Source organism: Zingiber officinale, chromosome 1A (genome assembly GCF_018446385.1).
Source record: "Zingiber officinale cultivar Zhangliang chromosome 1A, Zo_v1.1, whole genome shotgun sequence".
Lineage (NCBI taxonomy): Eukaryota > Viridiplantae > Streptophyta > Magnoliopsida > Zingiberales > Zingiberaceae > Zingiber > Zingiber officinale.
In genome coordinates this window covers 374,462-445,535 of record NC_055987.1, presented here as the reverse complement: position 1 = coordinate 445,535, position 71,074 = coordinate 374,462, and the positions used below count along the sequence as shown (strand labels likewise).

Here is a 71,074-nt window from a genome sequence, read left to right as displayed (position 1 = left end):
GAAGAATTGGCCAGGGTTGGGTTAGGTGTGAGAGAGTTCAAATGTCAAAACATCCCCTTGCGCCTTGTCCTCTTCTCGCACGTCTCGTTCTCAGCATTTTTGTCTTTGAGGCCGTCAATTCCAACGGCAACTCTTTCAGCCCTCTCTTTACTTTCCGTCGATCACTTTATATTAATTCCTTCGTTCGCTATATGTAGCTTCCTCGAGGGCCTTTCTTTGACATGGAGAACTCAACCCACTCGTCGGTCGATGCCTCGTCCTGTTCCTACGAAGAAGAGAGTGGTTGGACCACCTACTTCGAGGACTTCATGGAGTCGGAGCAGAGGAGGAGAGCGGCAGGCGATTCCTCCTCCAGAGTTGCCGCAGGCAATTCCATGATCTCGGATGCAGCTTCCTGTGCTCCGAGGATCAAGACGGCCAAGGGGCAGCCGCCGACGGCGGGCCTGGAGGTGTCTGAAAAGTACAGGAAGTTGAGCTTGAAGAGGAGGAAGGGAAGGAGGCTGCTGGAGGACGACGCCTTGGAGGACACAGCGAGCTCGCCTGTTAACAGCCCCAAGGTGCTGAATTGTTTCCATCATCTTTTCTTAGTTTTCAGGGAGAAAAACTCATCTAATTTATGTGTTGCTCGAAAAGATCACTCCTTTGAGTGCAATCCCAAGCAAGAAGGATCAAAACCAGGACACTGCTCTGGTAAACTAAATAATCAATCGATGAAAGATTGTTTTCCTCTGAAGTTCTTCTGTCCAGATTTTAATTTGGAGTCTACTGGTCCTTGTTGCAGGAGGATGGTTTTGTAGAGAGGGCGAGTGAATGCTCGGAGCTGAAGAAGAGAGGGCTCTGTTTGGTCCCTTTGTCCATGATCGACTTCATAGTTTGAAAGTTTTATGAAATTAAATTGCATAGAAAAGGGTGAAATGGAGTCTATAAATGATGAAAGAACAAAGAAACAAAATTGGATGTATCTAATGTTTATTTACAATTGATGAATGATAAAGTATTATATTACAGTATATTTTAATTAGGAATAATTGTATGTATTTTCAAAACTAGTTTTATTAAAATAATTAATACCCAAACATTAGAGGATATAAGTCTGTTTCTTTGTTTAGGTGATAGATAAATAAATAATAGTACCTTTAGCATTCGAGCAGTTGAAATAAAAGAAAAAGTTGAAAGGGAAGTGCAATCTCTGTCGTCGACATTATCATCATACAGTGGTTGGACTAGTGATCATTTGATCGAATTGAATGCGGACTTGAGTCGACTTAATCCATTTATAAGATCAACTGATTAGACTACAAGTTTATTAATCCTATTTATGAACTATAAATTTAATGGAATCGACTTAACCTAACACAAATTTGGAAAAATGACCTTTTATTTAGCTTTATTTGATACTGCTCTCCTGTCATTATATTATTTGGACGTTTTCTTCTCACGATCTTTTCGTAGTTTTTGCGATAGTTTCCGAAAGAAAGTGTTTTTTTTTTATTGTCGTCTAATTGCTTCGCATTTTGAGATAAATAATTTTAGCATTGTAATTGCCCTAAACATGGCTTGTAAGAGACTGTTGAAGAAGAAACGGACGCAAGGGGAAGGGATGTTGAAGTAGAAGACGTTGACGCGAGGGAAAGGGAGACTCGAAAATTAAGAAAAGTAATTATAGGAAAGGACGTATATCATACTTAAAAGTATCTAGATAATAATTTGATAAAAAATTATCTAGATAATAACTTGATAAATATATTAGTAATTTAATTTTCTATAGAGATATAAGAAATTGAAAGTTGTTGAGTTGTCATACGTTCGCAAATAAAATAAAAATCAATCTTCATATGTTTTGTACTCGTATGAAAAATTAGATTTGCCGAGATAAGTCACTCTAATATTATCACACCAGATTTTGAATATAGCGATTGAGGAAAAATATAATTCCGAAAGAAGATATTGTAGTCAAATAATTTTGGACATCGTGTTAGTCATAACTTTATATTCAAATTCAGTACTTGAGTAAGACACGGTAGATTGCGTCTTTAAAAGCTAAAAAATAAGATTTCCCCTAAGAAATATAGCATACCTACTAGTAGAATATCTATCGTAGGTAGATCATGCTTAATCTGTATCATTGTAAGAATTTGTTGGTGCTATATCTCCTAGGTCAAGGTTGACCAGTTTAATTAAGTTTGAGTTGGCTCAAGTTTGAGTCTTGATATTTGAGTTTTGATGTTTAACAATATATGGAGATTGTAGGTGTAATTATCTGTTTGGGAAGATTATTGATATAATTTCTCTCTAATCAAGGTTCGACCAGTTTGATATGAAAAATAGTCAAGTAGGTTAACGTTGACAAGATATTTGATTGGGAAAATCTAACAAGAGGTTAGGTAAGGACAAGACCAACATGATGGTTGGCAGAAGAAGAAGAGTCAAGTAGGTCAAGGTTGACCAAATACTTGACTAAAGAATCTTGGTGAGTAAAGTCAAGTGAAAGCTCTAGTGAGTAAAATTAGGCAAATGAGAAATCCTGGTAAGTGAAGCCAAGAGAAAGCCCTAATAAGTGAAACTAGGCAGATGAAAAATCCTAGTAAATGAAGATAGGTGAAAAACCCTAGTGAATGAAGTTAGGTAAATAAAAAATTCTGGTGAGTGGAGCCGGGTGAAAAACCCTAATGAGTGAAGCTAGGTAGTGATGAAGTTCTGGTGTGTGAAACTAGGTAGTTGGAAATTCAAGTGGGTCAAAGATTGACTGAACACCTAGTGATTGGAAGTCCAAGTGGGTCAAAGGTTTGACCGCACACTTAGCACGAGGAGAAAAGTCCAAGTTGGTCAAAGGTTTGACCAGACACTTGGTACGAGGAGAAAAGTCCAAGTGGGTCAAAGGATTGACCGGACACTTGGTGAAGAAATCTTAATAGGTCAAGGATGACCGAATGCTAGATAAGGAGGAGTTCCAACATGCCACGTTTACGAGTGTCGAGCAAGGGAACCCTAGACTTCATTTTGGAAGCTAGGATTTGCTAATCGATTAGGCTAATTGATTACCATAGCTTAAGTGATTGGGGTGATTGCTTAAGCGCATTTTCGTGAGTGCACAGAGAGGTGTCTAATCGATTAGGCACATCTTAAGAGATTAGGGCAATCACTTAAGAAGTGTTCTGTTTGAAACAGAAGCTGTGGTAAGCAATTAAGAAGGGAAGCTGAATCGCTTATGAGATATTCTCGCATAAACAGAAACATGACTAATTGATTAGGTTAGTCGATTAGGCATGCGCGATTACGCATGAAAACTAGCTGTTAAGAATCGGATAAAAGAGTTTAGCATGCACTATTCATCGTAACTCTCCTGATTTCTTTCAAGCTCACTGCCGATGATTCTTGAAGGCTCTTCGAGTAAAGTGTTGTTGCATTTTCAAGTATCAAGAGGTATTTCCAAACAAGCAGAGAGCAAGATAGGGTTTCATTATTGTAAATCTTGTAAGATTTCTTCTGTATTTACTTCTCTTTTCTTCTTATTGTATTGAAAGTTTGTACAAGGCTTCTTCGGCTCCGGAGTATTTCCATGAAAGAATGTTTACTTAGCAGAGGGTGCTTGAGTGTAGATCCTTGAATTAGTCACATTTTCTTGAGATGAATATCAAATAAATTCTTGTCTTAGCATTGGAGGAGCTTAGCTTCAAGTATTCCACTGCAGATCATCATTATCGAAGCAAAGCGAGCTATTCACCCCTCTCTCTAGCTTCCGAAATGTCCCAACATAATCAACTCTAATGAGGACTAACAATATAAAAGAAGACCATATATAATAGTATCTTTGAGATAATGAATAATTCTTTTAACGTCTTCCAATGATGTTCAGTAGGAGAATGCAAAAATTGACAAATACAATTGATAATAAAAATAATATCGGATCATGTAATTGTGACATATTATAAGACATCAATAATGTTGGTGCGGTTAGCACTAACAGTCTAACTCAGGTTTTGATGAATGACAAATTAGGTTAAGTTAGGTTTATTGTTATCTAACACTCTGATCGAGTGTGCAAGCGAAGTCCAGACAGGTCGACGGGCTGACTGGATATTTGGCACGAAGTCCAAGCGGGTCGACGGGCTGACCAGACGCTTGGCACGAAGAGCAAATGGGTCGACGGGCTGACCGGACATTTGGCACGAAGTCCAAGCGGGTCGACGAGCTGACTGGACGCTTGGCACGAAGTCCAGCTAGGTCGACGGGCTGACCGGAGAGCTGGCGAGAAGTCCAGATGAGTCGAAAGGTTGATCGGACGTCTGGCAGGTGAGTAAAGGTAAGTCACTGGAAGGGAGTGACTGTGAGGACGCGTTCTCGGGAAGGGAACATTAGGCGTCGATCCGGCTTAGATCCATTTCGAATATCTAAGTCGAGATCGTGACTAGATTCCGGTCTCGGAAAGACGGAATCTAAGTCATACTCTTTATATTGAACTTTTAAAATGTGCTAACACTTTATTTTGCAGGATACATATTATATATTTGCCTCGGGCTAACCTTGTCTTGCAGGAGAAGGAATCTCTAGAGAAAGGAGGTTCGGCGCTCGGAAGGGATCCGGGCGCCCGGAGGCAAATATCATCCATTTCGCGGCGTAGACATGTGGAGCTCGCTGGTTGGGTCTGCCATGCCACACCAGGGCGCTCGGAAGGGATCCGGGGTGCCCCGAGCCTCATATAAAAGAAGAGTCAAGGGTCGAGCTTCAACTACAACGAAAATCTCTCAGACTGCTCTACTGTGCTCCTGCAACGCCGCGAGGCCACTCCGACAAAGCGCTCTCTTCAATTTAATTCTTTTCATATTGTCAGTATTTTTCTTTTCTATTAATTCTTGTACTAAATTTGTAATTCCATTTTTTGAATTAATAGTGATTGCCCAACGAAAGTACTCAACGAATACGGGCCTTAGAGTAGGAGTCGACACAGGCTCCGAACCAAGTAAAATTGGTTCTGTGTTAGCATTGTTTCAATTCCGTTGCGCTTACTCTTTTCAAAATTTTTATATTTGATATTCACCCCCCCCCCCCTCTATCGAACGATCACGATCCAACAAATAATACTTTAGTAGATCTAGGGGACTATTGAAGAGGAGAATGAAGGTGAAGTGAAACCACCTTCAATGAATGGTGTGGAGATAAGACATACACTATTTATTTTAGCTCATTATAAAAGTCCAGTTATATATTTTCTTTACGAGAGAAGACAACTTTTAGAATGTGGAAGAAACTCTATGCTAAGGAAAAAATGAGCATTACCAAGATCTCATTTAGGAAACTCTTGATGAAGAAGATGGAGTAAAGTAGCAATGTTTTTCTATCATTACCTGTTATTAAAATATCATCCACATAAATTTTTTTTAAAAAATTAAAAATTCCTTATTGCATTTGTAAAATAAAGAAGAGTCAGCTTTTGAGCCAGAGAATCCCTGAGTATGAAGTTAGGTGGATAGAAGATGAAACCATGCATGATGTGGTTGCCGAAGATTATATATGGATTTCTGAAGTTCACGCACATGTATTGAAAGTTACGGGTGGGTGAATCCAAGTGGTTGCTCTATAAAAACAGTTACTTCAAGATGTCCATGAAGGAAAGTATTAGAAACATCTAATTTTTATATTGGCCAATTGGAGCTAACAACTATAAATAGTAACAATTTGATAGTAATAATTTTGATGACTAGATTAAAAGTATCATTGAAGTCAATACTTGATTATTGATTAAAACTTTTAGCAACTAGGTGAGCTTTGTAAAGTTCAATAAATCCATCTGAACAAAACTTAATTTGATAAACTCATTTAGAGCCCACAATATTTATAGATAGAGTATGATAACCATCATTTTGTTACGATATTTTGATTCATATATGCATACTTTTTTTTTTATGTTTTCATGTGTTAATTTCATGTTTATATCATGTTTCATGGGTAATACTCATTTTTGGACTTTATTACAAATTATCTCATATTTCTAGAATTTGATGATAATATTTAAATGTATTCTTTGTAGGCATCAAATGATCATAAACTCAAGTCAGATTGATTCAAATTAGGTTTAATTCTAAGATTAATTGAGGAGATCAAGCTCTGAAACAATCTAGATTGTTCATCTAAGATTCAAAGCGATCTAAGCCATCCATTAAATATTTGGCTCATCCAAGTCAAGGGAGAATAGATCTTAGCCATTGATTAAGATCTTGAGCCTTGGATTCAAATCTGGAGTGATTATAGCCGTTGGGTCATATCTAGCTTCATTTCCACCGTTGATGCAAATCTGAGATCATCAGATTAGAATTAAAATAGAATCTACAATAACTTCTTTCCCATTGTGATTCTGGGAGATGGAGTAGAGGATGCAACGAAGTAGAGGATCGAGCTTCATCTTCTCCACTCGACGCCAAGCTTCCTCCTCTATCTTCTTCATCATCGCCAACATCCACCCCTTCCTAATGGGAATCCTCACCACTATTGATGCTCCTATTGGATCTCATCTCCTCTTCTACCATCAACCACTCTTCAATCTCCTTCGCCATCGGATTAAGTCAAGGGGTTCCCCTTCTTCCTTCGACCATCATTCAACCATCTCCTCTCCATCAGATCGACCATCTTCTTCTTCATTAGCTATTGATGTCCTCTGTAAAATTGATTATCGCCGATTTCCTCTATTTTGCCTTTTCATGAGTCCAATCCGAGACAAGCTTGGGATGCCCTATCACGGGTCATTCATGTGAGCTCTAGATCTCCTTTCATGTGATGAATTGATGGTTTAATTCGTTATGCATTTGATCTTGATAGTTTGATTAGCAGCTTTGTAGATTTGCATTTAAAAGTTCTTAATGTTTCTGTTAATGCTTGATTTCTATTTTGCATAGCTTAGGATAATGTAGATGTCTTGTTCTTTTCCAATGTCATGAGTGATTTATTTTTGTAGTTAGTTTCCTTTATCTTTTATTTGTTGCGAGTAGATTGGATTAAACTAGATTTTGTTGGGAATATAATCAAAGTCTCACATTAAAAATGTCAAGAGTGATCGGATACTTGTGGAGAGGCACGGAGCAGGTTAAGAGTGACCAGATGCTTGAGAAGAGACTCGGAGTAGATCAAGAGTGACTGGATGCTTGTGGAGAAACCTAAACTATGAGAGTAATGATGATCCTTCATTTGAAGTGAGAGTTGTTAGAAACACAATCAAAGTCCCACATTGAAAATACATGAAAAAGATCATGAGTTTAAAAGATGAAAGATATCTCCATTAGAATAAGACATTTTGGGTAGAGTTCAAAAATAAAATTATGAGGGTTTAGACCCAAAGTGAATAATATCATACTATTATGGAGATATATAAATTATTTTGGTCTTAACAGATTTCATTAAATTCTTAGTTTCCTTAATTGTTTGTTCTCTTAAATTTTCTTGCAATTTTAGATAAGAATAGATTAGGTCTATTTCAATTCTCATTAGTTTAGGGATCTCAACCCAAACTCTACTTTCCAAATAAAATTGATCCTAGGATTAGAATTCAGTCTACATTCCTATGAGAGACGATCTAGATCATTCCCTATGCTATATTAATATAGAGAGAGATTTAGTACTTTATTATTTGATACTCATTTTACGACAAAATTGAGTTTTACCACAGTATGATGAACTAAGCTCCAGGTTACATTGCAAAGGAGAGCATCAAACTCTGTAATCATCGTAGCGCGCCAATTTAGATCATTGACTGCCTGTGTAAGGCTAGAAGGTTCAGCAAAATTTGAAGAAGCATTAAGAACATGTGAAAGAGAATAATGAGTGGAAATTAGTGGACATCGTGCATAAATATCTCTTAGAGAGAGCATTCGACGATGAATATCATCATTAAAGCTACTCGGAGAAGAGTGATCAAACTAATAGAGGTGCCTTGATTATCTGATGGAGGGTCCAAGATAGCAACTACAAATAGAAAAAGTGACTCGTCAAAAGTAACATATCGAGAAATATATAGCCGCCAAATGCCAAATTGAAATATAGAGGCAATGGTACCTATGATGCAAATTTTTATAACAAAAGAAAACACATTATTAAGAGCTAGGGTTTAACTTGTGTTTATAGTAAGGTCATAACCAAAGATAATATACGCAACCAAAGATACAGAAAAATGAGTAATATGGCGGGTGATTATGAAGTCTTTCTAACAGGTATTTTTTTTAAAGTAGTGAAGTGGATAAACAATTGATAAGGTAGATTGTGATTTGGATGATGTCATCCCAAAATTTAAGTGGAACTGAGGTATGATTAGGAAGAACTACGGCAATTTCAATTATATGACGATGTTTCCTCTCGACAAATCCATTTTGTTCAAGAGTATGAGGACAATAGACTTAATAAAGGATGCAAGAGGAGATAAGATGATAAAGAAACCCTTGATACTCTCCACTCTAATTAGAATGAAGGGAGAGTATTTTTATAATCAAAGTAGCAATCAACATGTTTTTGATAATGATAAAAAATATCGAAGAGATCAGACTTTTTTCATAAGAAAAATCTAAGTGAACTTGCTAAATTTATCACTAAAATTAATATAATTAAGAAAATTCTGATTAGATAGAATAGGAGTAGGACCTCATACATCAGAGTGAATAATTTATATAGAAAAACTAGAGGTGTGAGTAGGGGACACAAAAGGTAGCTTATAAGTTTTACTTTCATACCAGCTTTACATAAATGAAATAATGAGGCTAAAGAAGTTGGTAAACTTAATCGATTAATAATATTCTAAACAAGACAAAGAGACCAAGGACCAAGACATGATTGCTAATAGAATTTATCTGTGTGTTCTCCAACAAAGGCTTTGAGGGAGGTAGATTGAAGATGATAAAGACTATTTTTAGTGTCCCCTTGGAGTAGAATAGTTCCTGCTGTATGATCCTTCACAAGACAATAATGAAGATAAAATTTAAAGAACACATTATTATCAAAAGTAAATTAACATATGAAGAGTAAATTCTTATTGATAGAAAAAACATGAAGAGTGTTGCGCATGCAAAAAGTATGACCATATAAATGAAAGTATGTGTTTCCAAAGTGAGCAATTTGCAAACTTAATCCATTGCTTATTTGTACCATGTCGAGTCCATGATAAGGTGAACCTTATGTGAGAATATCATACTCCAGTATAATATGATGAATCAATCCAGAATGTGAATGTTATCATATGGTTCTAGGATCATACGACGTTATATTAGGAGAGATAGATAGTGAGAATATTCTATAGTGAGATGATTGAATACTCGATTGTCAAGATGAGGGAGGAGATCGATTTAATGATACAGGTCCTCCTAGAAAAATTGAATCAAACCTTCTATGATATAATAACTATAGTTGAGGCGACCTCGACCTCAGCGTTAACCTTGACCTTGGCCTCTGATACCTCCATTCTGAGTTTGATGATCGTGCATGGAGGAGGTTGATTATGTCAATCAGGTTGTGGAACTTTGCCAGTCACATGTGTCGATAAAGATAGACAATCTGATATTCTATGAGATTATATTTGTACAAACCTTTCATGAGAGGATAACATACCATGAAGAGTTTCGAGCGACACTTGATCCATGCAAGTCATCACATTAGAAACAAAGTTATCATATTGAGAACCTAAACCTACAAGAACATGCATTAATAGTTTTCGATCAGAGACCGAATGTCCAATTGTAATTAGGTTATTGGTGATGGTCTTAACTTATTACATATAGTCATTGATAGAGACATCTTCTCATTGCATAGACTGTTGTTGTAGGCAAAGTTGGAGAATTTGTGCTTGAGAGTGGGATGTAAAAGAGTGATCAAGAGCTTCCCAAACTTGATGAGAGATGTTGACTTCAACGAGCATAAGAAATATAGACTCCGTAATTAATGAGATTAACCAAGTCAAGATTAATTGATCTTTCTTAAACCAAATAATATAAAATGAATTATCTTTTTGAGATGGGGATAAAGTATCATCAACATAACTAAGTTATGAACACAAAGTAATAGTTGAAATTGTAATTTTCAAAGTAATAGTCAACATGGTAAAGTTTAATGGAAAAAGAAGGAACAAGGAAAGAGATATTTTGTGATGGTAAATTGTTCTTTGTAGAATTTGAATTTAAGGAGACATATCAATTTTCTTTTCTCTCTCTATTTTTCCCTTATTTTTAATATTTTTTAATAGAAATAAAAATACACAGAGGAAGTGAATTGAAATAAGAAATGAAGGAATATCAAATCTAAATTGGAAGATAACTATGACTTGTTGTAAAGGACTCTTAAAGTAGGTGACTAGGTACTATTGTCGACAGTAAGAAGGTGTCGAAATTGTTATCGTCGGCCAAAGCAAAAACAAAAGAGTCAAGCAGCTGGTGATGTTGCTTGTTGGGAACAATTTTCGTTTCATAATGTAGATAGAGATGTCAGTGGCTCGACAGCGGACTAATTAATTAGTGGTGGCAAAGTTAATTAGTACATAGTTTTCATGGCTCTAATACCATGATAGAAAAAAAAAAAAAAAAAAGGAAAGGTGAAGTAATATAAAACTATAATTTTAGATGATTTTATTGCTGGTAAAGAGATTTATTTATACAATTTGTCTAAATAATAATGAAAAATTTTAATATAACATATAATTATAATAATTATAATAGTAGAAATACACATAAGAGCGTTCACATCAGTTTTTCTATCAATATCTCTAAAATTTAAGGTAAATCATCAACTTTATTAAATTTAGAGAATCTCTTTTTATTGCATGGTACACCAGCTACTCTATAATTTACCATATCTTTATTTATTTATTATTATTTCTCTCTCCTCTATACTTTTTTATTATTCATTTAATGTTTAGAGTAGCATTTTCATTCCCTAAATTTAGGGAGTTATTGTTCATAAAATCTAAATTTAAGGAACTAGTAGGATATCTGATATAAGGGATTTTTTTAGGTAAAATATAAAATTTAAGGTAAAATGTAAATTTAGAGTATCTGATGTAAATGCTCTAATAAATTTGAAAATATTATCATTTTTTTATAATCCAGGTGTTCAATTCTTACGATCCAACTAATTTTAGAAGAGACCAGTTAGGACTTACAAAAGTTTTCCGCCTATCCCGAGGGTAAATCATGGAAGCATTGCAGCAGGTCGTCCATAGTGGACCCTTGCAATCTTCGCAGTCTAATTAGTACTTCACTCGTGAAGACAAACTTGTGAGCTTTTCCATCCATGGATACTTTGACCCATGGCTGCCCAATCCAAGTTTTTCCACTAAATTCAGCTCCAGCACATGTCTCGGCAGAAGATTTAACTGTGGCACTCCCTTTCTCTTTGCTACGCCTTAACCACTGCATCATACTTGTGTGAGCAGGAAATATTATATTTGACTATCGATTCATGTCAGTCTTGATTATGGTTTCAAATAAAATAAATCTCGATCGATTGAAATTAATTTGAAATTATTATCATTAGTTGGAGATGAAGTCGATCATATCCGCTCTATACATGCATTTGGCCACCAAAGCATCCGAAATCTGATTCAAATCTATGGGTACATAAGAAATGTATCTAATCGATTCTTTTTAATGAATAGATCCGATCACAACTTCGAATATGGAATTCAAAGGGATCAAATAGGAAATGATACTCTGAATCATATAACTATAATGAAATATACGATCAACCAACATTTATCGAATTTGAAAAAGAGTCAGAAGAAATGGTTTGATCCGCTCTATACATGCATTTGGCCACCAAAGCTGAAGAACCTCTCCCCCATCTTCTGTATGATCAAGCCCCAAATCGATGAAAAAGATGATTCAAAGTAGGGATGACAATGAGTTAGGTTCGGGTTGGATTGTTGGACACCAAACAATCTGTTGCCGGAGATTTTACGAGGTATTAGCTGAATTTAAATTGCACTGAATTAAATTCAACTTACAGTAGAGATGACATGAGCGGATAATTTCAGGCTGCCAGCAGGGGCTGGTTTCTGCTCCGAGCAAGAAGATCGGTTGAGCCACTAGTCTGTGGTAACCTTTTGCCTGTGGTCGCAGCCTCCTTATATAGGAGCTCAAGACCAAAGGACAGTATTAATGATCATTACTCAACGCCAACTTTTAAATGTTGACTGGTCCGACATTCGTGTGCGTAGGTCGCGCTCGTTCACGAGTCAACTTGGTTCAATGCAATCCGGACCCTGGATTTGCACCTCCCTGCGCACCCACGCGTGAGAGAGAGCCTCTCCCCATGCATTTCTTCACATCTTCAATGTATGTGAATCAATGTAAACCAACAAACTTGCCTTGAAACTTCCAATGTAAGACTAAAGTTCCATTCACAATGGAGCTTCTTCTCTTCCACCTCTTCTCCATTCACACTTATTCAACATGGATTTCATATCCTCCATTCATATATCCATTGGGAATTAGATATTCATCTCATAACATAATCATTAAAGAATCAGATATCTTCTATATTAATAATTTTTCTTCTTTCCGCCCAACTAGTATCATTCAATTAAAGTAAATTAGAAAATATATATATATATATATATATATATATATATATATATATATATATATATATATATAATTTACACATAATTTAATCACATTCAATAAAAACAAATTAAATACCAACATAAAATAGTTAGTAAATTTAAGAAAAAAAAAAGTTCAGGTATTTAAATAATCAAATATCATCTTCGGAGAAATTGACATCCCTAATTTAAAGGTGTGGACTGGACGTCCGTCGTAGAAGTATATATATATATATATATATATTTATTTATTTCGGAGGAAATTGTTATCTTGTCATCATCTGATCCTTAATAAGGTGTGGACGTCCACCATCACGCAATTGAAGGGGTGTTGTGCGAGCTAGGTAGATGATCTTCAAGGGCTCGGAGAGCAGATAGAAGGCAGCCAAGTTCGTCAGGGGCTCCAGCAAACTTGTGCAGTTCGTTAATTGCAGAATTTGAGTGCCAAAGCCAGTGCTCGGTAGCGGCGTTACGTTCGGACAGCTGAGTAGAAAGAGATCGCAGGTGATAACCACGGTTATGCAATTTTATTTATTTATACTTTTCATTTATATTTTTAATGTATGATATCCAAGACATATAGGATTGGGCAAGCTTAATCAAGTTCATACATCAGCCATCCCAGACTATGGGAAGCCATCGTACGCAAACCACATAGCTAATGGACCCGACCCGCTACATACATGCTCGGTCATCTATCTAAGTGAAACGGATCATCTCTAGCTCCAATCCAGAATAGATGATTCAGTCGGTCATCAGTCAAATAAGGCCCAAGGGGAAATTGGACCGTCAATGGCCGCCCAAGTGGAGAGGGCAACCCGACTCCGGGCGTTGTCCACAGCTCAGCTTAACATATTCAGCAATCAACCCAAGATCCGAGTAGATCAGCTCATTCATATCCGAAACAGACTGCCCGATCAATGTCCTGAAAGCCCGCTGAATGTGCCTCCTTGTGTCTGTGAACTGTGAAGCCCGATTTTGGAGGGTGAATTTGAATTCCCCTCCGGCGATGCACTCGTGCTCATGCTGTTGTCTGCTTAATTTCTTGCACGTGGATTGTGTGCTCTTCGAGATCAGGCGTCGGCGACGGGGCTGAAGTTATTGACTGTACTATTCTCCATGGGATTAATTGAAGTAGTCTAGCTAGCTAAAATAGCTACAACGTAACATGCAATGCACATGATAAGTTAACATAATTGAGGAAGAGTGCAATCTCATGTGATAACTAGTTTTAATTATTTAATTTATTTTCTTTTAATGATGTGAACATTGTACTATTGTGAGACCGTCGAAGTGATAAATTTCAATTTTTACCGAATTGGAGAATAGAGAAATGATATTCTTAAGAAAAACTCTCAAAGAAAACTCTTAGGGTGTGTTTGGTTCAAGTTATCTTGGTTATGTTATTATTAGGTAATCACATAACCAAGGTTATGGGGAATAAACAATAATCAAATGTTATTTGGTTCAACCTAGGTAATGCAATAAAAACTTGTTTGTTTGAAGGTTTTAATGAATATCTTAGTTTAATATTTTACCGTATTACCCTCAGTTACAAAATCAACTATACATAATATTATTATTAGTATTATTTATTTTTTAATGTTTTTTTACTTTTCTTTTCTTGTATATTTTTTTACTTTTTTATATATTTTTTATTTTTTAAATGTTTTTATATTTTTTATATTATTTATATATATATTTTTTTAATGTTTTTATATTTTTTATATTTTTTATATTTATATATATTTTTTATTTTTTTACATTTTTAATTTTTAATTTTTATTTATTTATTTATTTATTTTTTAATTTTTAAAATTTTAAAATTTTATAATTTTTATAAATTTTTTATTTAAAAATTTTTTACATTTTTTAAAATGTTTTAAAATTTTTTAATTTTTTTAAAATTTTTTAATTTTTTTAAAATTTTTTAATTTTTTTAAAATGTTTTTATTTTTTTAAATTTTTTAAAATTTAAATTTTTTATTTTTTAAAAAAATTATTTATTTTTAAACATTTTTTTATTTTTTTAATATTTTTTTACATTTTTTCTCTTTTTTCCATATTTTTTCTTATCGGAGGGTATTTTTGGTAAAAAAATTCATTAACCCCGGAATCAAGAAAAACCTTAGTGTGCGTTTGGTTTGCACCGTTTTCATTTTCATTTTCTGAAAAACGCGCGTTTTCTAGAAAACAGAAAACGACTTTTTGTCATTCTCTGTTTTTCTAGAAAACGATAGCCAATTTTTTAGAAAACGCGCGCGGAAAACGTAAACCAAACACCATTTTTCAGAAAATGTGCGTTTTCCAAAAAATGAAAATGGAAAACGCGCGTACCAAATGCATATTTAGTTTTCTGAGGTTTTCCGATTCCGGGCTGCATGACCCTTTTGTTGACGTGTTGGGCATGGAACATTACTCGGGAATCATCGAATACCTAAACCAAACAAGGTTTTTATTGATAACCTTAGATGAATAACCAAGGTTATCAAGAATAATCTCAAACTAAACACATCCATAAGGATAGATACATAAATGATAAGATCCAAAAAAATAAAATAATGATTTTCATCATTTATATGTCTATTCTTAAAAAAAAAATTTAAGAATTTTTTTTAAGGATATCATAGCTCTCGCAGAATATTACAGAAAAGTTATGAGTGAGTTGGAGCCGACACAAAGACTGGCACGGCCAAATAATGGGAAATGTCCTTATTCCACCAGACAAACGAAGTCACGTCAATGTAGGGAACACCACGATTCAGTGAATGCTAATCACAGAAGCAACATTTCACTCGCCCCTATCAGTTATTTGACATGTGATATACAATACACATTCCTTTTGGGGATCCACTGATTTATATATAAAATATATATATATATATATATATAGAGAAATGATATGCTACGAATCATTATTTACGGATTGCTACGGACTTAATGCCATGTCATTTTTTTATTAAATTTTTATAAAAAATTTTCTCTTCCTTCTTTATGTTTTTTCTCCTCCTGCTTCGTTCGTTCTCACGTAGCGCCGAGAAGCAGCTCACGTAGCGCGCCCGCCACTCGCCCTGCCGCCGGCCATCTGCCCACCGCCGGCGGCCTCCGGCCGCCTGGACCCACCCATACTATAGGCTATGGGGTGAACCCGTCGGGGATCGCGGCATGATTCCGGCCACATCTCTATTCCCACCGCGATACAGGCGATTCCGAAAGTGTTGGGCAGGCGACTGTATTCCGGCGCGGTCGCATCCGGATTCCGGCCGTGATTGCGTCGGAATCCGGACGCGCCTTCGTCGGAATCCTGACGCGGGCGCGTCGGGACGCGATCGCGACGGAGGCAGGTGCGGTCGCGATGACGATGGCGCGATCGCGGCCGGAATCCGTCGCCATCGCGGCCGGAATCCGATCGCTGCCAGACTCCATCCGATTCCCGGCCGGATTTCAACCGCAATCCGGCAGAAATCTGGCCGCGATTTGGCCACCACGCTAGCGACCGCAATCGCGGCCGGATTTCGGCTGGGATTCTGGCTGCCGGCGGGTGGTCGGCGGGTGGTGGGTGGTGCCCGGCTGGCCAGCGGCGAGGAGGGCGGCGAGGCTGGCACATGCACACGGCGACGAGAGAGAGGAGAACGAGGAAGGTAAAAAAAAAAATCAAAAATATAAAAAAAAAAAACCAAAATCTGTAGGTCGCGGATGAGTCCGCACGCAGAAGTCCGTAATTTAACAAAACTATATATATATATATATATATATATATATATATATATATATATATTATTATTATTATTATTATTATTATTAGCCGGATATATACAATATCTCATTCATGGCAACGTGTATTTTCTTTTCTCCTTTCTCTTGAAAAAGTAAAGAAAAAGAACCATGGACTTTATTCGTAAGATGCGACAAGCCAGAGATGAAATTATTAATGTTCCACAAATATTACATCACAAGCCAGCCAGGTGATATATATAATTAAGATGCGACAAATAATTAATACTTATGGAGTACTGGAGATTGGAGCAACACAATTAACACAAACTCTGACGCATGATGCATGCATGGTTATGCACTTAATTGGAGATTTAAGTTTCTGGTTGTTCAGTATACTGATTTGGATCCTTTTCTGGTCCCTGATCAGTATTTGGATCTTTTTCTGGTTGTTCAATATTCGGAGCCTTTTGATCTGGTGGTTGAGTATTTGGAGCCTTTTGATCTGCCGGTTGTTCAGTATTCGGAGCTTTTTCCGGTCGCTCAAGAATGCCGACATGGTACAGAAGAACCCAGAGATGCGTAATGAACTCCCCTCCGGAAGCAAGATGTTCTTTGTGAGCCTGAACATTGTTGGATGAAGCAAGGTACAGGATGTACTCTGCCCAAAACTCACTCAGCACTTTCCATATCTCCTCCTCTTTCTTAATTTCATCCACCAGCTGCTTCCCCAGCTCTGCTCCCTTTCTTGCTGCTGTTTTACTATTTGATTCTTCGTCCGCCCCCTTCCATATCATCTTCTTCCACATCTCATTTTCGTCTTCGGCGCCCTTCAACACCGCGTCCGTTTCAGTAATCATCTCATCAAAAATGAGCTTCGCTTCGTTGCCGCGATCCGGCAGCAGGTCCGGCGCATACACCACTAGGTGTGCACAATAATTTGATAGCGTGGTGGCGACCTCCTTATAAGTTGATGTTGGCGAAGAAGGTTCACGAGTCTGCGATGTTTTTTTTGTTTCACAGTAGCAAGTAGCGATGTGCCACACCAGAATAGTGTGAGTGCTAGTGGGGAGCTCGCAGGCCCAACCTAGCTCTTTTTTCTTGCCATTTCGTTCCAGTGACTTTTCACCGTTGGAGACCTGCACAGTTTGACTCTCGACTTTGCTTAGTCTAAGACAGTCCACGATCGTCGCCTTGACTGCCTCGGGCACTTTGATGGGTGCATGGGTCGGTCTGCATGGCCTAGCCTGGATGGGGAAGTGCTGATAATGTCTGAGGAGCGAAAATTGGCCAACCTTCTCTCGCACGGGCTGCAAGATCTTTGTCCTGAAGAAAAATTTGAGCGCCGTGTTGACTAAGTACGATTGCTGTAGCCATGGAAACTGCACGTAGATGATCAGCAAGGACACCTTGGTCCAGTCGGAGAGGACGTAGGTGGTTATTTCAGTGATCTCCATGATGAGGATCATGGCTACGAGGACATAGGTGATGTAAAAATCACTGTTCTTTTGGCAGAGAGAAGCAGTGGAGACGATGATCCAGCCGGTGGCGGCCATTAGCAATAGAGACAGGAGGTAGTTGCAGATGGGGAGTCCATAACCGAAGACAATTGGGTACTTGGAGAAGAAGAAGTCTTCTAAGAACCCCAACTCTGTCTTGATCACGCGAAACACCCTGCTCTTGTCATCCTTCGACTTGATCATGAGGTCTTGTAAGATCGATGCCTTAGATTCTTTGATTAATTCTTCATTAGGATTATCAAGAAACCTACATATATACGTGTGTGTGCAAATTAATGGATCAGATAATATTAATCAGGTATCAGGTTGAGAGCAAGCTACAAATTAAATTAATAAAACCATCAAAACCCATGTCAAACCTATATAAATGAAATAGATTAACATTAGCCTTCTATATGACAGTTAGTATTTTTTACTAATAAAACAATCTTTCTCTCTCTCTCTCTATCTAAAATCTCTTGGGCATCCTCTCTGTTCAGTGCGCTGTCATCAACTGATAAAAACTTTCATTAAGTTTATCCTCATCGATCGAACATGCATCTGATAAAGAGAAGCTTAAAACGATAATGGAACATGCATATATTTATCACAATAATTAACCTAAATTTATTTTTCTATCCTTATCATCAACTAGTAGCTAGCTAGCTAGCTAGCTAGTGTCATAGTTCTACTTTAATATAATATTCCAAAGTTGTGTCCTTGTCATCATTTTAATTTACCAGATGTTTAGATGGTATCATATGGGTAAAATAAGATTTCCTTGGAGGGGTCTAATGGTTAGCACATGAAGTACTGTCATCAATGAAATCTGGGGTTTGAATCTCGATAAAACCGAGGTAAATGTCTCCCTTATGTGCTAGTCACTATTCCAAAACTAGTAGCTGTCCATGATTTACCTCCTCCGTATTGGTCCTGGGACGAATTGACGGGGACGCTGAGGGCGAGCGTATTCGTCTTTTTGCCACTAATATGGATAAAACAAGACGTATTTAATCAAATAGAACGTAAACTAACAAAAGTAATAACCTACCGTACTTGGATAAAACATAAACCAACATGCGAGAGGCAATATAATATTATTCATGCAATATATTTAGTGAATGATTAGTGATATATAAATTAATTAAATTGCAATTATACCTTCTTCTGAGCAGCTTCATCAAGGCGAAGGAGAGGCATATGTCTTTGAATCGGCCATCGAGGTCCATTTGGTGCCTGAGCAGGTCGCCTTGGCAGTCCCACAACTTGTCCAACGTGATCACTTTATTATCGATCGAAACCTTATTATAAGGCACCATCTGCATCTTATTCTCCTCCTTCAGCTCCATCCGAAACAAAATCCTGTCTTCTCCGCTGACGATGTATTTATGGCCTTGCTTGTAAACCGTATCAGCGGCATCACTCATCATCGGCGGCTGATCGTCCTGATATCGCAGATAGTTGGAGACGGAGTAGATGGAATCCGCCCCGTAGGTGCGCTTGGCGGCCTCAAAGCTGAAGAACCTCTCCGCCGCCTTCAGTATGATCAACCCCCAAATGACCCACAGGTTGATGACGAAGCCCCGTGAGGTGCGGCCGTTAATTTGGGGGATGTCGCTGGTCACGTCCACCAGATTGTAGGTGAGCATGCCGATGAAGAGCAGCTTGACGGAGTTGGAGTCGTTGAGGGTGCATGCTTCGGCGATGCAGAAGAGGGTGCCCTGGGCGATCATCAGGATGGCCCCCCACACCACGTAGATCTTCTCCAAGGGCTTGGAGAGAAGGTAGAAGGTGGCTATGTTCATGAGCGGCCCGAGCATCTGAGCGAGAAGGTATTTGTGCGTTTTCTCGATGGTCGGGTTGGAGTGCCAAAGCCGGTTCTTGGTGGCGGCTATGAAGAAGGTGAGCGAGATCAGTAGCATGACGCCGCAGGTGATGCTTTCGCTCAACAGTCGCTGCGCTTTGAACGCATTTTCTAGAACCGTGACACTCGGCGTTGACGACCACGACCACGACGTCGAGTTCGACGACGAAGATGAGGACGACGACGATGACGAAGATGAGGATGATGACGACGAAGATGATGATGATGATGCCGAGGAGGAGGAGGAGGAGGATGACGACGAAGAGGACGACGATGATGCGGCAGAGGAGGAGGAGGACGACGACCCAGAGGACCGCGGGGATGGGAAACTTACGCCGAAGCCGGGAGTCGCCATGATCGGAGTTAACTGATCTTGCTCGCATGTAGAAACTATATAATGGATCAGATGTGCATGGTACACAGGGATGAAAGAGACAGGCGACAGCAGTGGCCCTACGCCCAAATAATGGAGCTGTTCATTATTCCAACAGATTATTATGACACAAAATGATAATGCTGAAATTGATCCTGACCATTAATGTTTTAAAAGATATGTCTATTTTATCTGGATCCTCTTTTCTGTTTAGTCTCATTTCTTTCAAAAATAATTTTGGCATCGCTTTCTTCCTCATTTTCTCTCCTTTCTTTTATTTTATTTATTTTATTAGTTACAATAGATGATAGCATTCTGCTTAATAAATAAGAAAATACTAATGACTCGATCTGTAAAATTTCTAAATTCTGTCGTAAGCAACTCATACGTAAACCTATTCGATTTAAGTTTGCTCAGTAGACGTTGACGTTGACATTGGCACTTTGGCTGGGCAGGAGTGAGAATATGAGACTGTCAAATGATGAAATTAAATATAATTAATTACCCCTCGTAAAACAGGAATTGGATTAATCAACGTCGTCGTATGAAATTACCCTCGTGGAATGATGGAATTCATAAGCTTCACGTTGGCCCACTTCACTGTGATATTTAACCCAAAAAAGGAAAACTAGAAACAGAAATAAAATTGCTGAGGCGAGCAGAGGACAAATCAATGACGCCGGCAGTAATTGACCGGAGATGACCATAAATGCTTCCACATGCCATATATTTGATTAAAAAAACAATATATAATATAAAATTCAGCTTTTTACCCGATGATAGAAAAATTATCAAATCATACCAAATTCCATTTTTACCCTCTTACTATTCCAATCGAGTGCTATAATTTAAAAAAAAATGACCAAAATTATCGCTCTTACTACAGTAGATAAATTAATTTTTGAGGCTATTTATATTATAATAAGGGGAAATAAATAAATATATAAAAATTAATTTTATGTCATTTGGACAAAAATTAGTTGATGGAATCATAGAGCTCGGAATAATATTAAATCAGTTTCTATATGTTTCTCTAATTCTTATGATTATATAAATGATCTAAAATATCAATTTGACTTAAGAGCAATAACTTTTTCAACACAAATGCATCAAAAAAATCTAATTCATGTTTAAAAAAGTATTGTTCTCAATATATTATATATTAAATTAAATTAATATTTGAAGGTATGAATATAATCATAAGAACTAAACAAACTCATTTAAATTAATTTCACATCGAGTCCTCTAGGTTTATCAACCGATTTTGGTCGAATGAACCTAAAGAGTTTCAGCCAAAATTGATTGATGAATCTAGAAAGTTCGGAATGACATGAAATTAGGTCATATAAATTTATCTAATTCTTATGATTATATCAATACCTTTAAATATCAATTTGATTCAATATATTGAGAATAGTTATTTTTTGAATATGAATTAGATTTTTCGGACACATTCGTATTTAAAAAATCGTTGTTCTTAATATAATGAGTCAAATTGATGTTTGAAGTATTTATATAATCAGAATAATTAGATGAACACATAAGATATATTTTTATATCATTTCGAGCTTTCTGAAATCGATTAATAGACTTAGAAACCTATATGAAACTAAATTCTAGTTATATATAACTCACTATATTGAAAATAATAATTTTTAAATATAAATAACTTATTTTTAAAAAAAAATTGATTGGATTGCTACAATTGTAACACTCGAATGAGAACAATAACATATAGGATTATACTCAATTTTATAGCAAATTATATTTCATTATTCTTTTTATAGAAAATTTCGGATACTCAATTTTCAATGATGGATATCTAATTCCAACTCTCGAGTGCCTATGCTATCTATATAATTAGTCAGGCAATTTTAAAATGGGCGCGGTGGATGATGATTATACTTATTTAACACAATGATCAATTATTCCCATTTGCATTCGGCTATCTAAAATACTAACCTCATGCTTGGCATGGAAAATATAATATGTTTCAATAAGATAATTATATGTTTAATCATAACATTAAGATTCCTACTCTAGTACTCATTAATTAATTATCCTATTCCCATGAGTTATTCATGACGCAGACGTGTAAGAAAGCAAACTGACGAATAAACTTTTTTGATTCCAGTCAGTCAGCTGCCTTCCTTTCCTTTTGGACGTCCACGATAGCCACACACATGGAAAATATCTACACAAACTGTTCAATTCTCGATCGTCTAATTCACTCCCGACTCACTTCACCTAATTAATTACTCTGTGAGCTTGCGTAGTTCATCTATTTCGCTTTCTTGACTCAGTCTAGCTATAGACAGATGCTGTTATATATAATAATATTTCTAAAAGTCTTTTGGCGTTTCCTGGACATGCTTTCTCATTCAGTTCACATACGGTGAATGGTGGTGACGAAGGTGATGTCTTAATTTACTCTAAAAGAAAGAAAGGAAAGTTGGTTTCTGAAGTTGCTTCATCATTGATACGCAACAGACAACAACTATCAATAAATTAAAACCTAGCTTGACTCCTACTATTTGTCTTTGCTTATAATTGTTTTTGAATAACAGTATTAAATTAATTAGTACTTCATTTATATTATTGTGTGCATGGTTATAATTGTGGTTAGCTAGCTCACATGAGTGAGACTCTGAGAGACGACAAGACTAAGTTTGGCAGAAAGTAAAAATGATTGGTATGGACGACATAAGGGATCGTACTGCAATCATAGAAGATGAGTAAAATGGATAGAATTCCGAGTATACAGAGAATTCCAGCTATCTAAATGAGAGAGCAGGAGCACTTAACAATAACAGAGACGGGGCTGTAGACCTTCCTTCGCCACCGACACTAAGAGAGCACAATGGAGAAAAAAGTGTTTTTTTTTTTGTAAAACAAACGAACCAGATTCTTCAATTTCTTTATTATACCTCATCAGCCGTTGATTTGATTTTGATCGATGGAGTTAAAGGTCGAACGAAATGAACGTATCTGAGCCACTCACTCGCAACTGCTTCCCCTTCTTCCTCTCGGCCATATCGATTCGCTGCAGCACAACGAGGCGCGCGATGACGCCGGCAGAACGTCCATCGGAACTGCGGCACGATGAAGTTAGTTTTTCTTTTCCTAATGATGAGTTCTAGAAGAAGGGGAAAAACTCATATGAACCATAAGTCAAATATTTATATACGCGCGTGTGTGAAATTCGTCTTTGAATGAACCAGATTGTGAGATAATTATGCAGAAAACTCATACGAACACGAAGTTTTTTATTTGTAGATTTACTTTTTTATCCAGAGTAGTTTGCCTCTGATCCATCAAACTGAAATTTAACATGATAAACAACTAATTGAGAATTTGAGAGTATGTGTAAAGATTTTTCTTTTCCACAAATTCAAATTGGTTTTGTGAAAACGCCTAAGTATATGCTTGATTCATCAGTTAACATATCTGTAAATGCTCATGAACTGATGTTTAACAGGTGCATTAGGCTGAAATTTCCATTGTTTTGACACTAAAAAGGTTTGATGAATATAGACGGATTATTGGATAATTTGTTGTTAACTATCTGCAAATAAACGGGACAACAAAGCCAAGATGCTCAAAAGTATGCTCGCTTGCTGCAAGCTCTACATCTCTGAAAGCCGAAATGTTCATGCCCTGGAATTGATTGAGCATGCTGCAAAAGCACATCCAGAAGTCGTTCTCATAAACAAATTCAAGGATGAAGTTTATAATCGAGTTGGCTACACAATTGTTTCACCCCTCTCCATTAACTCAGATGCAAGTCCATTAAGGACTGCGGTGTTTGACATGGTTAAAGCGGCCTTCGAAGCTATCGATCTCGAATTGCATTATGGAAGTCATCCTCGTCTTGGAGTTGTAGACCACATCTGCTTCCATCCCTTGGCCCAAGCTTCGCTTCCCCAAGTTGCTGAAATTGCAAAATCAGTGGCATGTGACATTGGCAAGAAACTCCAAGGTTCCTGTTGCTTCTTATGTTAACTTACAAACTTTCATTCATCATGCTGTTGGTTTTGTAACTCTTGTGCAATGCAATGCAGCCCCAACCTATCTATATGGAGCATGCCATGAAGGAGGAAGAACTCTTGATTCGATAAGAAGAAAGTTTGGCTACTTCAAACCCAACTCGGCTGGAAATCAATGGACAGGCTCGCTGAAAATGGAGATTTTGGAGCTGAGGCCTGATGTTGGTCCCCTTCAGCCTCCATCATCCAAAGGCATTGTGGTCGTAGGAGCTACACATTGGGTCGACAACTACAATATCCCAGTCTGGTGCACTGATATCGACTCTGTTCGGAGAATTGCGAGCAAGGTAAGGGAACGAGGAGGGGGGCTAAAATCGGTGCAAGCTATCGCCCTATCTCATGCTGCAGGCTGCATTGAAGTCGCATGCAATCTGCTTGATACGAGCATCACAGGGGCTGATCAGGTACAAAGTGAAGTCCAGAGACTTGCTGCGGAGGAAGGATTCAAAGTGGGGGAAGGATATTCTACTGATTTCTCAAGAGAAAAGATCACTGAAATGTATCTTAGATCTATTTCATTTTCATGTGGAAGAGGTTGATATTTTACTGATTTAATTTCTTACAAACCATTATATTTAATTTGGAAATCAGCTTCCAGTAGATTTTTTTTTTGATATTTTTATTACACCATGTATATCTTCATTATATTTTCTCTCTCCGCTATAATATTTAAAGAATATATTCCATTCTCTAAGTTTAGAGAAATATTATTCATAAATACTAAATTTAGGGAATGGATAGAATAGCTGATATAAAGATTTTTTAATTATCCTATCTAAAATTTAAAGTAAAATCTTTGGATAGAATAATTAATATAGATGCTCTTAAGTGATAGGTTGTCACATGAGTGCAAAGATTAAATTTTCAGAGAAATAATTTTTTAAAGAATAAAATCCCTCTCACCTAAAGAGGTGACTTGATTTACTCTCCTCATTTCGCTATAAGGCCGGCGATGAGTAACCGTTGGGACGAGTAAGTCACATTTTGCCACTTGTAGAGAGGTGTGTCCCATCGGACGTAGCTAAGTTGGCACTCGTGAATAGATTTGCATCACAAGAGCGCTTAAATCCCTTAAGGTTTATTCCTTCAGTGAATAAACCTCCTACTTAGGAGGCCGCTGAGTATCATGATTTTCCTCTCTTTAAGATGGGCAGTGGAGTGGAGGGGCGTGGTAATACCTTTTGCATCCTATTCATAATTACACCTCTAATATCAACAAGTGGCTAATTGGAATTCTCTATTCTAAAAATGTTTGATCCTCCTACGAAATTTATCAAAAAAATTTGATGAAACAACTTAATTGATTAAAATGATTTGTTTTTTTTTTAAAAAAGATAAATACCTATTGAATATAATTGATGATGTACTCATTTTTTCTAAGCTTAGTCCATTTAACTATTCTATCTTATAATTAATACGAACGATCAAAATTATGGTGTACCAGAATTCGTCAATTTAATTAATTGCGTACTTCAAGCCTTAGATTTTTTTGCCACTGACTTTAGTTTCATGGTTATCCTCTAGAATTAGATGTAGCTTTCAGTTTACCTCCTCGACAGGGGCCGGCACCTACTTACTACCCCTAGTTATCATGTAGAATGATTTTAGAGATCAAACCCACTATATGTTGTTTTCATCTAGAATGATTACAGGTCAAACATATTATTGTTTTCATCTAGAAAGTGCCCATGCTGACTCATGGAGTGGCACAGCAATTGATAAAATAACAAGTGATATAAACACTAGCTCCATAAAAAATTGTGCAAAATGATTAAAAACTATTTAATTATAACAAATTTAAAATGAAATAAATTATTTTTTTATCAGAAATTCATTAATTAATAGTATACGGATTAGGGGGGTAAATAAATTAAGTTGCTCATGAGTTATTCGAATCTTGATTTGATAAAAATTTATTCGAGCTCGTTTTAATGAGGCTCGTTAAGATAAACAAATCAAGTTCAAGTTTCACAATACTCGGCTTATTAGCTCGTGAACGTGTTCGTTAGTAAGCTCATGAATTAACTTTTAAATAAAATAATAAAAATTTTAATATTGAATTTATTGATTTTACACTATACTTTTGAAAAATATAAATAAATTTATTAAATTTATTTATTAGAATAAAATTATAAATTTTAATATTAAATATATAATTAAATTTTTAATGAATATTTAAATTTATAATTTATATTTATTAAGCTCGTATAGACTCGATAAAAATTTGAATAAACTCGTGAGTCATAAATATTTTTTTCAAATAAAATTCGAGCTCAACTCAATTATAAATGAGACAAATTCAAATATTCAAGAGTTCGACTCTGCTCGACTTGATTATACCATGAAGTATATTATGATAATTCACCTGAATAATTTTAAATAATGTGTAGCATACTCGTAGCACTTATCTTCTCAAGTCCTCTTGCTCCTCCTGATAATTTTGAATCTTCCTACAAATTTTATCAAATAATTTGAAGAAACAACTCAACTAATTGAAATAATTTGTTTTTTTTTTAAAAAAAAGATAAATGCCTATTAGATATTATTGATGCTTAACTTATTTTTTCTAAGTTTATTCCATGGAACTATTCCTTCTTATAATTAATACGCACGACCAAAATTACGGTGTATCAAAAGTCGTCAGACTAGTAGCGCACTTCAAGCCTTGTGTTTCTGGCGCTGATTTGTTCATTTGTTCTAGAATGATTACAGGTCAAACACACAATTGTTTTTCATCTAGAAAGTGGCCACGCTGGCCAAAAAACAAGTGATATAATTAACAATAGCTCCATAAAAATTTGTGCAAAATGATTTTATACTATTTAATTATACAATTTACTAATAAATTCACTGATTAAAAGTATATCATGATAATGCACCCCGAATACCTATATATAGTGGGTAGCACATACTTGTATACATACACTGAAGAGTAAACCTCACCTTCCTACGTAGAACTTATCAATGACAATGACTCCTTCAGCCGAGATCAAATCTTCTGTCCTCAAATTTCTCTGTCTCTATGTCCCTTTGCCGATCGGACGGACTACATTACATCTCAAGGATGTCTTGCACATCACGAGGATACTGCACACATCCTAAAGATGTCATGATGCCTTGATATGTAATTTGATCCGTCCGATTGGTAAGGGACACGGGGACAGAAAAATTTGGGGACAGAAGATTTGATCTGCCTTCAGCCTGCCACATCCTCCTCCTCGTCTCTTCTCTGAGTTTCATCGCTGCCCAACCGTTGTACAACGTCTGCGGCACCACCAGCAACTTCACCGCTAACAGCACCTACCAAACCAACCTCGATCGCGTCCTATCCTCCCTCTCCGACAAGGCCTCCACCTCCGGGTTCGCCACCACCACCTTCGGCCAAATTCCCGACCTCGTGATCGCCCTGGCGCTCTGCCGCGGCGACGTCAAGACCACCGAGTGCCGCGCGTGCCTGAACACGGCGACGAAGGACGCGCAGCAGATCTGCCCCTTCAACAGGGCGGCCATCGTCTGGTATGACTTCTGCTTCCTCCGCTTCTCCAACGTGGAATTCCTCGGCTCCACCAGCAACGACCCGGAACTCCTCTTGGGCAACACCGCCTACGTCAGTAACCCGCAACGCTTCGATCGCCTCCTCAATCTTTTGCTCAACGCGACCCTCGACACAGCAGCCAGGTCGGACGAGCGGTTCGCGACGGGCGTGGTGAGCAAATTCACGGAGGAGAACCCGACGGTGTACGGGCTGGTGCAGTGCTTACCAAGCTTGTCGGCGTCTCAATGCCGGCAGTGCGTGCGCGGTCTGTACGACCCGCTGCCGTCGTTCCTGCAGGGGAGGCAGGGGGGAAGGGTCCTCGGGGTGACTTGCACCATGAGGTACGAGATCTATTCCTTCTTCGAGGGCGCACCCGAGGTGACACTCACAGTCCCGCTGGAAAACGCCACGCCGCCTCCGGCGCCACCTCCGCCCGCCGTACCCTCCCCATGAAAAGGTAAGAATATAATTGCGATTGTACCATTAGGCTTCACTAAATTAAATTTATTACGCTAAATTATAGACAATTAGAAATTCATTTCAAACTAATATTAATTAAATTCGTATAATAATATTAGTAGTAGAGATTTTTTTTTTTTGTAGAGATTATTTTAAATTTAAAGTGATGTGAAAAAAAACTGATAAAATTATTTTACACTCAAAGTGCTGCTGAGAAAAAAAGAAGATCCTTTATGGCTTATGTATTTTTATTACAATTTTTATGATAAAATCAAATAATATTATATTTGATGAAAAATTATTTACTGGATATTTACCTTTTTTTGAAGAAAAAATACCAATTATATTTTGTTAAAATAGTGGAGAGTTAGCTCTTATAATTATTATTAATGCACATACTAAAAGGTGCACGTGGTGGCATGCAGAAGTGGTCCTCTTTAATGGCAAGAAGTCGTCCGGTTGCAGTGCCTGGCTGCGTCCACGAGTTACCTTCGAAGGGAAGGAGCCAGGAGCCCACAAAGAATTGCCATTAAAGTAAATAAATGGAAGAAAATTCCAGAATTCCAGAAGTCTTGAATTGGTCAACTGCAGAGCTAGAAAATTATCTAAATAAAGCTTACTATTGATCTTCTGTTCATCAGTGCTTCTTCATGTATAATAAAATTGCCATTAAAGTAAATAAAGTAAATAAAGGAGCCAGCCAACAAAGAAAATTGCCAGCCAACAAAGAAAATTGCCATTAAAGTAAATAAAGGGACGAGAATTAAATTCTAGAATTCCAGAAGTCTTGAATTGGTCAACTGCATGATAAAATATCTAAATAAAGCTTATTATTGATGTTCCCTTGATGTGTGTTTCCACATGTATAATAAAATCTATGGCTCTAGATTTGCCATATCCCAAAAATATTTAAAAGAAAACCTCAAAATGGAAAGATTTGGCACTGTTTACTTCGAAAATGATAAAAAGGAGAGGAAAATAATCTATTGTCGAAAAAAAAAATCCTAAGAAGGGAAGAAGGGAAAGGAAAATAATAAATAAATAAATAAATAAAAAAGAATCATGATCGGGGTCAGGCATCATGGCTTATTGCCGACTTGTATGCTCATGCATTGTTAGACTTTGGAGCTACACATTCTTTTATATATGTGACTTTTATTTCAAAACTAGGCATTTCTCCTTATAGATTAATTATGGGATATAGTATTTCTTTATCTTCTCGGGAAAAGTTGAAGAGCAATAGTATGATAAAGAATTGTAGGATCCTAATGAAAAAATCATACTAGGTATGGTGATTTTATTGTTCTAGACATGACCGACTTTGATGTAATTTTTTAGATGGATTTGTTGTCCCATCACAAGGCCACCATCGATCGTAAACGATGAACCGTCAAGTTGGAATTGTCAAGTGATAAATCCTTTGTTTTCTATGCTGCACCAAAACCAAACTTACCTTATGTTATCACCATGTGTAAAGCCCAGCGTACAATGAGTATAGGATGTGAGAGTTTTCTAACAAGTATCTCCATAGATTCAAAAGTGTTTCGATCGAGTTTAGGAGAAGTAGAAGTGACTCCGGATTTTCCTGAAGTATTTCTAGATGACATTGCGAGACTACCTCTAGTGAGGGAGGTGGAGTTTGGGATTGAAATAGTGACAGGAATCACTGTGAAGTCTAAAGCACCGTACAGGTTAGCACCTACGGAAATGAAGGAATTAAAAGAGCAACTGCAAGAACTCTTGACAAAGGCTTTATCGTACTGAGTGTGTCACCGTGGGAAGCACCGGTATTATTTGTTCACAAGAAGGATGGATCGATGCGCTTATGCATCGATTACTAAGAGTTAAACCGGGTTATAGTCAAGAACAAACACTCACTGCCAAGAATTAATGACCAATTTGACCAATTGCAAGGAGCGGAAATATTTACTAAAGTCGATTTAAGATTGGGTTACCACTAGTTGAAAATGAAGGATGTCCATAAGACTACTTTCAGAATTCATTATGATCACTATGAGTTCCTTATTATGCTATTTGGGTTAACCAATGCACCAGTAGCATTTATGGACTTGATAAATCATATTTTTCAACCGTTTCTAGGTTAATTTGTCATTGTCTTCATTAATGACATATTGATCTACTCTCGCAGTCAAGAAGGGCATCATCAACACCGGACTACTGTTTTGTAGATTCTGAAATATAGGCACCTATATGCGAAGTTTAGCAAATGTGATTTCTGGATGGATCAAATTACAATTTTAGGTCACATTGTTTCAAAGAAAGGTATTGAAGTGGATCCATCGAAATTAGAAGTGATTCAGAATTGGGTTACCCCAAAGAAAGCCATTGAAATCCAAAGTTTTTTGGGATTGGTAGGATATTATCGGAGGTTCATTCAGAACTTTTCCTGGATTGCTTTGCCATTGACATCTCTGACCAAGAAAGGGGTAAAGTTTAAATGGTCTAAAAAATGTGAGAAGAGCTTTGAAGAACTGAAGGAAAGACTGATGACTGCGCCTGTTCTAGCAATCTTAGAGGGTATTGGACGGTTTGTAGTGTATAGAGATGTCTCCAAGAATGGTTTAGGAGCTGTGTTGATGCAGGATGAAAAAGTAATTGCTTATGCCTCTAGTCAACTGAAGGCGCATGAGCGAAACTATCCTATGCATGACCTCGAATTAGCAGCAATTGTATTCGCCTTAAAAATTTAGAGGCACTATCTTTATAGCGAACGCTATGAGATTTTTACTGACTACAAGAGCTTGAAATATTTCTTCATGCAAAAGGAATTAAATATGAGGTAGAGATGTTATTGTATTTTCATCATGACTATAGTATATTTTGAGTTATATTGACTTTTACTTCATATATTGCCTTGTCATGAATAGACTAGGATTCTTAAATTGTAAAATTATTTTCAAAAATTATCTTTAAAATTCTAGGATAAAACTTTTTATACATTTTTCAAAATTCCTTATTTTTAGAATTTTCAAAAATCAGTTTTAGCCTAGAATAGATCAATCACTTAGAAAACATACTTCTATAGATATAAGGTTTGAGTATCTCACCCACACATTAGGGCTAACTTGTTTGTGTATTTCTGAACTTAGAAAGGGGTGAGATGTATAGGCAAATTATCTGGACTTAAAGATTTTTATATCAGTGCATCGACATAAGTATGAGGGTTAAAAACTAAACAAATATTAATCAGATTAAGTATTTTAGCTTAGTCAAACACTAACTGAATACAATTAACTTAATCTGACTAACCAAGTGAAAGCTGCTATCCTCTGATAGTTAGTAACTAATAGTTAGACAGTTAGTTTTTTTAAAGTTAGGTCCAGGGGAGGATTAATTGTTTGCATACTTATCATTTTCTCTTCTTTGAAAATATTTTTACAAAATTACTTTTGAAAAGTATTTTTCATTTCCTTAAAAATACTTTAGCAAAATTATTTTTAAAATTGCTTTAATTTTACAAATTTTATTTTATTTTTTAAAATTGTCTTTCATAAATTTATTTTTGAAAATGGCTTTCATAAACCTATTTTTGGAAATTGAATTTTATAAAACTTGTTTTTGATAAATGTTTTGAAAAATTACTTTAATTTTGCAAACTTTTTTTTTAAACTTGGATTTTATAAACTTGTTTTTGATAAATATTTTAATGCTTTAATTTTACAATCTTATGTTTGAACATTTGTATTTTACAAAACTTATTTTTGAAAGGTGCTCTAAAATTAACTCAATTTTGCAAACTTATTTAAATTTGCAAAGTTAGTAGATTTTTGCCTTAGTATTTTTGATAAAAAAATTTAGCTATTTTTTAAAAAACTTAGCTAATTTGAAAAAGTTAAAGGAGGTTGAAAACTATTTCTGATTTTTTAAATAACTTTTTCAAAATTTTCCTCCTCCAGGTCAACCTGAAAATTTTATCAGAATTCTCTATTGTTAAATTTTATTTTCGAAGTTAACTTATTTTCTAACTTATTTTATATTGTCAACCTGAAAACTACATATGCTTGTCATTTTTTTTATGAATGTCAAGGGGGGAGGGTTAGGTGATTTAAGTTAGTTAGAAACAAAATACCAAACATAAAACAAGGTTAAGTTAAAAACCATATCGTTTTTTATAATTACTTATGTGTTTGCATAATTTTCAATAACTTAATCCAGGTTATCATTGCATCAAAAATGAGGAGATTATTGGTGCGGTTAGCACTGATGGTCTAACTCAGGTTTTGATGAATGATAAAGTAAGTTAAGTTAGTTTCATTATGACCTAACACTTTGACGAAGTGTATATATAGGAGAAGCCCAGCTAGGTCGATGGGCTGACCTGATAGCTGGCACGAAGTCCAGACTAGTCGACGGGCTGACCGGATGTCTGGCACGAAGTCTAGCTAGGTCGACGGGCTGACCTGATAGCTGGCACGAAGTCCAGACGGGTCGACGGGCTGACCAGATGTTTGGCAGGTAAGTTAAGGTAAGTCACTAGAGGGGAGTGACTTGTGAGGGCGTGTTCCCAGTTAGGGAACTTAGGCGTCGATCCAACTTAGATCCATTTCGGAAATCTAAGTTGTGATCGTGACTAGATTCCGGTCTTAAGGAGACGAAATCTAATTACTATTCTATTTTATTATATTTCTGCTAACTTTTGTTTTGCATGGTAGTTTAATTTTTATTTTGCCTTGGACTAACATTTTCTTGCAGAAAAAGGAATTTCTGGAAAATGGTGGTCCGGGCGCCCGGAAGGTAAAATTTATCTCATTGCAAATTTGGAGCACGCTAATTGGCCGAACCTACGTCACGGTCCAAGCGTCCGGAAGGGATCCGGGCGTCCGGAGCATGCCTATAAAAGAAGGCATCCACAGAGCATCAGAACAACAACTCCTTCTACAACTACTCTGTTGCGCTCTGCCCCTGCGACGCTGCGAAGCTACTCCGACAACTTGTCCTTCAAGTTTTTTTCTTATTGTTGCTGGTATTTCGATTTAATAGTTCCTGTACCTTCTGTTGTAATCGATTTGTAAATTATTAGTGATTGCCCAATGAAAGTACTCAATGAGTGTGAGCCTTGGAGTAGGAGTCGACGAAAGTTCCGAACCAAGTAAAACTAACTCTTATTAGTGTTGTGATTTTCATTTTTCCGCTGCGTACTCAACTTCGAATTTTCGATCACTATTCACCCCCCCTCTCTAGCGCTTTCACAATCCAACAAAAGATTGCGTTTATTTTTGTGTAGGTTATTCATCCCTCTCTAGCTGGTCGCCAAGGGACCTAAAATAATGTCGTGATGCTCCTCGACATGTACGACTCCGACTGCTGCCTTAGTGGATGGCCGAAGGAAGGTGGAAGTGGAGTGGCAGCGGCGTGCATGATGAGGAGGGGAGTGGCGACTGGCGTCGACAAGGAGGCAAACGTGGCGGCGTGCATGGCTTTGCTAGTGGCAGTGGAAAAAGCGAAGAAGAAGCCCTCCTCCTCTAACAAGCCCTAACAGTGAATTCCCCAAAATGTCTCTCTCTCCTTTCCTAATTCCTCTCATATTCCTAAGATATATCTGGATCATCACATTTGCATCATAAACACTGTCATTTATTCTTGTGTTTCATTCACGTCCTATGCATGTTATTTTTATGATTACATTATGTTTTTGCTAATATATGAATATGTTTGTTGGTTCGTTAGGCTCATCATGCTTGGATGATACAAGTGAGTAAGTTGCAATTAATGAAATGATGGATGGCTATGAGGTAAAGTAGTCGAGGAGGCGAGAGGAAAGCATGACACGATGTCTGAGGACCGCAAGAAGCATGTTATGAAATCACATTCTTTTTTTTCGTGTCATATGTTTTGTTAAAAACTTGATAGCAAGGTTCTAGATTTGATTTATGAGTACATACCAATATTTGAGTTAAATTTTATGCAAGTTATTTCATAGTATGAGACAAGGATACTTTCTAAATATTTTAATAAAGTCTTCCGCATATATCTTGCATTTATTGTGTGTTATGTCATGAATGAGACGTCTGGGATGTTTCAACAAGAACCCCAAGAATTTTAATGAAGCAAATGAACATCTAGAATGGAAAAAGGTAATGCAAGAAAAACTAGATGCTCTTATAAAAAATAGAACGGAAATTACAATCTTACCCGAGGGCAAAAAGGCAGTAGGGTATAAATGCATGTACAAAGTCAAACATAAGAGTGATGGTTCAATAGATTGTTTTAAAGATCAACTAGTGGCCAAAGGATACATTCAAATTTACGATATTGATTATATGGAACATTTGCTCTCGTACTTAAAATGAACACAGTAAGAGTCCTTTTATCATTAGCATTCATCAACAAATGATCAATGTATCAAATGGAATTCAAAAACGCTTTTCTATAGGGGAAGTTGGAAGAAGAAATATATATGCAATTATCTCAAAGGACCCATTCAAGAGAGGAAGGAAAGATTTATTGACTAAGAAAGGTTATCTATTGGTTGCAACAATTTACAAGCTAAATTAAGTTCTACACTTATTAGTCTCAATTTCAAAAAATGCAATAGTGACTGATCCTATCTGAACGCTGAATCAGCGGACGCTGGGCACGAGGCGCTCTCCGATTGCTGACGTGGATCTTCGACTGGAGGCACGAAGCTCCGGCGAACCTGCACAGAAGTCGGGCCGGGAAGGGGTTCCCGGCTGCAACCCTCCGACGCTCAAGTCAGGCAAGCAAGTGGTGGAAAAAGTAGCTCCAAAGGTGTCTCACGCGTACCTCCGGCGAAGTCTGCGGCTCTTTATATAGAGTGGTGGAAGAGCTCCTACACGCCCACCGAGGCGTGTGCGTGTTCGCAGCTCATACCTAGGTGTGTGTCTGTCAGAAAGCTTACCTGACGCCATACTGCTACAGTCACATCGCGCCTTCGATGGGACAACAGGACACCCAGTTGTCAGATTAGGAGTATGGCCTAACCATACGACTTGACGGCTGTCAGAAGATGTTCCTGTCCCTATTTACCCACCACCGGCCAGGACGTTCGTCCGGCCGGTTGGACGAAGAACGTCGTCCGGACGGTCCTCATTCCCTGAGCCGGCCGGGCGGCGCACCCCTCACGTCCCGCCTTCTCTTAGGCCTTCCGCTCGGCTCTTAACTATTGTTTAAACTGAGCGTCGGAACCCCGACCCTAATCAGGGCACCTTTTACTATCAGATGTTAATTAGCCGGCCGATCGGCCTACCCTTTCCTCATGAGTCCGATCAGCTCGGCCTTTTCCGACGGGCCCCCCTGGCCCTTTGACCTCCACGTGGCGTGGACCCCTCGTAATGGGGTCCCCTGCCTTGACCACCGGATCAGTGACTTTTCTCTTTTTTATTAAAACTAATGATCTCTCTCTCTCTATATATATATATATAGTAGCATAAACTTCATTAACTGAGCTAAAAATTTTTGAATGTCTAAATTTGAAATTAAAGATTTAGGAAAATTAAAGTATTTTCTAGGTATAGAATTAGCCTATTCTCTTAAAGGGCTAGTTCAATTCCAAAGAAAATATATTCTTAACCTTTTACAAGAGACAGGTAAGCTAGGAGCATAGCCTGCCAATAGTCCATTATCTATGTATGATGAAGAAAAGGATAAGGATGAGTCTTTCGTTGACATATAGACTCACCTACCTGATTATTACCAAACTAGATATTGCATATGCAGTTGGCCAAATCAGCCAGCATATGCACACACCTAAGATGAGCCATTGGAAGACCACTAAAATGATCCTCAGATATCTCTAAGGATCTTTAGGAAGAGGAATATGCATGAAGAACAACAAAAACTTAGAGATTGTCGGCTATTGTGATGTAGACGGGACTGGAGACACTCAAGATAGAAAATGAACTATAGGATATTGCATGTTTATTGGAGGAAATCTAATAAATTAGAAAAGTAAAAAAAAACAATCAGTTATATCAAAATCAAGTGTAGAGGTAAAATATAGGACTATAACAATTGTAACAAGTGAAATAGTCTTGTTAAATGCTTTAGTTGAAGAGCTAGGATCAAAGTCATATTAAACTATATTGAGGCAATCAATCAAACATGCACATTGCTTCAAATCTATTTTTTCATAAGTGAACCAATCACATTGAAGCCGATTGTCACTTTGTGTGTCAAAAGATAAAAGACAATCACAATCACTCCTTATATACGAAATCATGAGCAACTAACATATAAGGGAGGCATTTACCTCGACTTTACCAAGATTCGAACTCCAGACCTCATGGTGATAATACCTCATGTGTAAACTACTTATAAACTCATCTGAAGAATATTATTTGACTATGATATAACTAATATTTGAGTGGTTGATGAAGATAAAATAATAATCTCATTCTTATAAAATGGAGGTTACATCTCTCCTTTGATAAGGAAGAAATTTTATTTTCAATTTCCTAAAAAAAGACTTTATCTTCTGTACGTTTCTTATTCTCAATCTTCCCCTCGATGTTTTAATATTTTTCTTATAACATATCTTATGAATATAAGAATGAATTTTTAAAAGTGGTGCTTCTCCTCATGCAATTCGAATTTCTACAAATTTTCTAATACTATGAGAACAAAAACTAAAAGTATCACTTCATAAGACAATGAACTATGTGAGCTTTATTCTCTTATACTTATCCCAAGGCATGCGAACACATGATATTTCTGATATAACAATTAGGGTTGAATCTTATAAGAATTCATGACATAAAATTCATCCCATCATACGTCTCCTATCTCTTTACTAGAATTTACTTCTCTTTATACTTGTGAACCGATTCTAGGGGACCGTTAAAGTGACGTATCCATTTTTTTTTATTCTCTTATGCTGTAAAGCTAAGGGATATATAGACAATTTAAATAAATACAAGTCTTTTTTGAAAAAATATATATAATTTTTAAATATTTTATACAATAAAAAATTATAATTGTGAATCGTCCTAAATCATAATCAAACTCTGAGAGATAGTTTTGAACTGTAATCAATGGTTTCGAATTGTAAACAATAATCGTCTTATAAGTTAAGATGAGTTCATATTGAGCATAGATCCTCTAGTCCATAATTTACGGACCAAAGGATAGTCCATTTTGTGGATTGATCTATTTCAATGGATCACACCATTTAAACAGAGGGGGTCCATCATAATCTATCAATCACAAGTAATAGATCATTCTCTAATCTACAATTTGCGGATCAAAGAATCCCGCAAATTCATATTCTTAGAATCGTTGAATCATCAAATGGTCAATTCTAAATCGTAGCCGAATTTTTAAATATTTTATACGATAAAAAATTATAATTTTGAATCATTCTAAATCATAATCAGACTGTGATAGATAGCATATTCTTAGAATCGTTGAATCATCAAATGGTCGATTCTAAATCGTAGCCGAATGTAAGAGAGGCCTTCCTTCACAACCAACCTTGAGAGAGCACAATGGAGAAAAAAGTGTTTTTTTTTTCTTTGGAAAACAAACGAACAAGATTCTTCAATTTCTTTATTCATATCATGATGAATGGATACTCTGTGGATCTTTGTCGAGATTATGGCGTCACTAGACCATCAACCGTTGATTTGATTTTAATCGACGGCGTTAAGGTCAATCGAATGAATCGATATATATGGGCGTATCTTAGCCACTCACTCGCAATTGCTTCCTCTTCTTCCTCTCGGCCATATCGATTCACGATGAGGCGATGAAGCCGGCAGAAGAACGTCCATTGGAACTGCGCTCCGATCAAGTTAGTTTTTCTTTTCCTAATGATGCCTTCTAGAAGAAGGGGAAAAACAATTGGTTCATAACCCAAATATTTAGGGATTGCTTCCCACTATTTTCGACTAACTCTCTCCCTAACTATCTGCAAGCAAAGGGGACAACAAAACCAAGATGCTAAAAACTATGCTCGCTTGCTGCAAGCTCTACATCTCTGAAAGCCGAAATGTTCATGCCCTGGAATTGATTGAGCATGCTGCCAAAGCACATCCAGAAGTCGTTCTCATCAACAAATTCAAGGATGAAGTTTACAATCGAGTTGGCTACACAATTGTTTCACCCCTCTCCCACTCAGATGCAAGTCCATTAAGGACTGCGGTGTTTGACATGGTTAAAGCAGCCTTCGAAGCTATCGATCTCGAATTGCATTATGGAAGTCATCCTCGTCTTGGAGTCGTAGACCACATCTGCTTCCATCCCTTGGCCCAAGCTACGCTTCCCCAAGTGGCTGAAATTGCAAAATCAGTGGCATGTGACATTGGCAAGAAACTCCAAGGTTCCTGTTGCTTCTTATGTTAACTTACAAACTTTCATTCATCATGCTGTTGGTTTTGTAACTCTTGTGCAATGCAATGCAGCCCCAATCTATCTATATGGAGCATGCCATGAAGGAGGAAGAACTCTTGATTCGATAAGAAGAAAATTTGGCTATTTCAAACCCAACTCGGCTGGAAATCAATGGACAGGCTCGCTGAAAACAGAGATTTTGGAGCTGCGGCCTGATGTTGGTCCCCTTCAGCCTCCACCATCCAAAGGCATTGTGGTCGTAGGAGCTACACGTTGGGTCGACAACTACAATGTCCCAGTCTGGTGCACTGATATCGACTCTGTTCGGAGAATTGCGAGCAAGGTAAGGGAACGAGGAGGTGGGCTAAAATCGGTGCAAGCTATGGCCCTATCTCATGCTGCAGGCTGCATTGAAGTCGCATGCAATCTGCTCGATCCGAGCATCACAGGGGCTGATCAAGTACAAAGTAAAGTCCAGAGACTTGCTGCGGAGGAAGGGTTCAAAGTGGGGGAAGGATATTTTACTGATTTCTCAGGAGAAAAGATTACTGAAATGTATCTTAGATCCATTTCATTTTCATGTGGAAGAGGATGAAATGTATTTTTGAAGAAAAGTATTCTTACAAAGCATTTAATTTGGAAAACAGCTTCAAGTAGACTTTTTGGTATATGATGGAAGATTTGCCTGTGTTGACTTGAATATGGGACGCCGCCAGTTGCATTACACTTGGGCACTAGTCAACTTTTGCCGGCCATTCATTCTAAGCCATCATCATGTCATCTTCATTTTCCCACTAACAATTAACTGTCATCAATTAAATGAGCCACCATTTCTTTCTGCTCTCAGTTAATCATACATCTGTTCACATTCCACACAGATTGTTTAGGTGTAATTAATTATCCAAATTATACCTCTAGCATCAACAAGTGCCCAATTCTAATTCTCTGTTCTAAAAATTGTGAATCCTCCTACAAATTTTATCAAATAATTTGGTGAAACAACTTAACTGATTGAAATAAGGGTAATTTTACATGTAGTCCCTATTGACAAACAAATCTTTGCATGCAGTCTCCATCCATGAAAATCTTTATTTTCACTCCCCAGTCAAACATATTTATCTAATTGTCCATGATATTTTTAGGTAAAAAAGTCTAAAAATCAGTATAAATCCTCTTAAATTAAGTATATTAACTTAGAATGTAGTATATTTTCTATCAAATTGAGTACGATTTTTTTTTCACCTCAAAATATACTCAATTTTTGTTTAATGTGCTGAATTTAATAGGAATTATATTCATTTTTAGACAATTTGTACCGAAAAATATGAGAATTAATTTCGATAGAAAATATACTCGATCCTAGTATAGAGTGTTGGATTCTAGTGTAAAGTGCTGAATTTAAGAATTATACTTGTTTTTAGACTTTTTATACCTAAAAAATAAGAGGGACAATTTTGATATAAAATATACTCGATTTTAATATAAAGTGCTGACTTTAAGAAGAATTATACTCGTTTTTGGACTTTTTGTACTTAAAAAATCTGAGGGACAATTTAGGTAATAATATTTGCATGAGGGAGTTGAAACAAATAATATTTTGCATGCAGGGAGTGGAAACAAAGTTTTTTCGACATGAGAATTGTATGCAAAATTAACATGTGATTGAGAATTTTTCTCTAATTTACCGTTGAAATAATGTCATGAAAAATATATCTTCTAAACTTAGTCCATTCAAAACTATAGTGTATCAAAAGTCGTCAATTTAATAGCGTAATTCAAGCCTTATTTTCTTTCACTTACTTAGTTTCATTGTTATCATCTAGAATGATTAAAGGTCTAAATGATTATTATTGTTTTCATCTAGAAAGTGGCATGCTATATGTATATACAAAAGCCAAAAGGGTATACCACCACCACTTCCTCTTGCTACGTAGCACTTATCTTCTCAGCGATATCAATGACAATGACTCCTTCAGCCTACCACTTCCTCTTCTTCTTCCTCCTCTTCTCTTCTCCGAGTCTCATCGCCGGCCAACTGTTGTACAACGTCTGCGGCACCACCGGCAATTTCACCGCTAACAGCACCTACCAAACCAACCTCCATCGCGTCCTATCCTACCTCTCCCACAACGGCTCCACCTCCGGGTTCGCCACCACCACCTTCGGCCAAATTCCCGACCTCGTGATCGGCCTGGCGCTCTGCCGCGGCGACGTCAAGACCACCGAGTGCCGCGCGTGCCTGAACACCGCGACGCAGGACGCGCAGCAGGTCTGCCCCTTCAACAGGGCGTCCATGGTCTGGTATGACTTCTGCTTCCTCCGCTTCTCCAACGTGGAATTCCTCGGCTCCACCAGCAACGACCCGGAACTCCTCTTGGGCAACACCGCCTACGTCAGCAACCCACAACGCTTCGATCGCCTCCTCAATCTTTTACTCAACGCGACCCTCGACAGAGCAGCCAGATCGGACAAACGGTTCGCGACGGGCGTGGTGAGAAAATTCACGGAGGAGAACCCGACGGTGTACGGGCTGGTGCAGTGCTTACCAAGCTTGTCGGAGTCTCAATGCCGGCAGTGCGTGCGCGGTCTGTACGACCCGCTGCCGTCGTTCCTACAGGGGAGGCAGGGGGGAAGGGTCCTCGGCGTGACATGCACCATGAGGTACGAGATCTATTCCTTCTTCGAGGGCTCGCCCAAGGTTAAACTCACAGTCCCGCTGGAAAACGGCACTCCGCCTCCTCCGCCGCCTCCGCCACCTCCGCCTGCCGTCCCCTCCCCCTGACAAGGAGGAAAAGGTAAGAAACTTGTAACCGTACGATCGTAGCCATTAGAAATTAATTTTAAACTACCAGTAATTAATTTCGTATAATAATACTACAACATACACATAATTACTATATCTAAAATTTAGAAAAATAACACCCATTATTTAGACAATCAATTTTCATTATACACTATATTAATTATTCTAAAATTTTTATCATCCTTAATTTTTTTATTATTTTTTTCTCTTTCTTCTATTTTTTTTATTATTATATTTATGTAATGAGTAGAGTGGAAGGAGTGAAATTAAAAAGAAATATTATTTTATTTTTAGGTTAGAGATTTCATTCCCTAAATTTAGAGAATCATTATTCATCAAATCTAAATTTAGGAAATGAATAGGGTAGTTGATGTAAAAGTTTTTTAACTACCCTATCTAAATTTTAGGATAAAATTTTTGAATAGAATAATTGATGTGGATGTTGTTAGTATTAGAGATTTAATTATTTTTTTAGAGATTATTTTAAATTTGAAATGATGTGAAAAAAGAAGATCATTTATGGCTCATGTACACCGTTATAAAATTTATGTTTATATTTTCATGATAAAATCAATTAATATTATTTATATAGGAAATTATTTACCGGATATTTACCCTTATTTTTGGTAAATAAATACTAATTATTTTTTGTTAAAATAGTTGTAGGCTATTATTGGACAAGCTCTTATAATTATTATTAATGCACATGCAGAAGTGGTCCTCTTTAATGGCAAGAAATCGTCCGGTTGCGGTGCCTGGTTGCGTCCACGAGTTACCTTCGAAGAGAAGGAGCCAGGAGCCCACCAAGATTGCCATTAAAGTAAATAAAGGGGAGAAAATTCTAGAATTCCATAAGTCTTGAATTGGTCAACTGCAGAGATAGAAAATTATCTAAATAAAGCTTATTATTGATCTTCTGTTCATGAGTGTTTCTTCATGTATAATAAAATCTATGTCTCTAGATTTGCCATATCCCAAAAATATTTAAAAGAAAAAACCAAACTAAGCTAATAGTACTTTCTTCGTCGGTAACTCTTTTAAATAGTCAATTCATTAGTTATTTTAGTGAACTTATCCATCCATCAAATAATGATTGAATCGACTAAATTCAACCTTATCCCAAGCAAAGACCTTGTAGTCCATTAAAAAACTGAACTTTGTTTAATAATGTCAAGTAATATGTGCAACTTGTCATTGAGACAACTCTATATATGGGCTGTCTTGGGCTGTAGCCCAGCCCAAAAAATAGTTTTGAAGAGGCGGATCCGGAAGAGAGGCAGGATCTTTGTAGCAATTGACGAGGCTCTTCCAATGCAACTCCTCTTGCATGGGAGAGACGGAAAAGAAATTAGAAGATTTTGAAAATCATATGTTAGGAAGTAATTTTTTCCAACAAATTTGTAATAACAAAAATTAGCATAAGTTTGTAAATACTTCTAATTTTCTAACAGGTTATTTAAACAATCTTTGGGCTTTTGTGAAGAAATCGATTTTTTTATAAAAATTTAAAATATTAAATTAGCTTAACCAAATTTTAAATTCGATTAATTTAGTCGATTTATCCGATTTAATCAGTTTTTACTCATCCTGAAGACACTAGCTAGTTGGTTTTAACCTCCACGAGTCATGGGTTAACACAGATAGTTCGTGAAGGGGTGTTACCATAGATAAATCTAGGTCAATTTTCAATAAGTGTGGAATGCCCCGCTGATTGTCTTACCCATCTTGCATGCACTACTATTATTGAGCGAAACCCTTGTGATTTACTCCCTTATAGGAAGTATGGTGCTATCATAGAGTGACCGTTAAGGTGACGATTTCATCTTTTATCATGTATTAATACATTAGCTAGTAAATACAAATTTTGGGATTAATTTTTTGTGAGTACAAATATCTCATTGGGTATTTGACGTCCTTATATAGACGTTTAAACTAGATATTGTCAGTTACTTTGTGGGCTCAAATCATGAAGTTAATTGTATCACTAAAATTAGTGAAATTCTTTTAATTTCCTCTTCTAGGAACAATCATCGATCATCCTCTATATTAAGTTCAAGTCTCCTCAATTCTAATTCTGGAATCCGATCCTGCTTGTCGAGTTCAAATTAGCTGTATCTGGATCTGTAGAAATCAAATCTAACATTTTTCATCAGCCAATTCAATCGCATGCATTGTTTAATTTGTAATATAATTTTATATTAACGGATTACATTGATGGCAAATTCAGAAGAAAAGGAGACGAGAAAAGTGAAAAGAGAAAGAAAAGATGAAGAAGCTAAGAGAGAGGAACTCATTTGCCTGGTAAAGAGAAAGAGAAACTCATTGAGAAGAACGAGTTCAATCACCAAATTATTATTGATTGCTCCCCCACCCCACCTTAATCATTTCCACTACCTTCAATCTAACGTAACCCAAGGTCGATCTTTCCCCCTTTCTGTTCAATATCAACATCATCGTCCTCGTCAACTCCACTCCAAATAGCCTTTTCATCATGGCGATAAACAACTCAAGCTAAATCAAACTTTAAATAGATCAAATCGCTAAAATAATTATTTAAACCTAATTTAATTTCTCTTTATAAGCTTAAGTCAAGCTCAAATTTAGTTTGAATTTGATATGTTTATGGCTTCCAGGACGGACTCAGTTAGTAAATATATGGGATAATAACTGTAGTGGTCAGAGAGTCAAAACTAGACAGAAGATTTCATCATCTCTATAGACCCCTGCTCATGCATTTACTAATTTGGATTTTTATTGAACTCTCTCTTAATGACGTGGGGCAGTTGTGAGAGGGCGGCTAATGTAACGGTACCACATTGAATTTGATACGTTTAAATATTATCGAGCACTAATTCAAATTTATTTGATTGTTTGAAATTTTTACATTTTAAACTTATTTAGTTAGTTATTGAACTTAATAGTATATATTTGTTTTTTTATTTTAAAAGTTTATTTATGTAGCATGTTGATAGTAATTTTATTGATTAATATATTTCACAAACTTTGTTCATAATATTCTTCAGAAATAGCTCATAATCTATGTTCATGAATATTAACAAGTTAAACATATATGTATTCAATTTTTTTATTTAATTTAATGAATTATTAAAATTTATTCATTTAATTGATCTGGTGTATATTCAACTAATATAAATAAACTTCAGCACCAAACTTACTAAATATATTTGATTCATTTACCACCCTATTTTTTTTACTAATCCACCTTTTAGATTAAATGGATTCATCTTAAACAAAAATGACTAATCATGATAAGTAACGTTGAATTTAGGATGACCGATTCGAGTAAATTGAGGAAATGCTCATGGAGGCTTATTCTGACAATAACATTCTTAGGTTCGCTACCTATTAAGGGAAAAAAACTCAAAAATACGCCACACCTAAGTCTCAAATTATATATCTCTAATTTATCGTTAGAAGGTCTAACCATGACACCCTACCAGCGGCAACAAATTCATCTTAAACTTATGGTCAGTTTATTTGTGAGAGCGGAAAGCAAAACTAATGGAAAGTTTCCGCAATGAAAAAATTTTCATCATTTATTTCATTAAAATTTTCAAAGAGAAAGGAAATGCAAGGCATCAGTAGATAGTTTTGGAACTAAAGTCATTCACCTCAAAATCAGACGGAAAGTAGCTAATGGAAAAAAAATTACGTATGTATTTCTTTTCATTAACAAAATTACATCATATACCAAAAATTGATGCATGTATCCTTTTTAACTTATAAAATTACATCATGCATTAAAAAAAATAAGGAATATATCCTTTTTTATTTATAAAATTATATTATATGTATTCATCTTTCTCTATTTAAGTAAATAAGTATGTAAAGAAATGAAATTTTTTACCTTATTTTTTCTTTCTCCGAGGATAATTGTTTATCATAAATTTCTTTCCCTTTCTTATCTATATTTTAGAGTAAACAGAGTATAAATGGAGCATGATGGAAGATTTACCTTGCCTTACTTGTGTTTGCTTCGATTGGGCATGCATCATGCAGACGAGTGACGACACTCAGCTTTAGCCCTCAATTCTGACCCAGTCAGCCATCGACTATGTCGTCTTCGTTTTTTTTTCCAATAACAATTAATTGCCATCAAATAAATGAGCCTCTCCATAAACCTGTTCACATTCCATAGATATTTTCTTTTCTTTAAAAAAAAATAAATACCTATTATTTGTTTTTTGAAAAAGAGAAATACCATAGTTTTTCTAAGTTTAGAAAATAAAAACAAAATCTATGTAATTCAATAAATATTTAATTTTAAGAAAATTTTTAAAAAAGTTATAGCCTGATAGAAAGAAATCAAATGAGTTCTATAAATTTAAATGATCATTTTTAAAAAAAAAATTAATCAAAATAATGAGATAGGTCTAATTAATTCAAATATTTTGAAATAGTTGGTCTTATTTAAACTTTCTAGTGGCTAATTTGCATAATTGTGCAATCGTTTTTTTTTTTTTTTGGTTAAAATAGTTGAGCGAGACACGTGTCTTATAATTAATGCAAACTAAGGCAAAGTTTGACTGGTTAACAAGTCGTCGGTTCTTGCCACGAAATCGACGAGAATCGTCCGGTCGCAGTGCCGTCTACGTCCACGAGTCACCTTTCTGCATGACAAAAGTAGCCACACCACAAAGAAATATCATTAAAATAAAAAAAAAACGGGAGAAAAAAAATCTACAAGTCCACAAAGTCTTGAATGAGTCAACTGCAGAGAAAATTATATCTTAATATTTTTTATACTATTATTAGGTTCGATGATTAGTTTGGATCCTCTGTCCTGAATTTTTTCTGTCTTCATATTTTATTATTAATTAAACGGTCCAGATTATATTTCAAAGTATCATGACATCTTTAAGATGTGTGTAGTATTCTTCTGATATACAATGTATTCTTGAAATATAATTTAGATTGTCCGATCGATAATAAAATATAGGGACAGAAATAATTTGGGACAGAGGATCCGAACTAGTTCGATAACCGGTTCGTTGGATCCTGGCAGTGCCCCAACTCTTTTCGTTTTTTTTTTCCTTATTTTTTATTTATTTATGAGTATAGTATTTATTTAGGCATACCACTGCAATCTTAATTATTTTCTCAAGCTGATCAGCAATATCGATCAGATCGCTATGTCTCCTTCCGCCGACCGCCACTTCCTCCTCCTCCTCCTCCTCCTCCTCTTCTCTTGTCCGAGTCTAATCGCTGGCCAACTATTGTACAACATCTGCGGCACCACCGGCAACTTCACCGACAACAGTACCTACCAAGCCAACCTCAATCGCCTCCTATCCACCCTCTCCCTCAACGCCTCCACCTCCGGGTTCACCACCACCACCGTCGGTCAAGTCCCCAACCTCGCGATCGGTTTGGCGCTCTGTCGCGGCGACGTCAACGCCACGGAGTGCCGCGGGTGCCTCGACACGGCGTCGCAGGATTCGCAGCAGCTCTGCCCCTTCAACAGGGGGGCCATCCTCTGGTATGACTTCTGCTTCCTCCGCTTCTCCAACCAGCAATTCCTCGGCTCCACCAGCAACGACCCGGAAATCTTCATGCACAACGTCGCCAACGTCAGTAGTCCACAACGTTTCACTCGCCTCCTCAATCTTTTACTCAATTCGACCCTCAACAACGCAACCGGGTCGGACAGGCGGTTCGCCACGGGTCAGGTGAGCAACTACACGGCGGCAAGCCCGACGGTGTACGGGCTGGTGCAGTGTTTGCCGTACTTGTCGGCGTCTCAGTGCCAGCAGTGCGTGTTCGGTCTGTTCAACCCGCTTCCGACGTACCTGGAAGGGATGCTGGGAGGACGGGTCCTCGGAACATTATGCACCATGAGGTACGAGATCTATTCCTTCTTCGAGGGCGCACCCACCTTGAGGCTCACGGTCCCGCTGGAAAACGCCACGAGTCCCGCCGCGCCGCCTGCTGCAGCACCTCCGCTCGCTGTCCCCGCCTCCGGACAAGGTATAAGAATTGCTAATTAATTACCCCAAATTAAGTTCATTAGAAATTCATTTCTAACTTCGGATATTCTGGAATAATATAGGGTTATTTTTCTTTTCCCTTGAGAAATAAGTTCAGCTCTGCTTTAATTATCGATATGAAGTACATTCAATTTGCTACCAAACTTATTTACTGACGTCTAGCAAGGGACGATAGGTCCAAGAATTTGTTGACTCTGTGAGCCCTCGTGCTCGGCCCCACTATGGTTAGTGGCCATGAGAAATCCTGCCTATTTGTCTATTTTCTATTGGAAATTCATGACTTTCGATAAAGTCAAGCAAAGTCTCCCATTAGAACCCCTGATTTCATGGCACTGTCATTGTCTTTGCCAGCGACGTGACACTAAACCAATTATAATTAATATGTAATGTAAAATTTAAACCTCCTGATCGTGGATGACCACCAAGACTTCCTCATAGTGAATAAAACGTCTGAAGAATTCTTTACAGGAAGGAAATAATTATGTCTAACAATTTGATTTTAGATGAAAAAAGAAATGACATGTTGAGATTTGCTAGCTGCAGGGAAAAAGAATGTCACCGGAACTGTTCTAGCGATTGCAATACCATCGGTGACTGCGATATCTCTCATCTTCTTAATTTGCATTTGCTACTGGAGGAGGAGGAAGCCGGCACCCCAATGTGAGCCACCGCACGGCATAATTAATTAATTATCAAGCTACATAATGTGTCTTAATGTCTCTAAGTCGTTTAATCTTCTATCAATAGATGAAACTGAAGCAGAGAAAATCATGAGTGTCGAATCGATATTGTTCGATCTCTCCACACTACAAGTCGCGACAGCCTTCTTCTCTGAAGATAACAAACTGGGCGAAGGCGGATTCGGAGCAGTTTACAAGGTATATCTAAACTCAAAAGCATATGCCGGTATTATAATCTTTTGTTATGTGTTTACATTACATATTTTGCTCGAATCATTTGCAGGGATTTCTTCCAAATGGACAGGAAATAGCAGTAAAGAAACTACTGAATGCGGGTCAGGGACTTGCAGAGCTGAAGAATGAACTAGTTTTGGTCGCGAAGCTTCAACACCGGAATCTTGTGAAACTTCTCGGAGTTTGCTTGGAGGAGGAGAAGATGCTCATCTACGAATATGTTCCTAATCGAAGTCTCGATTTATACCTTTATGGTAATCATCAATTTGTCCATTCTTATGAAATGCAAGTCGCAGCACTGCAAATTAATCATTCGAACACTGTCAACGTAGATCCTGCGAGGGGTAAGGAATTACCTTGGGGAACGAGATACAAGATCATCAATGGAATCGCTCAAGGCTTGCTTTACCTCCACGAAGAGTCCCAGATAAAGATCATACATAGGGATCTGAAAGCCAGCAATATTTTGCTAGATGCAGAGATGAACCCCAAAATCTCAGATTTCGGCCTAGCCAAACTCTTCGACGGCGACCAGACTCAAGGCACCACCAACCGAGTCATCGGAACTTTGTGAGAGAGTAATTTGCTTTTTCTTTTTTCTTACAAAAATCATTTGCTTAATTGGCTTTTATGTACTTAGTGGATACATGGCACCGGAGTATGCAATGCATGGTAAATTCTCGATGAAGTCAGACGTGTTCAGCTTCGGCGTTCTGGTTTTGGAGGTTTTGACGGGGAGAAAAAACAGCGGAAGCTATGATTCTGAGACCGCAGAAGATCTTCTAAGCTTCGTAAGTATAGAAGAAGTTTTTTTAATCTGATAAAGTAGTGTACACTAATTCATGGGTGGATGCATTATGTTGTTCGGAATAGGCGTGGGAGAAGTGGAGTGGAGGAGCTGCGTTGGAGATTGTAGACCCAGTTCTGGGCGACGAGTACCGAGGCAGCGACGTGCTCCGATGCCTCCAGATTGGGTTGCTGTGCGTGCAGGAGAATCCATCGGATCGGCCCAGCATGATAACGGTGGACCTGATGCTGAGCTCTGAAACGGTGTCCGTCCAAACTCCTTCCAAGCCTGCGTTTTGCGGCGCCAAGAGCTTCAAGGACGTGCCGGTATCCGACAGCTCCGCTTTACCGGTCGGTGCGCTGGAGAAGAGCGGCACTCGATCCGTGGCCATGTCGCCCAACGAGGTGTCCATTTCAGAACTGGAACCCAGATGATAAATTGTGGATCAGTACTCTTTCCCTTTGCAAGCTATACTCTACTAGTACTCCCAGCTGCAGATTATCGAGTGTAGTGTTTTAGGATTTTGTAAACGCCATTTTGTTTTTCTCTTCTCTCTGGAGCAAGAATCACGAATCTTTCCACATAGCTTTCACTTTTTATTTTCTCCATGCATGTGAAATTTCTCGTTGAAATTAATCATGGTCTCTGGGATTGATGGGCGCGTATAGAAATGGATGACTACAGGAAATGAATTCACATCAGGAGTTTGCGTGTTTATTGATAAAAAAATAAATATATTATTGAAATTGTGATTGGTATTTGACTAATTCTTTCGTTGAAAATTAAACTTGATTTTAGATGTTGATAAATTTTATGGAGATAGAATGGTGAGGTGGTAAGTTTTGACTAGAGATAGGATAGAGATAGAACTTGATGAATTGATAATAGTTCGTGGAGATAGAATTAAAAAAATGAAAAATGTCATGATTATCTCATATTAGTGCTTATCCAATAAATCTATAAATATGTACTTCTTTTTTATTGAATGAAACAAGTTGAGTTTTCTATTTTCTTCTACTCCTCTTCCACATAGAGTTATTTCTCCTCTTCCACATTTTCCTTCTATAATTCTTTTTTCTTCTCCCATAATTTCTGTTTCCAACAAAGTGGTATCAGAGCTATGGCTAATGAAGGTATGGTTCCCTTCCAAGTTCCAGTACTCAAAGCGAGTAATTATGACAATTGGAGTATCAAGATGAAGACACTTCTTGGAGCTCATGATGTTTGGGAAGTTATAGAAAAAGGCTACGTTGAGCCTCGTGACGACTCGACGTTATCTTCAACTGAAAAAGACAGTCTGAGAGATTTAAGAAAGAGAGACAAGAAGACTCTCTTCCTCATTTATCAAGCTTTAGATGAGGATGGTTTTGAGAAGATTTCAAGTGCTACTTCAGCCAAGCAAGCATGGGAAAAGCTCCAAGTCTCATATCAAGGAGAAGAAAAAATAAAAAAGGTACGACTTCAGACATTAAGAAGTCAATTTGATGCTCTTCGTATGAAAGAAGGTGAGTTACTATCAGATTATTTTTCTAGAGTCTCTACCATTTCCAATCAACTAAAGAGAAATGGTGAGAAACTAGAAGAAGTAACTATCATTGAGAAAATTCTTTGATCATTGGATTCAAAATTTGATAGCATTACAACCATCATCGAAGAGACCAAGGATCTACAAGTTATGACGATTGAGCAACTGCTGGGTTCATTACAAGCCCATGAAGAAAAGAAGAAGATAAATGAAGAAATTACTCAACAACTCCTAAAGACGACTCTTCAACCGACAAAGAAAGATGAAAGCTCCAGTAACAATAGAAGTCAACGTGGAAGAGGTCGTGGATATGGATGAGGCCGTCCTAATGAGCAAGGATGGATCTCCAACAACAACAATGAAAGAGGAAAACATTCAACAAGAGGACGTGGAAGAGGGTATACAAACTCGAGGTACGATAAATCTCAAGTTAAGTGCTACAATTGTGACAAATTTGGACATTATGCAAAAGAATGTAGATCGCCCAAGAATAAAGTATATGAAAGAGTAAATTATATGGAAGAAAGGAAAGAAGAAGATGACACCCTACTGTTAGCGTATAAAGATAATGAAAGAGAAGAAGATACAATTTGGTATCTCGACACTGGTGCAAGCAATCATATGTGCGGGAAAAGAAACATGTTCATAGAGCTTGATGAATCAGTTGGTGATAATGTATCCTTCGGAGATGAATCAAAGATTGAGGTAAAAGGCAAAGGTAACATTTTCATCCGTTTGAAGAATGAAAAACATGAATTTATCTCAAATGTTTTCTTTGTACCAAATATGAAGAGCAACATCCTAAGCTTAGGACAACTTTTGGCAAAAGGGTATGATATTCATCTAAAAGATGGTATGCTCATCTTGAAAGATCATATTGGTTGCTTAATTGCTAAGGTGCCTATGTCAAAAAATAGAATGTTTTTACTTAATATTCAAAATGATGTCGTCAACTGTCTCAAAGCTTGTTACAAAGACATCACTTGGCTATGACATCTTCGATTTGGACATCTGAATTTTGGAGGACTAGAACTGCTTTCAAAGAAGGAGATGGTGAGAGGACTACCTTACATCAAACATCCTGATCAAGTGTGTGAAGCATGTCTACGTGGGAAGCAATTTAGAAGAGGTTTTCCAAAGGAGTCAAGTTCAAGAGCTCAAATGCCTCTTGAACTTATACATACAGATGTTTGCGGTCCGATAAAGCCAAGTTCACTTGGTAAGAGTAATTATTTCATTCTTTTCATAGATGATTTTTCTCGGAAAACTTGGGTATACTTCTTGAAGCAAAAATCAGAGGTTTTCGGCATATTCAAGAAATTTAAAGCTACCATAGAAAAGGAGAGCGGTCTCGAGGTCAAAGCTATGCGTTCCGATCGAGGAGGAGAATGTACCTCAAATGAGTTTCAAGAATTTTGTGAAGCCAACGGAATACGACGACCCTTGATAGTTCCAAGATCCCCTCAACAAAATGGAGTGGCAGAAAGAAAGAATCGAACCATCCTTGACATGGCAAGGAGCATTCTCAAAAGCAAGAGGCTACCAAAGGAACTTTGGGCAGAAGCGGTTGCATGTACAGTATACTTATCCAACCGATCACCAACTAGGAGTGTGTGGGGAAAGACACCACAAGAAGCGTGGAGCGGAAGGAAACCTGGAATTTCTCATCTAAGAGTTTTTGGGAGTATAACACACGTTCATGTGCCTGATGAAGCAAGAAACAAACTGGATGATAAAAGTAAGAAATTTATTTTTATTGGCTATGATACTAACTCAAAAGGGTATAAGTTATACAATCCAGATACTGGGAAGACAATCATCAGCCGAGATGTCATATTTAATGAAGAAGAAGAATGGAATTGAGAATCTCAAAATAATGATTACAACTTCTTCCCATACTTTGAAGAAGAAAATGTGGAGCAACCAAGGGTAGAGCAAACAAGAGAGGAGCCTACTACTCCACTAGTAACACCAACATCAAGTACTCAAGAGAATTTATCTACATCAACTTCAAGTGAAAGAGTACCACGCTTTAGAAGCTTACGGGAAATTTATGAGGTAACTGAAAATCAAGATAATCTTACTCTATTTTGTCTCTTTGCGGATTGCGAGCCTATAGATTTCCAAGAAGCTATAAAAAACAAAAGGTGGAAAGATGCAATGGATGAAGAAATCAAGGCGATAGAGAAGAATGACACATATGAGTTAACGACACTTCCTAAAGGACATAAGGCGATTGGTGTGAAGTGAGTGTACAAAATAAAGAAGAATGCCAAAGGAGAAGTTGAAAGATATAAAGCAAGATTGGTGGCAAAAGGCTACAGTCAAAGATCTGTCATTGATTATGATGAGGTATTCGCTCCCGTTGTTCGATTAGAAACTATCAGACTAATCATTGCTTTAGCAGCTCAAAATAAGTGGAAAATATATCAAATGGATGTAAAATCTGTTTTTTTAAATGAAGTTCTTGAAGAAGAAGTCTATATTCAGCAACCATCAAGTTATGAAGTTAAAGGACAAGTAGACAGAGTTCTAAAATTGAAGAAGGCTCTCTACGGGCTAAAGCAAGCACCAAGGGCATGGAATAGCCGAATAGACAACACCTGCAAGAGAAAGGAAGCAATCCAAGTATGTTTGGAGAATTTAAAGAAGTGATGACTAAAGAGTTTGAAATGACTGATATTGGGCTCATGGCATACTATCTGGGCATTGAAGTGAACCAAAGGGAAGATGGAAGCTTCATCTTACAAGCAGGTTATGCAAGAGAGATATTAAAGAAGTTCAGAATGGATAACAGTAAGTCTATAAATACCCCAGTAGAATGTGGAGTCAAGTTATCAAAGCATGATGAAAAAGAAAAAGTTGATCCAACATTTTTTAAGAGTTTGGTTGGAAGTTTACGATACTTGACGTGCACAAGGCCTGATATTCTTTATGCTGTTGGACTTATTAGTCGCTACGTGGAAGATCCAACTACTACCCACCTTAAGATCGCTAAGAGAATTTTGCGTTATATCAAAGGTACGATAGATTTTGGATTACTTTATTCAACATTTAACCACTTCAAACTTGAAGGATATAGTGACAGTGATTGGGGTGGAGATATAGATGATAGAAAGAGCACTACAGGATTTGTGTTCTTTATAGGAGATACAGCTTTCATTTAGATGTCGAAAAAACAACCTATTGTCACATTTTCTACTTGTGAAGCAGAGTATGTGGCTGCGACTTCATGTGTTTGTCATGCTGTTTGGCTCAGAAATTTATTGAATGAGTTAAGTTTACCACAAGAAGAGGCAACCAAGATACGAGTTGATAACAAGTCTACAATAGCACTAGCAAAAAATCCAGTCTTCCATGATAGAAGCAAGCACATCGATACACGCTTTCACTATATCAGAGAATGTATTACAAGAAAAGAGGTGCAAGTGGAATACATAAAGTCTCAAGATTAAGTTGCTGATATTTTTACCAAGCCACTCAAATTTGAAGACTTCATCAAGATGCGATATTTGCTTGGAGTTACAAAATCAAGTTTAAGAGGGGGTGTTGAAAATTAAACTTGATTTTAGATGTTGATAAATTTTATCGAGATAGAATGGTGAGGTGACAAGTTTTGACTAGAGATAGGATAGAGATAGAACTTGATGAATTGATAATAGTTCGTAGAGATAGAATTAAAAAAATGAAAAATGTCATGATTATCTCATATTAGTGCTTATAGAATAAGCCTATAAATATGTACTTCTTTTTCACTGAATGAAACAAGTTGAGTTTTCTATTTTCTTCTACTCCTCTTCCACATAGAGTTATTTTTCCTCTTCCACATTTTTCCTTCTATAATTCTTTTTTCTTCTCCCATAATTTTTGTTTCCAACATCTTTGACGCTACAACATTTTTGAAGTCAATTTTGTGACCAATTTCTACGCGCACTCAAAGTGTAATAAATTAGAGTGTAATTGGAGTCAAATTTTCACATTCCATTTTCAATTCCACCATGGCTTCCTCCTTCCTCTCCCTTCTGCTTCCCCTCCTCCTCCTCTCTTTCGCCGGCGCCCAGGAGCAGTTCCAGAACTGTGATCCCAGCGCCGGCAACTTCAGCGACAACAACAACTACCAATCCAACCTCGAACGCCTCCTCTCCACCCTCGCCTCCGACGGCTACGCCACCGGCTTCCTCAATACCAGTGTCGGGGGAGGCTCCGACCAGGTGTTTGGCCTCGTCAACTACCGCGGTGACATCAACGCCACCGAGTGCCGCTCCTGCCTTGACACTGCCACCGCCCAAGTCACCCTCAACTGCCCCTAATGACAGGGCGGCTGAGCTGTGGTACGAGTTCTGCCTCGTCCGCTTCTCCGATCAGCCGCTGCCCACCTCCTCCTCCAACTGCCAGCCACTGGAGTTTAACAATAGGGACAACGCCCCGGAACCGAGCCGGTTCGCCTGGCTGTTGGGGATGCTGATGAACCGGGCTGCCGATGCGGCGGCCAATTCCAGCAAGCGGTTCGCGATCGGGGAGGCCGGCTACTACACGGCAAAGTTTCCCTCCATCTACAACGTGATGCACTGCACGCGCGACCTGTCGCACGAGCAGTGCAGGGAGTGTCTGGGCTCGCTGTTCGTTCCGTTGTCGCCGTTGTTCGTGGGAAAACAAGGGGGGAGGTTACTCGGCGAGAGCTGCAGCATGAGGTTCGAGCTCTACTCCTTCTTCGAAGGTTCCCCTACCCTCAACATCTCTGTGCCCCCGCCGTCAGCGATGCAACTGGCTCCGGCGCCCACCTCCTCTGGAGGTAATTTTTATTTCGTTAATCAATTAGTTACTTATCATGAACATGATGATTTGCAACACATAAATACAAGTATTAATTGAAAGCACAATAGATAATCAAAACCATATGATGTATCTCAAGATCTAGTTATCATTACGTATAAGACTACATTAGATAGAAACAAAAAACGACAACAAATGAATAATCTGAATTCACTGCAAACACTGCTAATTAATCATTCGAACACTGTCTACGCAGATCCTGAGAGGGGTAAGGAATTACCTTGGGGAACGAGATACAAGATCATCAATGGAATTGCTCAAGGCTTGCTTTACCTCCACGAAGAGTCCCAGATAAAGAGCATACATAGGGATCTGAAAGCCAGCAATATTTTGCTAGATGCAGAGATGAACCCCAAAATCTCAGATTTCGGCCTAGCCAAACTCTTCGACGGCGACCAGACTCAAGGCACCACCAACCGAGTCATCGGAACTTTGTGATAATTTGCTTTTTCCTTTTTCTTACAAAAATCATTTGCTTAATTGGATTTTATGTATTTAGTGGATACATGGCACCGGAGTATGCAATGCATGGTAAATTCTCGATGAAGTCAGACGTGTTCAGCTTCGGTGTTCTGGTTTTGGAGGTTTTGACGGGTAGAAAAAACAGCGGAAGCTATGATTCTGAGACCGCAGAAGATCTTCTAAGCTTCGTAAGTATAGAAGAAGTTTTTTTAATCTGATAAAGTAGTGTACATTAATTCATGGGTGGATGCATTATGTTGTTCGGAACAGGCGTGGGAGAAGTGGAGTGGAGGAGTTGCGTTGGAGATTGTAGATCCAGTTCTGGGCGACGAGTACCGAGGCAGCGACATGCTCCGATGCCTCCAGATTGGGTTGCTGTGCGTGCAGGAGAATCCATCGGATCGGCCCAGCATGATAACGGTGGACCTGATGCTGAGCTCTGAAACGGTGTCCGTCCAAACTCCTTCCAAGCCTGCGTTTTGCGGTGCCAAGAGCTTCAAGGACGTGCCGGTCTTCGACAGCTCCGCTTTACCGGTCGGTGCACTGGAGAAGAGCGGCACTCGATCCGTGGCCATGTCGCCAAACGAGGTGTCCGTTTCAAAACTGGAACCCAGATGATAAATTGTCGATCACTACTCTTTCCCTTTGCAAGCTATACTCTACTAGTACCAGTTGGAGCTGAAAGCTAATTTAATTTCCCAGATGCAGATTATGGAGTGTGCTTTAGGATTTTGTAAACGCCATTTCGTTTTCTCTTCTCGCTCGAGCAAGAATCATGAGTCTTTCCATAGCTTTGACTTTTATTTTCTCCTGAAATTTCTCGTTGAAATTAATCAGGGTGTCTGGATTCGATGTGTTGTTCACATTCCATTTCCAATTCCACCATGGCTTCCTCCTTCCTCTCCCTTCTGCTTTCCCTCCTCCTCTTCCACTCTTTCGCCGGCGCCCAGGCGCTGTTCCAGAACTGTGATCCCAACGCCGGCAACTTCAGCAACAACAGCACCTACCGATCCAACCTCGAACGCCTCCTCTCCATGTTGGTCCAGATAGCATGAAAACTAAAACGAAGTAAAACGGTAACCACTCATAGTGAATCGATGGAGACGTCGCTGAAGAATCACCGGTCGACGAAGGGGTTGCCACTGTCGGAAGCACGATCACGGAGCTGTCGGAAAATGCTTCAAGGTTCACGAGCCAAATCCCAACCTCTGGATGCTCTCCCTTTGCTCGCACACGATCACCTCACAGCTTGGCAGTGCTTTCTGATCACCTTCGCAAAAACCTTCTGCACCTCTTCCTTGATCTGTACTTGGACGCTCCTTTTATAGGAAGGTTGAGGAAGACGAAGGGGAAAGGACGTCCCTTCGTCTCCCTGGCGTTTGCAACAAACAGCCGTTTGCAGCAAACAGCCGTTTGCAGCAGCGAAAGAGACGAACCTTTTCATCTCCTGTAACGCCCAACATCTCCCACTCGTCTAAGTCAATCCATAAGGTTATATGGTCACATAGACTATGTCAGTCACATAGACTACAAGGTGATCATGTCACGAAGACCAGAGCGAATTAGTCACAAAGATCAAATAAGTCACATAGACTTTATGAGGATCAAGTTACGAAGACCAGATCAGAACATTCATTCCATACATTAGGGAAAATGGTTCGTGCGACAGCAAGCATAGTGAACATTCAATTGCTAAGAAGATTGTCACATCTTACTTAGCTGCTCCATAGAACGAATCAGAGACATAAATGTCTATAGAACGAATCAAATACATAAATGACTTGCTTTTACCTCAGATTAAATTATTTACATCATCATGAACATCTCTAATCCCTCAAATTGACCATATGTCAAGAGCATGTTCAACATCTCCAATCAAACAAATTATTCACAATTACATTTTATGTACTAAACTAAAAATGTAATTGGTACTAGTGAATAAATGTCACAGATGTAAATCAATCTTAATATTCCTTTTTAGCTAGAATCTATTCATTCTAATCAGTCGCTTTCCTAGTTATGCTCCATAGACCGAATCATCCATAGCCAATAGGAAACATGCTAAAATAGCAGACACTGATCAAAACTTCAAGTAGACAGCTAAATAGTCACTTAGGGTAAAATTGACATAAACTTATAATCTCAAGGGTCTCACATAGTAGAGAAGCAAGGATCTATTCTCCTACTATCCTTATTGTCGCCATAGCACATGTGGTATGAATCACATGCTACGATGTTATTCTCTTTACTAAAAAGAACGCATGTTTTTCTCAAAATTTAACATCGTACAGATTTCGATCTAGACATTCCTAATGTCTAATCCTGAATTCAATATATGAATTCTAATATGACTTCAAGCAGATTCAGTAAATGGTGGGTGCATTTACTCCAATCATTACACAAATGATGGACACAAATATCAAGGCGACCTTAACTTTGTTGGTTGCTACTCGGAAAACCTATAGGTTCCACTGTACAAAAATTTTGTACAAAGGTCTGAACCTTTTCCTAGCTACCATGTGTTCTTTTAAATTAAATTTTGGATCGCCTGCGGAACTTAACACGTTTGATCCAAAACTTAATCTATTTGTTCTTTTAGGTTTTGACTTGGATCTCCTGCGGAACTTAACACGTTCAACCCAAGTCTCCTTAAGTTATTAATTTCATTAAATATTAATTTCCATAAAAGGTTCCCAGTACTGACGTGGCGAGGCACATGGCCTTCTTGGATATGGGAGCAACCACCACCGACTAGACAAAACCTTTAATAGAAAGCTAATATTTAATTTCCTAAAATAACTTTAGGTTAACCAAAGAGAACAATCAAATCACAAGGAAAAGAAAAAACAAAAGAACACAACTTCGAAAAAACATATTCGAAATTCTAGAACGTAAGCCTCTTGTATTTGGTATTATTTCCATAAATAACTAGCATGATGCGGAAATAGAAATTACTAGTTATACCTTGTAGAAAAACCTCTTGATCTTCTACCGTATTCCTCTTCTAACCTCGGACGTTGTGTGGGCAACGATCTACCGAGATGAGAAACCACCAACCACCTTCTTCTCCTCCAAGCAAGGTTCGGCCACAAAGGAAGAACTTCACCAAAGAAGAAAATCAAAATACTAACCAAGCTCCAAGAGATGCTAGCTTTCTCTCCTTCTTCTTCTTCTTCAAGTAGTATCCGGCCACCACAAGAACTCCAAGAGAGATGAAGTATTCGGCCACCACAAGAGGAAGAGAGGGAGAGGGTAATGGCCGGCCACAACACCAAGGAAAAAGGGAGAGAAAACAATAGAGGTTGTGTCTCATGAAGGCACCCCTACCCCTTCTTTTATATTCCTTGGCCTAGGCAAATTAGGAAATTTAATTACAATAAAATTTCCTTAATTTTTCTTGACATGAATTAATTGAGAAAAATAAAACAAAATTTCCCAATTAACTTGAGATGGCCGGCCACATCATTGGAAAACAAAAGAGGACAAGTTTTAATCAACAATTAAAACTTCCTAATTTGTTTCCGGAAATTTTAAAAAATAAAATTTCTCTTTAAAATCTCTTCATGGTTGATAAAAGGAAATTTCTATAATTTTAATTTTATCAACATGTGAATAATTTTAAAGAAAAATAAAACATCTCTCCAATCTACAAATAAGGAAAGAGATCTAATCTCTTTCTTTAATCTTTTGTAGATCTTTTACAAGAGAGATATTTTAATTTTAATTCTCTTTAAAATATATCTTCCACATAATAATAAAAATTAAAATTAAATTTCTTTTTATTTTTATTTGGCCGGCCCTACTAGCTTGGGTTCAAGCTAGGGCCGGCCACCTTTATACCTAGGCGGCCCTAGCTTGGTTCCCAAGCTAGCTTGGCCGGCCCCTATTGGGTGGGTATAGAAGGTGGGTATAGGTGGGTATAGAACTCTATAAATAAGAGGCTACGATAGGGACCGAGAGGAGGAATTAGTTTTGGTCTCCGATAAAATTAGCATCCCGTGTTCGCCCTAACACACAACTTAATTTTATCAATGATAATTCATTCCACTAGAGAACTATCATTGAACTACCGCACCAATCCCAAATTACATTTTTTGGCTCCTTCTTATTATGAGTGTGTTAGTCTCCCTGTGTTTAAGATATCGAATGTCCACTAATTAAGTGAGTTACTGACAACTCATTTAATTAATATCTAAGTCCAAGAGTAGTACCACTCAACCTTATTGTCATGTCGGACTAAGTCCACCTGCAGGGTTTAACATGACAATCTTTATGAGCTCCTCTTGAGGACATTATCAACCTAGTATCTCTAGGACACAGTTTCCTTCTATAATCAACAACACACACTATAAGTAATACCATTTCCCAACTTATCGGGTTTATTGATTCAACGAACTAAATCTCACCCATTGATAAATTAAAGAAATAAATATCAAATATATGTGCTTGTTATTATATTAGGATTAAGAGCACACACTTCCATAATAACTGAGGTCTTTGTTCCTTTATAAAGTTAGTATAAAAGAAACGACCTCAAATGGTCCTACTCAATACACTCTGAGTGTACTAGTGTAATTATATAGTCAAGATAAACTAATATTTAATTACACTACGACCTTCTAATGGTTTGTTCCTTTTCCATTTTGGTCGTGAGCTACTGTTTATAATTTATAAGGTACTGATAACATCATCTTCTGTATGTGACACCACATACTATGTTATCTACAATATAAATTAAATGAACAACTACAAACAAATGTAGACAATTAGACCAAATGTGATTCTTTATTCATAATAAATGTTTACAAAGCTTAGGCTTTCAGTATACATTCCAACAATCTCCCACTTATACTAATGACTAAGCTGCCATATCTTCTACCATACATCTGATTCCCATTCCCTCCACATGCCGATCGAAAGCTTTCGCCGGAAGGGCCTTAGTGAAAGGATCTGCCAGGTTATCTGCTGATGCAATCTTGGCGATGACAACTTCTCCTCGCTTCACGATATCTCGTATCAGGTGGTACTTGCGCTCTATATGTTTACTTGCCTTATGAGCTCGTGGTTCCTTCGAGTTTGCAACTGCACCACTATTATCACAATAAATTGTGATGATTTTGGGCAAACCAGGAATCACATCTAAGTCCATTAGAAAGTTCTTGAGCCATACTGCTTCTTTAGCTGCCTCAGAGGCTGCTACATATTCAGCTTCCATGGTTGAGTCCGAAACGCATTTCTGCTTAACACTCCTCCATGAAATGGCTCCACCTCCTAAAGTAAACACATAGCCTGATGTAGACTTACTGTTATCCCTATCTCGAAATCCGTGTAACCCACAGGGAGCAGATCGTTCGCTTGGTAAACTAGCATATAATCTCTAGTCCTTCTCGTGTACTTCAATATATGCTTTATCGCAGTCCAATGTCCTTGTCCAGGTTACTCCGATATCTGACCCATGCCCTGACAAAACAGATATCGTCTCGTACATAGCATTGCATACATTAGGCTTCCTACAGCCGAAGCATAAGGAACTGCTTTCATGTCCTCTATCTCTTTTGATGTCTTTGGAGACATCTCTTTAGATAGAGCTACTCCATGTCTAAAAGGTAAGAAACCTTTCTTGGAACCCTGCATGCTAAAACGAGCAAGGATTGTATCTATATATGAAGCTTGGGATAGACACAACATTCTTTTCTTATGATCCCTTATAACTTTGATCCCAAGAATGTGTGCACATTCTCCTAAGTCCTTCATATCAAATTGTTTGGACAACCATACCCTTACGTCTGATAATACCTTGACATTGTTGCCAATTAACAAAATATCATCTACGTATAGTACAAGAAATACCACCACGTTTCCGTTACACTTCTTATATACACAAGACTCATCCGGACTTTGAATAAATCCATATGACTGGATTACTTCATTAAACCGGATGTTCCAAGACCTTGAAGCTTGCTTCAGTCCATAAATGGACCGATTGAGCTTGCACACTAGATGCTCTTTGCCTTTTTCAATGAACCCTTCTGGTTGCTTCATATGAATGTTCTCTTTAAGACTTCCATTAAGGAATACCGTCTTGACATCCATTTGCCAAATCTCATAATCCATATGAGCAGCAATGGATAAGAGTATCCGGATAGACTTAAGCATGGCTACCGGTGAAAAGGTCTCCTCATAATCGATTCCCTTTTTCTGAGTGTACCCTTTCGCAACAAGCCTAGCTTTGAAGGTCTCTACCTTCCCGTCTGTCCCTCTTTTCCTTTTGTAGATCCACTTGCATCCAACGGCTTTTACACCATCAGGTGGTTCTACAAGCTCCCAGACTTTATTAGAGTACATAGACTCTATTTCAGAATTCATTGCCTTTTGCCAAGATGCTGCATCTATATCTTGGAGTGCTTCTTCGTATGTTCAGGTTCATGTTTACCGGGACCAAGTCAAGACTCTCCCAAAAACATGAATCTTTCAGTCGCTTTACAACCCTCCCACTACGACGAGGCAATGTCTCGTGGTTGTGTATCATGTGTGACACGTGTTGCGTCTCTTGTGATACTTCATCTTGTACTAATGAAGTAGACATGTCCTCTCTAAGTTCTTCTAAAACAACTTTACATCGGGCTTGTGATCCATTATATAGTCTTCTTCTAAAACGGGCATTGGTGCTAACAATGACCTTCCGGTCTTTAGGACTATAAAATAAACCACCTTTCGTTCCTTTGGGATATCCTACAAACACGCGAACTTCAGTACGGATTCTAACTTATCGGCATCTGGTTTCAGCACATGTGCTGGACTACCCCAAATCCGAATATGTCTTAGATCGGGCTTTCGCCCATTCCACAATTCTATGGGAGTAGAAGAAACTGATTTAGAAGGTACTAAGTTCGGAACATACACTTGTTTCTAGAGCATATCCCCAAAACGAATTTGTAATTCGAATAACTCATCATTGATCTAACCATCTCCATAAGAGTCCTATTCCTTCGCTCTGCTACACCATTCTGTTAGGTGCGGACAATTGGGATTGAATCCGACCTCGATAAGTAATTCCTAAACTCTCCTAAGAGGTATTCGCCACCACGATCCGATCAGTAGTGTCTTGATACTTTTACCTAGTCGTTTTCCACATCACCTTGTATTCTTTGAACTTATCAAAGCACTCGGACTTGCATTAGGTAAATGTATCCATATCTTGAATAATCGTCTATGAAAGAGACAAAATATTCAAAACCTCCTCTTGCCTGGACAGACATAGGACCACACAAATCAGAGTGAACCAACTCTAACACTTCTTTGGCTCTATACCCCTTGGCCTTGAACGGCCTCTTGGTCATTTTACCTTCCAAGCAGGATTCACAAGTTGGAAAATTTTCCAACTCTAATGAACCCAAAAGTCCATCGGCTATAAGCCTCTGAATCCTACTTAAGTTAATATGACCAAGCCTTAGATGCCAAAGATATGCTTGGTTCATTTCCGAAGGTTCTTTTCTCTTATTAGAATTAGAAGATGAGTTATAAATTTCCATGTTTTGCTTTGTGGAAGAAATTGGATTTAAAGTATACAAATTGCCAACTAATGCACCAGAACAGATAATCACTTTATTTCTTTTAATAACTACATCGTTACTAAAGGAAACTGAATATCCATCTAAAAACAGTTTAGAAACTGAAATTAAATTCTTTCTAAAACTGGGTACATAAAGACAATTTCTTAAAACCAAATTCCTATTTCTACTAAAAGATAAGTAGACGCCTCCCACAGATGCCACCTTAGTAGCATTGCCCATGTAGACGGTAATCTCTAGTCGTCGGGTTTCCTGGAACCCCTGCAAGGAATTGCAGACATGATCAGTGGCTCCCGTATCTACACACCAGGTAATGGTAGATAACACCGCTAAACATGTTTCAACAACTAGAGTATGAGATATACCTTTGTTTTGGTTCCTACGAGGATCCGCCTTCCAATGTCCCGCTCACGATGAAGCACTTGCCCTTGACTTCTTCATTCCACTTTAAATCCCACTGAGATTTATTCACTTTCTTTGAACCACTTGTTTCTTCTTCTTCTTTCCTTTCGGTTTAGAAGTAGAACCATTTTCAAAGATAGTGAATTTGAGCATTGTGACGAAATAATCCTTCTCCTGCTTGAAGTAGTAGTTCCGCTAATGAATAAACCTCTTATTCATATTATAGTTCAACGAAACTGCTCAAAACTTCTAGCGTTTGGAGGATCATATCGATCCGGGTTTCCCATCAATTTCTCCTCCAAGGATCGTATCTCGTTCGGATAAGCCATCATCTTTAGGATATGATCTCTTACGAGTATCCTTGTATGGTGGCGTCATTATCTTTCTCATGGCTTCTTGCCTAGAAGCCCTATCCCGATGACCAAAGAGTTCCTTGAGATTGTTCATAATATCATAGGTCGTTGGTAAATCTTGATGTTGATGTTGCAATACATTTGACATTGAAGCCAAAATGTAACACCGCGCCATCTCATCCGCTTACCCATTTCCAATGATATTCAATCTCCTCTTGGGTAGATTCACCAAGAGGGTGCATCAGGGCAATGCTCAGTCAACATATTTATAGCTTTCAGCAGTAAGAACAATGTCCAGGTTTCTTTTCCAATCTATGTAGTTTGGTCCAGTAAGTCTATTCTGTTGAAGTATGATGGACAGTGGGTTGAAAGACATCCTAAGAATCACAAATAACTTTTGGTCAGAACTCTAAATTTAGAATAATATTGATTCCTCAAACAATACTATTTTAAATTAACCAACACCTCATAACACCGTGAATTTTGTATGCCACGTTAGTGTGGATGTATACAAATTCAACATTTGTAAAAGGAGGGTTTTAACCCATTAATTTTATTATCTTGTCAACCTAACTTTTTGACAAATAAAAATAATAGTTGGTATCATTTGGTCACACAAATAATAGCAGTGACTCCGTTGGGGAGGATACTATTAGATGTGTCTAAGTGTATACCATTACTTGACACTAAGTCCATTAATAAGATTATGCCCCTTCCGTTGGGGAAGATCACACGCTCTTAATTAACTTCCTATAGTCATCCAAAAATAGAAGTCTGTTCTAGTGATCCGCAAACAAGCTCATCCGTTATGGAGGAAGGCACTCAGAGCCAACGCGCAAGCTTGTTTGCATCACTTACAAACCAGTAATGGAGACCATGGGATTTATTTAAAAATCCCTCTACCACTTAGTTATTTATAAATGAGGAATTTTAACTATGCTAGCCTACTTAAACATGTAAACTAACATGCACATACAGCACAATATAAAAGCAATAAATAGAAAATTTAATTTTCAACTATTATGACTTTTATCTCTAATTGTCCTCCGTGTGTTGTCATCCCAAGCTGCTGCCATATTTGGCCACCGCCACCGGGTCTAGCTGTCGCATCCATCTTGCTCCTAGTTCCGCTGCGCCTCTAGTCCTTAGAAGGTTCCACGCTTTGCAAGATTCGATCCGCGACATAAATAGAATTTTACATTTTTGATCCTATATTTCATAAAAGAAATGTACATGTATCTAGATCAAAAAATAAAATCCTAATAAAAACTAAATACAGCTCCTGCTGTATTTTAATACAATCATGCACACACATTAAATGCCCTTGACATGTCCAAGGGTCCAATCACACACATAATAACTAAAAGCCATAATAGTTGAATCCTGCATCCACAAAGTTAGCACATCCTACTATTATCCTGCCTAAATTATGTATGACATGTGCATAATTAAACTAAATACCAAATACACAGAGGCAAAACCCTAGCTCTGATACCAATTGTTGGTTGCTACTCGGAAAACCTATAGGTTCCATAAAATTTTGTACAAAGGTCGAACCTTTTCCTAGCTACCATGTGTTCTTTTAAATTAAATTTTGGATCGCCTGTGGAACTTAACACGTTTGATCCAAAACTTAATCTATTTGTTCTTTAGGTTTTGACTTGGATCTCTGCGACTTAACACGTTCAACCCAAGTCTCCTTAAGTTATTAATTTCATTAAATATTAATTTCCAGTTCTGGCGTGGCGAGGCACATGACCTTCTTGGATATGAGCAACCACCACTAGACAAAACCTAATATTTAATTTCCTAAAATAACTTTAGGTTAACCAAAGAGAACAATCAAATCACAAGGAAAAGAAAAAACAAAAGAACACAACTTCGAAAAAACATATTCGAAATTCTAGAACGTAAGCCTCTTGTATTTGGTATTATTTCCATAAATAACTAGCATGATGCGGAAATAGAAATTACTAGTTATACCTTGTAGAAAAATCTCTTGATCTTCTACCGTATTCCTCTTCTAACCTCGGACGTTGTGTGGGCGAGAAACCACCAACCACCTTCTTCTCCTCCAAGCAAGGTTCGGCCACAAAGGAAGAACTTCACCAAAGAAGAAAATCAAAATACTAACCAAGCTCCAAGAGATGCTAGCTTTCTCTCCTTCTTCTTCTTCTTCAAGTAGTATCCGGCCACCACAAGAACTCCAAGAGAGATGAAGTATTCGGCCACCACAAGGGGAGAAAACAATAGAGGTTGTGTCTCATGAAGACACCCTACCCCTTCTTTTATATTCCTTGGCCTAGGCAAATTAGGAAATTTAATTACAATAAAATTTCCTTAATTTTTCTTGACATGAATTAATTGAGAAAAATAAAACAAAATTTCCCAATTAACTTGAGATGGCCGGCCACATCATTGGAAACAAAAGAGGACAAGTTTTAATCAACAATTAAAACTTCCTAATTTGTTTCCGGAAATTTTAAAAAATAAAATTTCTCTTTAAAATCTCTTCATGGTTGATAAAGGAAATTTCTATAATTTTAATTTTATCAACATGTGAATAATTTTAAAGAAAAATAAAACATCTCTCCAATCTACAAATAAGGAAAGAGATCTAATCTCTTTCTTTAATCTTTATAGATCTTTTACAAGAGATATTTTAATTTTAATTCTCTTTAAAATATATCTTCCACAATAAAAATTAAAATTAAATTTCTTTTAATTTTATTTGGCCCCCTACTAGCTTGGGTTGCCAGGCCCACCAACCCACCCAGGCCACCCAGCTTGGTTCCCAGCTGGCCGCCCCTGTGGGGGTATAGAAGGTGGGTATAGGTGGGTATAGAACTCTATAAATAAGAGGCTACGATAGGGACCGAGAGAATTGGTTTTGGTCTCCGATAAAATTAAGCATCCGTGTTCGCCCCTTAAATTTATCAATGATAATTCATTCCACCAGAGAACTATCATTGAACTACGCATCAATCCCAAATTACATTTTGGGCTCCTTCTTATTATGAGTGTGTTAGTCTCCACATGTTTAAGATATCGAATGTCCATTAATTAAGTGAGTTCTTGACAACTCATTTAATTAATATCTAAATCAAGAGTAGTCTCAACTCCATTGTCATGTCGGACTAAGTCCTGCAGGTTTAACAATCTTTATGAGCTCCTCTTGAGGACATTATCAACCTAGTATCTCTAGGACACGCCTTCTATAATCAACAACACACATAAGTAATACCATTTCCCAACTTATCGGGTTTATTGATTCAACGAACTAAATCTCACCCATTGATAAATTAAAGAAATAAATATCAAATATATGTGCTTGTTATTATATTGGATTAAGCACACACTTCCATAACAACCGAGGTCTTTGTTCCTTTATAAAGTCGGTATAAAAGAAACGACCTCAATGGTCCTACTCAATACACTGAGTGTACTAGTGTAATTATATAGTCAAGATAAACTAATTTCTAATGGTTTGTTCCTTTCCATTTTGGTCGTGAGCTACTGTTTATAATTTATAAGGTACTGATAACATCATCTTCTGTATGTGACACCACATACTATGTTATCTACAATATAAATTAAATGAACAACTACAAACAAATGTAGACAATTAGACCAAATGTGATTCTTTATTCATAATAAATGTTTACAAAGCTTAGGCTTTCAGTATACATTCCAACAAACTTATGGGTATGTCTCTATTCACAACTACATAAGCTGTCCCATAAGCAACAGTCTTACCCCTATTTGTACTTAACAAATAGAGATGATTGTCCATGTGAGTGGACCAATCTCAATCTGCCAACATGCTTATCGAGACTTTTATTCGAATGTAACAAAGACATATACACTGAATAGATCATGACATTTTTCATTTATCAAAATGTCTTTACAATTGTTACATTCTTCGAAGTCCCAAAGACTTCACATGTCCATGAAATGACTCTTTAGTCAATGGCTTAGTAAAAGGATCAGCAAGCATATTTCGTATAGGGATGTACTCAAGAATCACCTTTTTCTTGTCAACAATATCCCTTACAAAATTATACTTAATTTCTATATGCTTGTGTTTGCTGTGATATTTGAGATCCTTGGAAAAAGCTATCGCAGCTTGATTGTCACAGTACACTATAACAGGACTCCCACTGTCATCAGCAATCTTCAGATGCTTCAGGAACCTTTTTAGCCAGACAGCCTCTTGCACATGTTGGAATCTATACTGAAAGCCTAAGCTTTGTAAACATTTATTATGAATTAAGAATCACATTTGGTCTAATTGTCTACATTTGTTTGTAGTTGTTCATTTAATTTATATTGTAGATAACATAGTATGTGGTGTCACATACAGAAGATGATGTTATCAGTGCCTTATAAATTATAAACAGTAGCTCACGACCAAAATGGAAAAGGAACAAACCATTAGAAGGTCGTAGTGTAATTAGATATTAGTTTATCTTGACTATATAATTACACTAGTACACTCAGAGTGTATTGAGTAGGACCATTTGAGGTCGTTTCTTTTATACTGACTTTATAAAGGAACAAAGACCTCAGTTATTATGGAAGTGTGTGCTCTTAATCCTAATATAATAACAAGCACATATATTTGATATTTATTTCTTTAATTTATCAATGGGTGAGATTTAGTTCGTTGAATCAATAAACCCGATAAGTTGGGAAATGATATTACTTATAGTGTGTGTTGTTGATTATAGAAGAAAACTGTGTCCTAGAGATACTAGGTTGATAATGTCCTCAAGAGGAGCTCATAAAGATTGTCATGTTAAACCTCGCAGTGGACTTAGTCCGACATGACAATAAGGTTGAGTGGTACTACTGTGGACTAGATATTAATTAAATGAGTTGTCAAGAACTCACTTAATTAGTGGACATTCGATATCTTAAACACGTGGAGACTAACACACTCATAATAAGAAGGAGCCCAAAAAATGTAATTTGGGATTGGTGCGATAGTTCAATGATAGTTCTCTAGTGGAATGAATTATCATTGATAAAATTAAGTTGTGTGTTCAAGGCGAACACTGGATGCTTAATTTTATCGGGAGACCAAAACCAATTCCTCCTCTCGATCCCTATCGTAGCCTCTTATTTATAGAGTTCTATACCCACCTATACCTACCTTCTATACCCACAAATAAGGGGCCGGCCTAGGTATATTATTGACCCAAGCTAGTAGGGCTGGCCAAATAAAATTAAAAGAAATTTAATTTTAATTTTTATTATTATGTGGAAGATATATTTTAAAGAGAATTAAAATTAAAATATCTCTTGTAAAAGATCTATAAAAGATTAAAGAAAGAGATTAGATCTCTTTCCTTATTTGTAGATTGGAGAGATGTTTTATTTTTCTTTAAAATTATTCACATGTTGATAAAATTAAAATTATAGAAATTTCCTTTATCAACCATGAAGAGATTTTAAAGAGAAATTTTTTAAATTTGAAATAAATTAGGAAGTTTTAATTGTTGATTAAAACTTGTCTCTTTGTTTCCATGATGTGGCCGGCCATCTCAAGTTAATTGGGAAATTTTGTTTTATTTTCTCAATTAATTTATGTCAAGAAAATTAAGGAAATTTTATTGTAATTAAATTTCCTAATTTGCTAGGCCAAGGAATATAAAAGAAGGGGTGAGGGTGCCTTCATGAGACACAACCTCTATTGTTTTCTCTCCTTTTCTCGGTGTTGTGCCATTACCTCTCCCTCTCTTCCTCTTCTTCATCTCTCTTGGAGTTCTTGTGGTGGCCGGATACTACTTGGAGAAGAAGAAGAAGAAGGAGAGAAAGTTAGCATCTCTTGGAGCTTGGTTAGTATTTTGATTTTCTTCTTTGGTAAAGTTCTTCCTTTGTGGCCGAACCTTGCTGGAGGAGAAGAAGGTGGTTGGTGGTTTCTCATCTTGGTAGATCGTTGCCCACACAACGTCCGAGGTTAGAAGAGGAATACGGTAGAAGATCAAGAGGTTTTTCTACAAGGTATAATTAGTAATTTTTATTTCCGCATCATGCTAGTTATTTATGGAAATAATACCAAATACAAGAGGCTTATGATCTAGTATTTCGAATATGTTTTCGATGTTGTGTTCTTTTGTTTTCTTTCTTTTCCTTGTGATTTGATTGTTCTCTTTGGTTAACCTAAAGTTATTTTAGGAAATTAAATATTAGCTTTCTATTAAAGGTTTTGTCTAGTCGGTGGTGGTTGCTCCCATATCCAAGAAGGCCATGTGCCTCGCCACGTCAGTACTGGGAACCTTTTATGGAAATTAGTATTTAATGGAATTAATAACTTAAGGAGACTTGGGTCGAACGTGTTAAGTTCCGCAGGAGATCCAAGTTAAAACCTAAAAGAACAAATAGATTAAGTTTTTGATCAAACGTGTTAAGTTCCGCAGGCGATCCAAAATTTAATTTAAAAGAACACATGGTAGCTAGGAAAAAGGTTCAGACCTTTGTACAAAATTTTTGTACAGTGGAACCTCTAGGTTTTCCGAGTAGCAACCAACAGCACAGCCGTTGCACAAGCCACATACTCAGCTTCCATTGTCGACAAGGCTACACAAGCCTGCTTCTTGATGTTCCATGAGATGGCACATCATTCAGCAAGAAGACATAGCCAGATGTGAATTTTATATCATCAAGGTCCCCTGCCCAATCTGCATTTTAGTAGCCACTTAGGCTCATATTTGATCCTTGGAAACAAAGGCAATAATCAGCTGTTCCTTTGAGATATCTGAATATCCTCTTCACCGCTTTCCAGTGTCTTGATCCTGTATTTGACTGGAAACGACTAACAAAGCCAACAACATAGGTTATATCAGGACGAGTGCACAACATAGGGTACATCAAACTACCAATAGCACTGACATATGGTTTCTTCTTCATTTCGGCTATTTCCTCAGGAGTCTTGGAATACATACTTTTTCTCAAAACAGTACCTCTCGCTATAGGCGTCTGTTCAATATTGCAATCTGACATATTGAAGTGTTGTAACATTTTAGTGACATAAGCTTCTTGGGACAA

General features: G+C 37.4%; 7 protein-coding genes and 1 pseudogene across 12 annotated transcripts in view; 7 read left to right on the top strand and 1 right to left on the bottom strand.

Moving 5' to 3' along the window:
- Positions 1-1,002, top strand: part of LOC121998343 (vascular-related unknown protein 1-like) — a 1,064-nt gene extending 62 nt beyond the window's left edge. Inside the window, exons 1-3 of one of the 2 annotated variants that reach the window (XM_042553244.1) lie at positions 1-557; positions 634-690; positions 782-1,002. The exon at positions 1-557 is cut by the window's left edge and continues 61 nt beyond it. In XM_042553244.1, the coding sequence (XP_042409178.1) occupies positions 222-557; positions 634-690; positions 782-877 (489 nt within the window). In that variant the 5' untranslated portion in view covers positions 1-221 and the 3' untranslated portion in view covers positions 878-1,002. The remainder of the gene's footprint in view (positions 558-633; positions 691-781) is intronic. The other variant, XM_042553251.1, reaches the window with a different exon arrangement.
- Positions 1,003-16,472: 15,470 nt separating this feature from the next.
- LOC122014437 lies at positions 16,473-20,063 on the bottom strand. The gene is made up of 2 exons (XM_042570673.1): positions 18,943-20,063; positions 16,473-18,049 (listed from the first exon to the last, which is right to left on the bottom strand). Exons 1-2 carry the CDS (start codon positions 19,998-20,000, stop codon positions 16,657-16,659), a joined length of 2,451 nt encoding a protein of 816 aa, XP_042426607.1. The 5' UTR covers positions 20,001-20,063; the 3' UTR covers positions 16,473-16,656.
- Positions 20,064-22,815: 2,752 nt separating this feature from the next.
- Positions 22,816-24,694, top strand: LOC122014429 (formimidoyltransferase-cyclodeaminase-like). The gene is made up of 3 exons (XM_042570664.1): positions 22,816-23,125; positions 23,497-23,997; positions 24,080-24,694. Exons 2-3 carry the CDS (start codon positions 23,613-23,615, stop codon positions 24,601-24,603), a joined length of 909 nt encoding a protein of 302 aa, XP_042426598.1. The 5' UTR covers positions 22,816-23,125; positions 23,497-23,612; the 3' UTR covers positions 24,604-24,694.
- Positions 24,695-25,210: 516 nt separating this feature from the next.
- On the top strand, positions 25,211-28,734 carry LOC122039039 (cysteine-rich repeat secretory protein 38-like). Its single transcript, XM_042599054.1, has 3 exons — positions 25,211-25,235; positions 27,265-28,056; positions 28,484-28,734. The coding sequence occupies exons 1-2, from the start codon at positions 25,211-25,213 to the stop codon at positions 28,050-28,052; spliced, it is 813 nt and encodes a 270-aa protein (XP_042454988.1). The 3' UTR covers positions 28,053-28,056; positions 28,484-28,734.
- Positions 28,735-37,738: 9,004 nt separating this feature from the next.
- LOC122014396 (glutamate formimidoyltransferase-like) lies at positions 37,739-39,010 on the top strand. Of its 2 annotated transcripts, none has more exons than XM_042570634.1 (3): positions 37,739-37,827; positions 37,957-38,355; positions 38,438-39,010. In XM_042570634.1, the coding sequence occupies exons 2-3, from the start codon at positions 37,974-37,976 to the stop codon at positions 38,959-38,961; spliced, it is 906 nt and encodes a 301-aa protein (XP_042426568.1). In that variant the 5' UTR covers positions 37,739-37,827; positions 37,957-37,973; the 3' UTR covers positions 38,962-39,010. The 2 variants fall into 2 exon arrangements, with proteins under 2 accessions (XP_042426568.1, XP_042426563.1); XM_042570629.1 differs by having other exon boundaries at positions 37,745-37,827; positions 37,952-38,355.
- A 1,252-nt stretch (positions 39,011-40,262) lies between these two features.
- LOC122014413 (cysteine-rich repeat secretory protein 38-like) lies at positions 40,263-42,141 on the top strand. Its single transcript, XM_042570645.1, has 2 exons — positions 40,263-41,161; positions 41,882-42,141. The coding sequence occupies exon 1, from the start codon at positions 40,324-40,326 to the stop codon at positions 41,146-41,148; it is 825 nt and encodes a 274-aa protein (XP_042426579.1). The 5' UTR covers positions 40,263-40,323; the 3' UTR covers positions 41,149-41,161; positions 41,882-42,141.
- Positions 42,142-46,271: 4,130 nt separating this feature from the next.
- LOC122014365 (putative receptor-like protein kinase At4g00960) lies at positions 46,272-49,459 on the top strand. 4 transcript variants are annotated; one of them, XM_042570606.1, is made up of 7 exons: positions 46,273-47,157; positions 47,721-47,837; positions 47,925-48,055; positions 48,141-48,345; positions 48,424-48,661; positions 48,732-48,882; positions 48,965-49,459. In XM_042570606.1, exons 1-7 carry the CDS (start codon positions 46,323-46,325, stop codon positions 49,310-49,312), a joined length of 2,025 nt encoding a protein of 674 aa, XP_042426540.1. In that variant the 5' UTR covers positions 46,273-46,322; the 3' UTR covers positions 49,313-49,459. The 4 variants fall into 4 exon arrangements, with proteins under 4 accessions (XP_042426524.1, XP_042426518.1, XP_042426540.1 ...); XM_042570598.1 differs by having other exon boundaries at positions 47,715-47,837; XM_042570590.1 differs by having other exon boundaries at positions 46,272-47,157; positions 48,141-48,661.
- A 4,941-nt stretch (positions 49,460-54,400) lies between these two features.
- On the top strand, positions 54,401-56,488 carry LOC122014422 (annotated as a pseudogene).
- Positions 56,489-71,074: the final 14,586 nt, after the last annotated feature.

Coding starts and splice junctions, on each gene's coding strand:
- LOC122014429 (XM_042570664.1), top strand. CDS start 23,613: ATGCTCAAAAGTATGCTCGCTTGCTGCAAGCTCTACATCTCTGAAAGC. Junction 23,998..24,079: donor CATTGGCAAGAAACTCCAAG/GTTCCTGTTGCT, acceptor AATGCAATGCAG/CCCCAACCTATCTATATGGA.
- LOC122014413 (XM_042570645.1), top strand. CDS start 40,324: ATGACAATGACTCCTTCAGCCTACCACTTCCTCTTCTTCTTCCTCCTC.
- LOC122039039 (XM_042599054.1), top strand. CDS start 25,211: ATGGGCAGTGGAGTGGAGGGGCGTG. Junction 25,236..27,264: donor CAGTGGAGTGGAGGGGCGTG/GTAATACCTTTT, acceptor ATCTGCCTTCAG/CCTGCCACATCCTCCTCCTC.
- LOC122014396 (XM_042570634.1), top strand. CDS start 37,974: ATGCTAAAAACTATGCTCGCTTGCTGCAAGCTCTACATCTCTGAAAGC. Junction 38,356..38,437: donor CATTGGCAAGAAACTCCAAG/GTTCCTGTTGCT, acceptor AATGCAATGCAG/CCCCAATCTATCTATATGGA.
- LOC122014365 (XM_042570584.1), top strand. CDS start 46,323: ATGTCTCCTTCCGCCGACCGCCACTTCCTCCTCCTCCTCCTCCTCCTC. Junction 47,158..47,714: donor TGTCCCCGCCTCCGGACAAG/GTATAAGAATTG, acceptor GAGATTTGCTAG/CTGCAGGGAAAAAGAATGTC. Junction 48,662..48,731: donor AACCGAGTCATCGGAACTTT/GTGAGAGAGTAA, acceptor TTATGTACTTAG/TGGATACATGGCACCGGAGT.
- LOC122014437 (XM_042570673.1), bottom strand. CDS start 20,000: ATGGCGACTCCCGGCTTCGGCGTAAGTTTCCCATCCCCGCGGTCCTCT. Junction 18,050..18,942: donor ATGAAGCTGCTCAGAAGAAG/GTATAATTGCAA, acceptor GTATATATGTAG/GTTTCTTGATAATCCTAATG.